Source organism: Athene noctua, chromosome 3, assembly GCF_965140245.1.
Source record: "Athene noctua chromosome 3, bAthNoc1.hap1.1, whole genome shotgun sequence".
In the NCBI taxonomy this organism is placed as follows: Eukaryota; Metazoa; Chordata; class Aves; order Strigiformes; family Strigidae; genus Athene; species Athene noctua.
In genome coordinates this window covers 40236979-40309067 of record NC_134039.1, presented here as the reverse complement: position 1 = coordinate 40309067, position 72089 = coordinate 40236979, and the positions used below count along the sequence as shown (strand labels likewise).

At 36.9% G+C, this 72089-nt stretch overlaps 1 protein-coding gene across 2 annotated transcripts; it reads right to left on the bottom strand.

The window, feature by feature from the left end:
• Window positions 1-14925: 14925 nt before the first annotated feature.
• Window positions 14926-47265, bottom strand: MGAT4C (MGAT4 family member C). Of its 2 annotated transcripts, none has more exons than XM_074901479.1 (4): window positions 47178-47265; window positions 23549-23704; window positions 18839-18986; window positions 14926-16955 (listed from the first exon to the last, which is right to left on the bottom strand). In XM_074901479.1, the coding sequence occupies exons 1-4, from the start codon at window positions 47244-47246 to the stop codon at window positions 15799-15801; spliced, it is 1530 nt and encodes a 509-aa protein (XP_074757580.1). In that variant the 5' UTR covers window positions 47247-47265; the 3' UTR covers window positions 14926-15798. The 2 variants fall into 2 exon arrangements, with proteins under 2 accessions (XP_074757580.1, XP_074757581.1); XM_074901480.1 differs by lacking the exon at window positions 47178-47265 and adding an exon at window positions 27485-27531.
• Window positions 47266-72089: the final 24824 nt, after the last annotated feature.

The following is a 72089-nucleotide window of genomic DNA, read 5'->3' as shown; positions in this document are numbered from 1 at the left end:
TCCACCAAATTAAATATCAGCTATATATTAGTATCCAGTGATTTTTCTTTGTAAAATACCTTATAAATGTAATTTAAAATACATATTTTTGTTTGGTGGTTGTTGTTGTTGTTTGTTTGTTTGTTTTTTTTAATTAAATGTTTTCCATATTTACAGTATGAAATGTTTCAGACTCAAATCAGAGCTGATGTCAGATTTTCTGCACAGGCAAATTCAATTTTGTGAGCAATGGCAGTAGTCTGGGGGGAACAGAGGGCATGAGGTAGGAAGAATCAGATGTGGCAGTGGGAAGCTGGGGTGAGTCCAGGAGAATGGCATCAGTAGGCTGGTAGCAAGGAAGGGAGGCTGGGCCTTTGGGTATGAAGGTAGTAGCTGCAGAGTCAGTGGGGCTTGGTTTTACTGGGTGGGCAGGACAGAGGCACATACATGGGAACTCTCAGAAATTTGGCCTTAGAAATGAGGCTGGAAAGGATGAGTGGTATTTCATGTAGCTGACTGTTTAAGGGTGAGTAGTGAGTGTGCTGGGTGAGAAAGAGAAGAGCGACTGCTGAGTTTCTCCTGACCCAACTTAGATCACGTCCCTCCTTAGCACTTACAGGACTTTAGAGACTCCCTGTGGACCGTTGCTGCTCCTAATAAAGCTCCACCTCTTCCTCCCCTCTGATGTTTCACATGCTGAAGGGAAATGAAGAGTATGGGCATGCCCTACTGCTGCTGCAGAGACAGAAAGTGTGGGGGATGGAGTCAGACACCTGAGCTGAAAATCATGAGTAGGAAGACCTTTTTGTTCCCTATGTCCTTAAAGGAGGTAGAGAGGTAAGAGCACTCTTTCACATTTCTGTGTAGGAAATCATACTATTCTGGAGACCATTCCTGACTAATACTGGAGAAATGAAGCTCTTAATTCATATATGAATGCTTACCTGCATCAATCAAACTATATGCTAAAGTAAGAACACTTGGTTTCCTGCATAATATTTGTCTCAATTCTTTGGCCTTTATTGATGCATACATTTAAAGCAAAAAGACCATTGTTCAAATCCACATGCCCAGAATGGTATGAAGTGATGGGAAAGTTATGAAATTAGATTGTTTTAATCAACAGGGAAGGAGTAAGTGCCACTGAGAGAAGAGGATGTTTTTCAGATGATTTCACAAAAAAACTTTGGCCAGTAGGTGGTACCCTTATTCCAAATAATAAATGAGGAAAAAAAAAAGCTGGAAAGCTGAACATTAGCTCAAAATTGTGACTGGTTTTCCCTCCCTGTTAGGCACTGCAGACTCCAGAACACTGTAAAGAGCACCGGGCAAGGCTAATGAGGGTTTGGGCAAGGCAGTTGTGTGTGAACTGTGAAAGGGCAAAGGGTCAGATGCTGCTGTTGACAGGCTCTTATTGCTGGAATTAGACACTGCAGTTTTCTGCGGTAGAAAGCTTTAACCACCTTGGAATCAAGCTTTTATGCATTCAGCAACTTGATATTCACAATAAATACATAAACCTCTGACCCCCAGATTTTATTACTGGTGAATATGATTAACTCAATAAAGCTAAAAGATGATTAAATCTATGCTTAATTTATGAGAATATTATAACTTTTTTTTTTTTTTTTTAAACTGAGACAAGCTTCTTTACTATTTCAGACAATTCTTAGAACATGGAAGGAAGTTGTGAAGAAAAGTAGGTTTAATAACATAGGACATTAATTAGTCAATGTACTGTTCTTTGCAGACATATATATTTAAATGATTAGGGCAATACATTGGTGCCTGTGAAGTAAAAGCCAGGCAGAAGAATGGACAGGCTTTCAAACTGATTCTCAAATTTTTGTATAATTAATTGAAATTAGTAAAACAGCAAACTGGCAGTAAGTATTCCTCTTTTTTTTTTTTTTTAAAAAAAAAAAAAAAAAGAGTATAGAGACATGTACCTTCAGTTTAAAGATCACTTCGAGAACTCTTTGGGGTGGAAGTGTGGGGGGAAATTGAACTAACAGACAAAACCATAGGATACATGTCACTCAGGTCAGTCCACTTAACACTAGAAGTATTGTCTAAGCTAGTCATCCAGGTCCCATTACAACCTCTTATGAGAGAAGCACCCCAAGAGGTAGCCATCTCTCTCTGGCACTTAACTCATCCTCTCATCCTAGGATGCAATGAATAGCTCTCTGGAGACAGCATCTCTCTCTCTACTGACTACAGATGCTCCTACACTGGTTATCTTGAACGAGATGCCTCAGTCTTAGGCTGTTTTGAGTTTTATTGGTGTTTTTTATCATGAAGGATAGATAAGAGTAATACTTGACCACCAGCTGACACTTTTGAAGGCTGTTTATTATCTAAGATCCCATACCCTGTTGTTCAGCCCTGGATTTCAGATGTCTCCGATACCAAAAAATGTCTAGAATGGCACTGAACATCAATACTTATGAAGATGACTCCTGTCCAAGAACAATTACAAACTTTTCCCATTTATTGACCAGAATCAAGTTAAAGTAATTTGAAAAGTTGGGGGGTTTTCCACTTCCTTCTCTTTGATTTTCTTAACTTAAAACAAGCAGAATTGCAAATGTGAGATATTGTATGCACAACATCTCTGATATTTTTATACTAATCTGAAAAAAAAAATTAAGAAAAATTTAAAAAATGAGGCTGTGCAATCAAATAAATTGAGGAGGCTGATGACACCCATATAGACCAGGTTCATTTGAAAATATCTTCTTACCCAAACTCAGCTTTACACCTTCCAAGATGTACATAAATCAGAATCCAGCCTTCAAAATGAAAACCTGGTTGTAATACTAGTAGAGATTTGGTGTCTCCAAATCTAACTTCATAGCTTCCATTAGACAACTATTTTCCACTCTAGCCCTACCAAAAAAACTTAAAAAAAAAGAAAAAAGAAAAAGAAAAAATAGGAAATATACTTTTGTCTGAATTGTTCTTTAAGTGACAGCTTAGAGAAAATTATTCATGCAAGTGTAAATTTTATTGGTTCACATTCTATATCTCCATTTTCTGTATTCTCTCCTGCCTTCCTGAATCCTTCTGATATTGATCTGTGCTATGGCTTTCTGACATCTCTCAGTCTCTACTTGCCTCCCAAAGGGCCTGGCTGCACTAGGAGCTTTTTTTCCCACCCTTCTCAGTTTTTAAAAAATTGCTTTACTAAAGGTCATAACTTTTTTGTCCAGTCCTCTATGAAATGAAAAGGATTGATGTAGTTTTCTCCTTTCCAGCCTTACCGTTTCTCTCCCATCCTATAACAGTTTTTCTGGTATTATTTTGAAAGCTGAAAGCTTCTGTTCATCTTGCAAACAGAAAATTGGAGCTATTTTACAAAACCATGTAATTCAAAATGTCCTTTTCAATCCTAAAAAAACCCAAGTGATTGGGGAAATCACATCAGAAGATTGTACAGGACTTAATTAAATTAGTCTTCTGGGTTTTATCCTTAGTTTTACAACTGTGCCGAAAAAACATTCCTCTTTGTTTTTTTCCCACATTCCTTCCACACTACTGTGACTTTGCATCCTCTCGCTATGAAACTTGTTTACTGGCAATAAAGTCTGTCTCCACAATTGTCTTCTGCTCACACTCTTGAGTGTCTTGTGTGAATCAGGAACCCTCATACAGTAGCTGGAAGTGTGGGATGCAGTGGGGGTAGACAACCGAACACAGAAACTGGGACAACTCCCAAGGTCCTGCAGTAGTGTCTGTGCCTCTTCTCTGCAACATCACGCATTCTATCAGCAATTATCAATGACATGACATGCACATTTATTTACATTTATGCTTCTAGGATGTATTGAAAATATGCATGTGCTTATGAATTTTTGAAAATAATTGATAGATTTATAAACTCTAATCGGAATATGTTTTTTTTAATATAGCCAGCAGATGATTCTTAGGTTTTCTAGTTGTAATTTTCTTAACTCATTCATAAAACTTGTGGTTTATAAAAAAAAAAGCTCAGCTGTTTTTACCTGTCTGCTAGGAAAAGCATTCACCTCTTTGGCTGGAGGTATGTATGGCTCAAAATCCATAACTGGTATTCAAATAAGTCTTAATTTATGCATGTAAAGCTGAAGTTCTCAAATCAGTATGATTTTACTGTATGGAAGATGCTTGTCTATAACCCTAGTTATCAAAAATGTAGCAGGAGACATGAATGAATTTAAGGAGAATTTATTTTCAGGATTTGCTTTTTAAAATAGATAACCTAATAGGTGATGACTATTTTGGGGGGCATTTTCTTACATAAAATCATAAAAGGCCAAAGAAGAACAAGCTGAACAAAGACAAGACATGAACACCTGGGGCCAGCTTGTGGCTGTGATATTATTTTACTTTATGGTCTTGGTAACTCTTAATATTTCTCTGCTTTATTTCATTTGCTTGGATTAACACTTTTTTTCTTTATCTCTCTTGATTTATCATTTTTATGTCTTTAGATCTGACACAATAAGATTATTATATGTGCTGATACAAACACTAAAGTAAAGGGATTATAAATATCTCAGGGGCTACAGACAAGTGCCTAGTCATTAATTACACAGTGTCTTCTTTCAAACTAGCTGAATCACATTAGCTCAGATCCCTCATCTATGTCAGCACGAGCACATATATGGCCAAATGGTAACTAAACTAAAAGAAATATTTTTATTTCTTACATGGTTATAATCCATATTTTATTCCTCTCTTTGATTCATTACCTGACTGTACTAGGACAGTGCAGGGAAGTGGTGGAAATAGGAACAGAAGCGGTGCAGGATCACAAAGCCCTATTTTCAGTTTAGAGGAAATGGTGGTAACTGATTTTAATTAAATTCTGTGTATCACAAACCATCAGTATCAACAGTATTCTGTTTTCATGGCTATTGTCTCAAAGTGCTATCACTAAGACTGGTTTAATGATTAGAGATAATTTCCAAATTAGGATGTGATCAGATTCATTAGAATGTTGAAATGAAGGCAGACACTCCTTTTAATTGTAGTGGTTTTTGGATTAAGTTTGAAATATGTTAAATTATAGAATATTTTGGGAGCACTAGAAATATCTGAGTCATCATTTGCTTTGTTAGTGACTGTCCCCTTCTTAAGTCTGATTCCTCTTCAGTGGCTGAATTCCTCTTCAGTAGCAGAATTGCTACCTTAAGGCTCGAGGAACAGTTTCTGTTCTGCCTGTTTAGATATAATTCAGTGTGCCATCCTACATGCTCACTAGCATGGCAGGGCATTCCAAAGGAAAAATGCCCTTCAGTAACACGGCTCTGTCAATTCAGGCCCACTTTTTTTCTGTATCCTCTTTTGCATTAGTGAAAAAAAACCCCAAGCTCAATTTACCAGATGAACTGTTTCTTACAAATAGCTCCCATTCTGATTAAAAAAAAAAAAAAAAAGAAAAAACAACCTCCAAAGAGAAGCTATTAGCATATCCTCATCTGGATTCCAGCACAGTCAAATATAAAATAAAATAAAAAAACCCAAACCAAACCAACCAACCAAACACAAAAAAAAACCCCAATAAAAAACCACCTCTGGTTCATAACAGGCCGTGATTGCTTAGACACAACAGAAAACTAAAAAAAGCAGCTGAGAGGAAAAAAAAAAAGGTGCATTAGCACTTAGGAATATGTTGCAAATAGCAGTTTGAGTGCCAAAAACTCTGTTCTGAGGTGCCATATGGAAGAAGAGATCTGTTTTCCAACAAAAGGGATAAAAAATGAACAATTCTCCTGAAGGCTATAAACATTTTTCCTAATTGTTTCTTTGTATCTCTCACATTTTTTTCTGAAAACTTCAGTGAACTGAAGCAAACAGGGAGTATGGAAATAACTCCTGATTGAGAGATTTTATGTTATTAAAGACTGAAACCTGAAAACTGCGTCTATGAACACAAGTCCAGTGAAGGCAGTTAAGCTACTGAGTGCAGCAACATTTTAGAAGTGTGAGACAACTTCTAGCTCTCAAAAGAGTCCTAGTAGATGTACACCCCATTTATGAAATTATGAATTTTATCCTTTGGAATAAAGACTGTTTTGGAAGAAAGGTGATTTGCTATAGCTCATACTGTGATGAAGAAGGAGGGAGGAGGGTTTGTTCCAGGTTCTTGAGATTCAGAGTTTGAAAATTTTGGGAAATCTGCTTTATCACTTGCTTTTGCGAGAGAGAAGGAGAAGGGAATTTAAGTCTCTGGTTTCTTACTCTGAGTTAAACTAAAGATCCTGTTCCCCTTAAAAGGCTTTTGAGGCTATTTTAATAATCTTGGTCTATTTAATTACACCATTAAACTGAAGAAAACAAGAAGGAAAAAAATTAAGTATAGCTTTTGTTTTTTCAAGAAGTATTGGAAGTAGTTATTTGCACCAGGTTAATTCAGATAAGCATCTGGCCCACAAACTATCCTGGCACAGACGAAGATTTGTCTTTTTTTATGAACTAGGAATTTTTCCAAGACGTCCTGACTACTGGGAGCAGAGTGTCTGACCAAAGTATGCTCACCAGATGGTAGATGTTTCCATGCGGGTAAATATTAAAAAAGTCTAAATCTATGCAAACTGGGAAGTCAGGGTGGGAAAGGTTTGCTGTTGTTTTTCAGTTTTAGTTGCCTCTGCAACTAATAAATGTGAGGAAAAAAAACCCCAACAAAACAAAACAAAAGAAAGCTGAATTTAAAGGGAAAACAGAGAATTGCTCCTAATATGTTACAGGATCGGACCTATTAGTGACTAATCTGGGAAGCCTTAAGAGTTAAAAGCTTTAGAGTTAAAAGCTTTTTTTTTTTTTCCTTTTTCTTTTTTCTTTTCTTTCCTTAATATCTTTATTATTTTGCTATTCGAAAATTTGCTGCACTAAAATGTGATAGCTCCATAAATAATAGCAACAAGGATTGTTTTTTTGGGGGAAGGAGATGTGACAAAAAAGAAAGCCTGTTTTAAGGGCCATCTGAAGGCTTTGTGCCACCCGTTCCCTGCCAGCCACTACTGCCTGGTGGGGCAGGAGAAGAAAGCAGCATGGGGCAATGCCACTGGTGTGCCAGGTCCCCAGCCTGTCAGAATATTTAACATACTGATGAAAGTAGGCTTACACAAAGATGATGCATTGAGCAGCGGCTTTGCTGAGCTCTTCTCTTTCACCAGCTCTTATTGGGGCTGTAACTTTAAGCAAAGTGAGGAGAGGGGAATACAACAAAAGCTGGCGAGTGGTAAGGTTTTAAACCTCTATAGCTGTTGGCTGGCTGTATACAAGTTGGAGGCCTACAGTGCTATAATGCACATGCAAGGCGTCTTCCAAGTGATGTAGCATGCCAAGTCTGGCTCCACTACCCAATCTCAGCAAGAGTAGACACCTCCCTAACTTAAACATCTGCATAAATGTTTGCTGGGTTAGTAATTTTTCCCAGATTTAAAACTACGTAGGCAGCTACAGCGTACATCTACACAGCATGGTGTAGTTCAACCAGAAAGCAAGCTGGTTTACATGACAGAAGATTTATAGCTGAAGTGGCATAGCAAAATAGTGCAAAGTTAATAGAAAAGTTCCCACTAAGTGCAGTGAGCTTTATATCACGTATCCACAGAGGCACAGGAAATGGAAGAAATGTCACAGTGAAAAGGCAGTGCAGCAGGAGAAAATGTTCTTTAGCTTTCTTTGTACTGAACTTGAAATATCTTAAGACAGCTTCTAATTCCCTCTCTAATGCTCTCCTCTCTACCAGAAACCTATTGCTTACAATGACTTTCTGTTTATTTGTTTTTTCATTGTGTGTGTGCCTGCAGTTAAAGAGGGAGTAGCAAAATCTAGATATGTAGATGGTAATGACAGAAATAGATGATGTAGAAATACAACCAAATTTTTACTCCTCCACTTCTCAGGAAATCTCTATTAAATTAAATTAAATAAAAGCAACTACTAGCCATTAATTATCAAAACAATGACACATATTGATCAGAACTTTACAATATTTTCTTCTTTAGGACAGTGGAAAATACCTGTTTAAACTTTAATCATTAAAATGTAAAAGTTCACATAACTAAATGCATATAAACCTGATGGAGATCTGACTTAATTTTGTGGAGCTGATGGAAATACATGACAAAAAGAAACTGGGTTTCATAAAGCAGAACTGGAGAAATTCTTTCTGCTGCTGGCAGAAAAATGAAAGTTTGGGAAAGGGAATTTTTTCAGTAATATGGTTTTAGTTGTGCATTTTTTTCTCACGAAGTCCTGAAACAAAGATATTATAGTGTTTTTTGGAACAGATAAATGCTTAAATATACTTTTATGGCTTAAATACCTTTTCTTAAATATGCTGTAAGTACAATGGTAGAATCCATTTTCGTACCAGAATACACGTGGCTCCTAATCCCTTGTTCTAAAAGGTTTATGCTAAAGTGATTGAAACGAACAAAAATGTTTCCTCACTTTAAAAGAGAAAAAATAAGCTTTTAAATAGAAAAAGACAAGAAAAATATTTTATCAATAGTTTATGTTCAGGGTAAATATATTAATTGTAATCAATATTCATGAAAAGTAACATCTGTTTACAAAATACATGCAACAGCTTGACAAGAGATACTACCCCAGAGATTATATTCTATGGAATTGGCTTAGTATCAGAAGAAAGAGTGATTAACTGTAGAAAAGTTAATGTTCAAATTATTTCTGACACACTGCTTTGATCAAAAAATGTTTTCTCTCCTTAGCCAGGGAGCTTTAAGTCTTTGGTGCAGAAGGCAGCTATATATGAGGGTTTTCGCAACTTTTTTATGAATGCATTTATGCACATACATGCACACACTTACCTAAAAAAACCTTACATGACTTTTTGGGTTTTTTTTGTGTGCGGAGCCGTTAACACAAACATGCTTGAGCAAACATTTTATCTCCTTTGGGGGAATATATCTCATAACTCATTTTGAATGCTTAAAAAAATGGACCTTTGAAAAAATTTGCTGTCTGTGTTGTGTCATTTATCCCCCAAATGTAAGAGTTTCTGAATAAACTAGAGCTACCCCTTTTGAAAAGAAAAATATGAGCGTGCAGATGGGAGCGAGTTGAGGTATCAGGAAGAAGGAGGACCACATGTTGCTTTTAATATACAATTTTGAGGGAGAGAAGACACATACAGAAAAAATTGCATCTTTGAAAGGTAGCAGACAACCACTGGAGAGAAGATCTCTTTGGTTTTTTGTTTTTGTTTGATTCCTTGAAAGAAGTTATTCAGCTCTGTGGAGGAGAGAAACCTGGCTCACTTTGCAAATGCAAAACTAGACTGCCGCCAGGAACCATTTACAGGAGTGAACAACAAAACCAGTTTGCTTTATGAGATTGTCACAGAAGTAAAAAAGTATGCATATAGTTTTAACACAATCAAATAGTGAACCCTTAGAGTTATACGGCAAAAAGAGAATTAGCACTTCTCCCTTAAAGGGTGCCTCTTTATAGCATGCTTACTGTCTTAGCAGATGTGGCATTTAAATGTAGTGAGCAATGGCCAAATGAAGGAAGCAATTCTAAGAAATAACTGACACTAACAGTCCCAGTTTCCTGAATGGAGGTAAAAGTGGTTTGGCAATATCTGCCCAAGATGATGTTCATTTATTCAGTATTGAGATTAAAGAGAGAGGGAGGGAGTGCCTGTGTGTGCTGGTGAAAGTTAACAAAAAATTAGAATAAAGTTCCAGAGGAACTGAAATGTCCCAAGTGGCATCAGCACAAAGCAAGGGACTTTCAGCAGCAGCAAATGTTGGTGTAAGGGTTTAACTTATGCCTTAAAATCTTTGCTCTTAGAGATGCAAGGTCTGCTAAGGAAAAAAAGCCAAAAAATTTTAAATTTCTGCTCTAGACTTCAGTTTAAGCAGGAACTCTAAATCCAGGTTATCAGAACAAGGTGAACATACATTTGAGAAAGCAAACCGTACAATAATTTGCTGTCAACTTTCCTTTAAAGTATACTTTTTCCTCTTGGGTTATATGCACTTTTGGCCCAAGATAAACAAATGAAAATGTGGTATCTACAGTTAAAAGAAAACTGAATAGTACTGTGCTTAAACAGAAGGGCATTAAGCCAAAGGGTCTTTTCATCTCTTACATCTATTTCAAAAATTATTACAGATACTGTAGCAAAGATAGTAACTGCACCTTGTTAGATTTCCACCCCCACTCTGGTAGACATAAGTATCCCAGCACTGCAGTAGGACAGGCTGGACAGACGGCCAATATCGTTCTTTGTGTACCACATCAGTGTGCATGCCCAAGGCAATGCTTTTGAAAGCTGACTCTATTATTTTTATTGAGACAGCAAAAAGAGCTCCCTTTTGCTGTAAAAGGGTTAGTACAATGATGATACCCTGACAACCAACCACCTTTAAATGGTAAGTTAATTCAAGTGCAATCATACAGCAGAAATATACACACGTAATATTTATTTAACCTTTTCTTGCCATCATGGTATTTTCATCTTTTCTACTTAAATTGCTCAAGAAGAAGATGAAGCCTTATGACAAAGACACCTTTGAACCTGGTTTTAAAAGTTAGAAGTAGGTCTTTTGCATAGCAGTTATTCTTTTTCTGGTAATGTCTTTTTTAGTGTCTTTTCTTGATGCAGTTATCTAGGAAGAAAACCCACTTTAATAACACCAAGGGAGAGCCCTAGAAACTGAACACTGTGCTTGTGCTGTTTTTCAAAAAACGGTACATGTCTTAAGAAACAGGAACATTTCATAAAGTACAAACACAGTACCTTTCAGACTGAGAATTCACATCCTGAGATTTCCATGGCTGCCAGGCAGGTTTTCCTGAACTGGCAAAAGCAAAACCAATGAGTAATGAGTAAATAGGAAGAAAGAGGGAAGGCAGCTATTTAACCAGATGAATGGAGGAAATGAGCATCAGCTTTTGATGTTCAGCTTTACTCATTAAATGTGAAACTCTTACATAAGCCCAGCAAAGGGCTGGCAAAGGGTTTAATTAGCAGTATAAGTCTACTTAATGTCCTTTCAAGTTCTACATGGAATTTTTGGAACCTTTTTACAACTGTCAGGACAAAGTGAAATTTTATTTAAGAATCTGTAGTAGGTAGTATGACAGTTAAAAAACATCTAGAAATGTGGCTGAAAAACAGCCTAGTATCTGCCCAGATGCCAATTCAGTTTTAGGCTTTAACAACAAACTACTATTATGGAAATGTTATTGTAATTAATCTTTCTCTGTACTTAATTGCATTGTTAAACTAACATAATAAATAATGCTTTGGAGTCAAGGTGGACATTCATATTCCTTATTTTAAAGCTGAACAAATTATTTTCATTGAAATGGCAAGGTAGTATTTATGAAGAAGATACATCCCTGCTGTGAAGAGTGGTGCTGCTGATAATAAATTATCTGTAAAGGTTTATACATATCATGTATTTTTATCTAGATCTATACGTATTATATATAATCATGCAAAAGAAACAGATCTCCTGTATCTCTAATTATCTAGGAAATGAACGTTTATGCCAAACCACTTGCATAGCCTCTCACCACAGTCAGTAGAGAGAAACAGATCTTAGACAACCATTGTACACTGAGATGACTCTGGACGTGCTCCTCTTTCTTTCCATTTACAGCAGAAGCAGAAATCTAGCCTTAGTCTACATGCCTGATGCTAAAGGTGACATAGAATGTATTTATTGTGACAAGAGTAGTAAAAGAGGCAAGAACTTGGAATATGCCATCCAGAGATACCAAAATACAACTGTTTGGAGACTATTTGCATTTCAGCCTTCCAGGGTGGCTAAAACTAAAATGAAAAGATAAGAAAAAAATATTTATTTATATTGAAAAAAAAATACAAAATCAACGCTTAGTCTTTTATGATACATAGTTCAATCCTGCTTCCACTAAAGGGAATAGAAGTTTTGTAGTTTCCATCTCCAAGGACTAAGGAGAAGAGAACAAGCATTAAGACCCTTGTTTAACTTTATCTGAAAAGCTGAGTGGCGTAGACTTCAATCTATTTGTCTTTGTATATAGAATATGACATTAAAATCACTTAATTTTTCATTATAATATACATCTGTATTTTCCACCTGTGTTTTTCAAAACATACTCTACCATACGAGCATATGAGACAGCTGGAGTTCAAGTTACCCCTCATAACTTAAAACTTATTGAAATGTAGCCTAACAGAACTGCAAAATTAACATGAGTAGTAAGAACTGTCATTTCCATCAGAATCTCTGAAATACTTCACAATGATTGAGGATTGCATCTGTAGTTTTTGAGATGGCTAACCATGGGGTTATTTTTCCTTTAATAGTTTTCCAAGATTAAGTATCTTCTAAGGTATTACAGTTTGCTATTTAACTTTCAGTAATTCAGTAATGAACAAGTTCCCAATTTCCCTTTATAAAAGCAAAAACATTAGTGTCTAACACAACAGCATACTGATCAAAGAGCAAAATAGAGCATGATGTTAGAACACTGATCCAAAAATAATACGTTCATATAGCACCTTAGTGAATTATCTTATTATCTTTATCATAGTAAATAGTAAATATGCTAAAAGTGTTTTGCTTGAAAATCACTGTCTTCTGGGTTTATTTATTCTGCACTAAACTAAGGTTTCAGTTCTTATTTTAATTCACAGTGAGTAACATTTTACTTCTCAAGAATTCCCTGTGTCAGAGGGATTACACTATATGAAGAAAGATAGATGACAAACTGGCTTTCAGTTAAGAAAAGATAAAAAGACCCAGGGACATCATACAGTGAGGGATCCCAAACAGTGCCAATAGGAACAATACATGCATGTTAGTGAAGAATAGATCCCTCAGTGTGCAGACCACAGCATGGTATTTTCAGTATTGGCATTTCAATATGAAAATATTGATGATCAGTCCACAAATGAACCCAGCAAATACACACCAACAGAACCAACTGTGTACACCAGTGAACAGAGCTTTGGGACACTGCTAACCTTTTTCTTCATCAGTGAAAAAAAAGAAAATCTAAACTTTGAGAAGTAATAGTGAACATGTACATGTCTGATTAAATATTTTCAGAAGGCAATCATTTTTTCTTAGCACATGAAGAAAAAATGTATCTGCAAATATATCTTTCTGAAATCTGTCTGAAAACCAGTTATCACTGATTTTATGTCTTTTTTTTTTTTTTTTAATTTTCAAAATTTGGCAACCTTTTTCAAGTGAGTGAGTTGGATAAAATGCACATTCTGTGAAGAGCAGCTGGGACCCATGCACTAAGGTGAATGCTCAAAACGCTAGTTTACAGAACTGTGTTCTTGCCTCTCCTGGAATAAATGTATTGTCAATTATTTTTTCCAAATCAACTAAAACAGGAAGAGTGGTGCACACCTCTCATTCCCAGCACATACCACTATCCACACCTAAGAAAAGCATCCTTTGAAGGCCTCCACTTCACATTTGTGGGTTGGATCCTCTCAGACTGGTAACATGCAGATGAGAGTTCTCACTGCTAAACCATGACATCGAAGATGAGACTCATTACTACTGTTGTTTTAAAAAGGAAAGCAGACTTATGTTGAGACCATTTAACTTCTACTAGCCATTCACACTGTATATGGTTTTGATTACAAGAACATTTTAAACCTTGGGATTGAGTATATTTTCCATTTTAATTTAGAAGTTTGTTTTGGACATACTGCAGTTCTGAATAAAAGTAAAGGTAATGTTCCTGGTTAGCCTAGTTATGTTTGCTTTGGCACTAATAGTTAACGACCAAGAAAAGGAAAAAATAGAAGAATGACAGTTCATTAAAAAAATTGGTGTTGACTAATGAATAATTATCAACTAATTATTTGTTAATCATGGAAGATCACTGTCAAAAAGCAAGTCCTTCATAAGTATTTGCAACCATTTGAGATTATAGTATATTTTTAATATTAAAAAACGTTGTTTTCCATTTCAGAATGAACATGCGCACTGCGTCTAATCTATTTTACTGAAAATGAGTATACGATGAATAATGTTAGGTGTGTATTACCAAACAAAGAAACAAAAACTTTATTTCAGAAGAGGATGCTTTTCTAAATTATGGAGAAGCATATATTAGAAGATTTATTTTAAAATGTACCTTACCTCTGTGTTGGGAGATTTGCCAAACCTGGACCTGAATTTATCAGGATTTATGAACCAGGAAAAGCAATTGTATTGCTGTTTTGTGTAGATTTTTGAATAATTTACCCTTCTGAAATTGTCATGTTAGGTTTGGATATACTGAATACAGTAGTTAGTTCACTCTTGGTCAGTGCAGGCATTCCTTGGAAAATTTCGAAGGAAATTTAATCCTTGCCTTCCAGGTTTAAGCAAAACCCATACATGCAATTAGATGATAACCACAGTATTCATGAGATTGACAATATAGTGTTCATCTGTGTCACATTTGATACTCATGTATTTCTTAGTGTGTCTACTGAGAGAGTCTGGAGAAATTCTTAGAGGAAAAACCCCCATAGATTCTGCTAATCCAAATGTAATGCATATAGTATAAATCATCTATCTATACAGCCTCCCTCTGTGATGCACTACAGGCTGAGAGCTGATGCTGAAGTAATGATGACTGAGGGAACTTTTCTACTTATTGGTTAAAGCCAGGCAAAATAAGCTTTCAGGGAATAACCAGAGGCAGTGGAAAGATGTCTACAAAAGTAACATGATCAGAATTAGAAAAATCAAGGAAAAAAATATTTAGAAACATACTGATTTTTCATTGAATCAAGATTCTTCTTTTTGTGTCTGCTCTGTTGGCTAGAGGTCATTCAGGAAAGACTGGTGGTTACATTCACCTCCAACTGATTAACTCAGTACACATTATGTTTGTATCATACATGGGCTGGACATGTAGACATGGATGGCATACCATTTGTTGGAAAGCATGTTGTAGTATTCAGCTATGTGCAAATTTCTCATGGGGGGTTCTGCTTATTGTGAAGGAATGGAAAATGTTGAAGCTGAGATCTGCTAAGATGCCTGTCTGAGAGAACAGTGTTGCCCTTGAGGTGCTTGGGTTTGATAGTGACATCTGTACTCAAGCAGAATGCTTGCTTACTGTGAGGCATTTTGTTCGAATAAGGAGAGTAAATTGGTCCCCTAAATACTACAGAATGCAGGTAGTGCTTGTTTCAGTGAAAGGGCTCAGGAGAAAGAACAAAGGATATTTGTTGAGACAGAATAACAGATGCGATTATCTATTTTTTACACAGTTGTCATGTCAGATTTATAATTTTACATACATTCCCTTTTGAAAAGAAGTTGCAATGATTAGCCACACAATTTTCTTACAGTGCTTAGAATGAAACTGCCACTTTCAGGACTGATTTCCTTGCCACAACTGCCTTTAAAAGAAACATACCAACAACTATTGTACAAACGCATACTATGATAACATTTTAAATTTATATGTGCGTAAGGTGCAATCCAATTTCTTATTTCTTTTCACAACATACTGGTCATAACTTTAAACCTTTTGGTAATTATAGGATGTTTTGTTCTGTTTAGTCCAGAAGATCTCTCTAACAGAGAAATAATAAAAAAAGGGGGTTCAAGATCTCAAGCGAGGTTTGAGAATTTTGCATTTCTTATAAAATTCAAAATTTTCAACAAAGTGTTTGTATATTGCCTGGCCAAACTAGTAAAAAATAAATTGCTTTGCTTGTTTTGTGATTTCCCCAGATTTTCCGTGTCTCTAGTGAAGTGCTGAAAATGTCAGTTTTTCTGGGGAATGGCACCAACTGGGACCCAGCTGACTGTATGCACTCTGTGCTTTGCTTTATTGATTTGGTGTTTGAGAAGTCCAGATGCTAATGCTCCTAATGATCAGCCATTCTTTTTGACTTTTGGTAACAAGTATTCTCATGCAGTTAATATCAAACAGAACTTTGTGCTCTACATCTGTTATTTCAAAATTCCCATTTCTGAATTCCCCTAGTCTCAAGTAAGTAGTACATTTTCTTCCTTTTTTACTCCCTACAATCTTTTCTCCTACTTCCAGGGCTCCATGATGCAAAATGTCATTTTGCCGGTCTTCAGTGCCAGTGACAACTTTTATTTTACTGATTTTAATGGGCTTTTCAAATACAATCCCATAGAAGTCTCCAGTAGAAGGAGCTTTGCCCCAGAAGTACTCATCAATGCTGCTGTAAGCCTTGCTTGCCTCATAGTTTTCAAATACATTCATGTTGGTGTGCAAATTTGCAGGTGGGTTGTCAGGGATGTCAAATGATTCCTCTTCAAAATCATCATCCTTTAGCTTGTTTTCAGCTCCTTTGTAAGATGAGTAGTATCCCATGTGCTGGAACAGAGATGGCTTAAAACGTATCACTTCCTTTTGAGCTAACAACCCACGAAAGTGGATGAGCAGCCAATCGCAAGGCATTTCTTGGTAAAACATCAACAAAAAATGGGCCAGGCGTGGAAGGTCATGGGAATGGTAAAGCTTTCCAATGTACCCCAGCTTGGAGAATTCTAGTGTCACCCAGTAGGATCCTTCTCGTGAGGTAATTACTTTCTTAACAGCAGTCAAAAAATTCTTTGAACAGCGAACGTCATCTTCTAGCATCACATAATAGTCGGAAAGATTAGCACAAAAATTAAGAAGGAAAGCATAATCTACATTTTGTTTGGATCGAAACTTCACACGATCCTCTGGGTCATTGTAATTTCTCTTGAGGCCATCCAGTACAGGATAATACTCCTCAGGGACGTGAATAACTATTAATCTGCCTGCAATTATGTGATGTGCGAATTTCTGTGAAATATCTTGGACCATTCCTTCACACCAGGCTGAGTCAAAATCTGCCAGCTGCACTACCACTGCGATTTCTTTGAGTTCCTCATAACTTGACTGCTCGAATATGGACTTGATGGTCTCAAGCAAGTAGTTCCCCTTTTTCCGTTTCACAGAGGATAGCCCAATTGTAAGATACCCTGTACAAAAGACAGTTCAAACAAAAACTTGAGTATCTGATGTCGGAAACCATTTTGCCACAAAGCTATCCTCCAGAGCTGTGCTTATATTAAATAAATCTTTTGAATGGTGAAGACTGAGAAATTTAGTATGTGAATTTTTTTAAACTACATGCAACAAAGGACATTTATTGCCTTTTCATGGAAGAAGAATCATATTGCATGCAAATAGACATATGGAAACTATTGCATTCAACATTCACTTATTAACTGCAAGGAATGTCATGGAGTGGACAAAAGCCAAAGCAATGTGCACTTATATGCCTGGTAGAGGAAACCACATAGACAATGATAAGGCTGTAGAATCTGCTAAAAGAAAAGGGATTGTGAGATATGATTCAGACAATATTTTTAAAGGAACTATGAAATGCAGCACAAAAAAAAGTGAGCTATAGATTAATTGCCAAACTTTTATCAATGTAATCACTCTACAAGACTAGTTACATTTATGCATAACTTTATAGTTTTATGAATGTTGCACGGATAATTTTTTTCTGTATGTTCATTTTTAACTGAATCTGTTCAGCTTTTCCTTGCTAATAATTCTTCTTCTAACCCCCTTTCAGGACTCATTGAGCATGTTACAGGGAACTCCCTCTTGCAAGATGTAATTTAGATATTATTTTAAAGTAGAAGAGAACTTACTACTGCATAAATAATGTATAAATAATTTTTAATGCCGTTACATCTTTCCAGGGAGAAATGCATCTTAATTATATGGGAAGAATTTTCATCTCTGCTGTTTTGGAGTCACTGCCATTGCATTTTTACCAGCAGCCCAAATAACTTTTTTCAGATATTTGCTAATATATCTAATTTTTTCTAACTTCTGATGTAAAAAATGTTAAGACTTTATAACTGATAGGGCATACTTCAGTTGAAACTACTCCAACTTTCTTAAAATACTGTGGTTTGTAAAAGACTGCTTTGATAAAGTGATTCAGAGTTTCCCTCAAGGCTTAAGACTGATTAAAATGCAGTTGTACAGTGAAGTACAACCCCCAGAAGCCATTTATGCTGCCTATAGAACCCCAAATTTCTCAACTCTAATTTGAGCAGACTTTATAGCTTTCTATGAAGATCAACAAATCACAGATTATTTTATTTTACCTTTTATGCTTGAACTTCAGAGCCATGTTTGTGAAATGATTGATTTGGAACCCAAAGAACACCTGTCTAAAAGCCCTAGATTTATGAAATAAGGCCATATTTCACTTGAAGATGAAAGTTTTGAACCCTGCCTGAAGTCAGAATAACTAAATAGTCCATCTGTAGATGGCTGTGAGAAGAATCCTCTTTATTGTCCTCGTAATAGCACAGTTCACCTCCCTTGTTATCACAGCTAAAGGAACAAGGAGATCCATTCACAGCTGATGGACTGGCAAAATAGGGGACCTGAAGGGTGTATCTACATGATCCCAAGCATACCTTAGATTGGATTTACTGGCTACACAGACGGAGGCCCACAGTATGGTCTGAGAGGGTGGTTACAGACCAACACCAGCACATGCCTTGCTCCTGCTTTCTAAATAATCTCCTTCTGGCCTTGGGGGAGACCCACAAAAATATGCTCACACATATCATTCAGGGGCTGCCTGCAGGACGACTACAAACCAAGCATTTGGTCAGAAGGTAACCAGGCTGTGGGGGGCAGTCACTGCTAGGGCTGAACTAGCAGCTGCCCAGGAACTGCCTCTGCAGAGAGAGCAACCTGCCCCACTAACTCTCTGAGATTGTCACTGATTAACTCAGCCCCTCTTGCCTAGAAATACCACAGGGACTCTATGGATTTCACCCATTTTTTAATTACTTCATTTTATAACATTCAGATTGCAGTTACTTACTTTTCCTTGGCAAAGGCGTGCCAGCTAGGTAGCGATAGGAAATGTTTATAGATCCTGAGAAATTAGACAAATCTTTAAAAGTGTGAACATAGCGCTCTGGGTTGAGCTGGTGCGTGGCTGTTTCTCTGATTAATTGCTTGTCCCCTTCCTATTAGTGAGAAAACAAAAAGAATAGGAGAGGGAGAGAGACAGAGAGAAACACATTTGTGAATGCCAGCCAGAGAGGAAACACAGACAGGCAGGTTTCCAAGAATAACATTTTTCAGTGTCAGCTTTCGTGAAAGCATGTAGATGTCACCTCATTTTTTCTAAAAACCCATTACTGAATATCATACATTTTTGGCTACAGAAAATCTACCATAACCCTTCAGATTACGGTAACAGGAAAAGGAAAAAAAAAATAGTATTTTGGACCAAAACTCTGGAAAGGTTGCAAACACTAAATTATCGCCAAAAATTCTGCAGTATTCAAAACAGGGATAAGAAAGCATCAGTCAGTAACAGATGAGATAATTTTCATAGATGGAGAAGTGGGGGAGATTTTTTGAAAATGCTTTCAGTGATTAAAAAAGCTACCCAAACTGTTGCAAATGAAAGATGAAACTAGATCCTAGCATCTGGCTCATTTTGCCAGTTTTCTGAGTAGTTCTGACTCAGATCTGTGATAAGAAGAAATGCATGTGATCATCCACACAGCCAAAGCTTTCTCTGGATTAGGTAAACACCGTTTGATGGTACAGAAAAAAGGCAAATTTATCACTATGCCTTCTTTCCTGCATCCTTCTCCTGTCTTTTTCTTCCAAGAGGCTTCCCTAACTGTAGTAAAGTTGCACAAGGGAAGGAGTGGCTTCATCAGCAGTGCCCTATTCATAAGCTCTGTCCTGTCTCAGGGAAAATCAGTTCCTTAATCCTTAAGAAAAGGGAAAATATCTAACAGGTTGTAGTGTCATGAGACTGAATTTAAAGGTAGGAATGCTTATTTAATTTACATGGCTTGATTCTAGTCTGATGATAGGCCAGTGTATGAATGAGTTAATTTCTTCTGATGTGTACAGTACGCTAATGCACTAAAAACTTCCTGATCTGTCATTAAGTGGGAGCATTGTGCAGCAATAGTACTGCTGCTAACAAGAACAACCATGGAAACAGTAAACAGCACTCATATTTAATAGTATAATTATTCAAAAATGTGTCAAAGATATTTTATAGTACAAAGAAATATTTCTGGAGACTGATCCTAGGTTCAATTTAAGTTTATTATTTTTCTGTCATAGAAGTAGTAAATAATCTAGCTCTGAGCTTAGTAAAGATCTTTGGCAGACATCCAGAGCCATCTACCTGCACTGTTATGCTCTCTTAATCTGCATTGTCTCTTCAGTCATTTCTTTATAGTGCTGCTCTGCTGCTACTCTGCATCTGCTCACAAGTTATGAGAAGAAGGTTTATGTTGATCAGATGCCAGATTAAAAGGTAACTCAATGAGCTAGGAAGAGAATGCATCAAAACTTCAGGAGATTTTAAATGAAAACTGTCAAATGGAAAAAAAAATAGGCTGGTCCAAAACCTTTATTTTTTTAAAAACAGCCTTCATTAATGCCAAAATAAGTGTCATCGGTTCCAGAATGGAGCCCCAAAATTCTTTGTTTCGTAAGAAGGTTTTGGAATGGAAAACCATTCTTCGGAGGTTTTTCTACATAAAAAGTTTCAAAATGATTAGAAATAGGGAATGTCAGGACAAAATGTTTTGATTTTAACAAGGAAAATATTTAAACTGACCACAGAAATGTTCCTTCTTTTTTTTTTTTTTTCTTCTCTTTAAAAAATGCCTTTTGTGGCTAACAATCTTTTTTTAAAGTTGCTGTTTTCATTTTGTTGAATAAAAACCAAAACTGAAATAATGGATTTTTCCAAAAATTTCAAAGCTGGTTCTTCTACCTCGACTACTATGCAGAGGTCAGTGAAGCTGAAAAGCTTGATTAGCTCTCTTTAGCTGTCTTTATTTTTTGCTATGATGTTTCTGGCTTTCATCTGTTAACTAACCTCTGACTTACATTCCAGTGTTTGCTGGAGCTTGGGAGGTTCCTGTGGGTGCCATGGGGCGAAGTGCCAGAAGTTCTTTATTCTTTAGAGAGATACTCTGCTCCACCAAGGATGTTGTGTCAGCTACAATAGTACTATTGTTTTCATAGTGCCCTAAATAAGGATTAGTATTCATAGAAGAGTGCAGAAGGCATGCTTCACTTACAGTTCACTTACAACTCAGAATATGTATTAAAACATCGCTGCATATATTGTGATATCTGGTTATATTTAATTCAGTATATCTTCAAAATATTTGATCATATGTTGTTCACACACTGCAAATGAAGCACCTTAAACTGCTCTGCTGACACATGTGCATCAGCACTGTGTGATATACCCCCTAAAAATGTATTTAAGCAGTCTTTCCAGGTGGGCCCTTACTTTCCATTTCCACAGCAAATGCCCTGCAGAAAACAGTGAAGGGATTCTTCGGGCATGTGAGAGTCTCTGAGCAAAAATTCTCCTCTCTCTTCCTAAGATTTGCCACAATGAATCTCACTTTGATATTCTAATGTCAGAAAAGGTCACTCATCTCAGTTACATCTGGTGAAAGAGATACTAGCCCTGCATCCCTTTGCACAGCCTGATGCCTGAGACTGGGAAGAGAAACTCAGGGTCAGTTGCCTTCCTCTATCAGGTACCTTCGGGAGATACTCCAGCAGGAGACTTGCTACAATGAGAAAGTCAGAGGGCTTTCAGGGCTCTGAGGATTTTCAGATTCCCATTTCCTGAGGGGAACTGGTTAGCCTGCTATCCTCGAAAGCTATCCCCAAGCGTATCTCTCCTCACCACCAACACTGAAACTGCTCATCTTTTACCTCAGCAGAGAAAACACACCAGACAAGTTAACAGATCTGTCAGACATGGTCAAGAAAGTTGAAAATAAAAATAAATAAATCAAAAAGTAAACAGCTTAACACATTTGAAAAACGCTTGATGGACCATAAAGTATCAAGAGATCTGGGACAACTGTCAAGAGACTTGGCAAGACTTGGCTGAGAGCTACATGAATGCAAACATGCCAGAACTGTGATGAGAGAAGCAATGAGAGAGTGAATTTCTAAAAAGGGGGGGGGGGGGGAGAGCAAATTAAGAGTAAGACAGTGAGCCATCTGGGGAGCTGGCAAATAGGACAGGAAAAGATTTCAAAAACAAACCAAGAGGAACACCATTAGCAGTGATAATAAAAGCACTTTCAGAAACATCTGGGGGACTTTGAAGCAATTAGTGAATGGAGAAAAAGCATCAGGGAAAATACCACTGGGAAAAAAAAAAGGTGATAAGCCAGGTCACATTCAATCACAACCAAGAAATCATGAATAAATAAAACATAGTGCAAAATCTTAGTGCAAGTACTGTTAGAGAAAGCAGTATGTCTGTAATGGAGTAACATGCTAGAAGCATGGGTTTTCTTTTCAATGATTTAAAAAGTACTAGTCTTATTAATATTGTAAATATTTACAATATTGTTATAAGTAAAATATTTTACATTAAAATCACTAGCAAGTTACCTATGGTTCTGATAAATTAATGTAAGGATTTCACTGTTTGTGTATTGTACTTTTTTCATCCTGTGATGTTTCTTTTCACATCCAGCTGAGACCGGACTTCACCATTCAGAATACTGGAAAGCCCATACGGTCCCAGTTTGATGAATCAAAGGGTGGCATAGAGGATTAGAAAGCCACTCAGTAGTTCAATCCAAGATCAAGAAAGAGGACTGTGCAATCATATCACAGTGTCAAATACACAGTTTAGTCATTTTACTATTTGCAAGTTCCAGTTATTAAGCTACAATGTTCTTTTACTGGGCACAGTCCAACCTCTGAAGAAGTAGAAATTCAATCCATTAATCTAGTCTTTAGGCTTTACTTGACATTTATCACTGAGACACCCATAGGTTACATATAAACTGTAGAGTTATATTACAATGTCAGTAACTTACTTGAAATTTCTAACATAAATCTTTACATTAATCATTTTCACAATCATAAACTTACACTAGGTATCATTTATGTCTAATTGCTAACACTGTAGCACTGAACCCACCAGATTCAAATCTGAGATACAGAAAGTGAGAAAACCACAAAATAAAAATACTAAAAAGAAATTATTCATGCAAGGAGCTTAAAATATATGGAATTAGTGTAAGTTCTCTTCTATAATTGTATTTCTATAATATTGTTTAATACAGTATTCACACATGAGATTTGCAGTGTGAACTGAAAAATGAGCTCCTAGCTCACATGAATATTTCAGATGTAGGCAAATTTCAACATTAAAGTGGAGGGAAATCCAGAAGTATGGAAAATACAGGGGATGTTTTGACTCAAAGGTAACTGATGGAGATACCTCCATGTTTCGGTACATTCATTATTTCCCATACTTCCAATAGACAATGGACATATTTACTTCTGTTAAAAAGGACTGTTAGGGTCTTACTGACACAGTCTGTGTGCAGTATATATTGATAAGATGGCTTAATCATAAAGGACACATTTCAAGGATACTTCACTGTTAATGGTACACTAACAGGGGAAATTGCAGGAATTATGAACTTTACTGCTTAACTATGGATATGTCCGGTTCTGTTGTTCAAGGATCATTTCTTCCATCAAGAAAACTTACCAAAACGTAGCTGTCTTCAATGTACAAGTTCATAAACAGCAAGCAAATGACAAGGACTCCTAAGAATGACACTGCTGATCGTTTCCGCAGGCATCTCATTTTATCAAAATATTTCAAGCTGTGTCTCATGTGAAGAAAGGCATACAGTAGTGTCACCTATGAAAGAAAACCACAGTATTACAAGAAATGTCCATCTGATAAACATGATAACAAAACAACTTACCTACAGATGTATCAAATCCCTTCAAACATGCATATACTATACGCTTTAAGGTGGAATTAATTTCATTTAATCATTGTCATCTTCAAGTTTACTATACAATTCTATCCATAATTTAATCTTACTTTTTTTTTTTCTTTTTTTTTTTACTTTTTTTTTTTTTTTTGTCAGTAAAGAAAAAAACACACTTTTCCTACCCATTTTAGGCTAGAATTATGATGTCACTGTGGCAGGAGTGCATCAGCAGTTTGGTTTCCCATGTATAACTGTCAGATCCCAACCTGATGGTGAGAGATGTTGTGCATTGTTTCCCTGTGTCTCGTTCCAAAGACAGCTCAGGCCAACAGGCAAGGAAGAATCTATTGCATAACTCAGTATTTTTGCCAGCAGGAGAATTCTGGATACCAGAACTGCCAGGCACTGCAGGCACCTTCCCTCCAGTCAGAAGGCAGTATCAAGACTGTGCAGCATCCCTTAGCCTTAGACCTCTGTACTGGAATGGAAGAACTCTTACTGGAGGTGTCACTTTTGCCAGAAAAAGAAAGGTGGATGTCTACCTCAGATCAGACATTTCTAAGCAAATTATTGGAAGTCCTTAGTGCCCCAATTAGATTAACCAGACAAAAAAGGGTGGAATAGAGGACCAGAAAGCCACTCAGTAGTTAAAATTAAGATCAAGAAAGAGCACTTTCTAGGCATATCACAATGTTACATATTCAGTTTAGCCATTTTACTACTTAAAACAAGATGTATGTTGTTCTTGGCTACCAAATCATAAGCATTAACTTGTGTAGGACTACATGTGTTTGAACAAGATCTGGTCACAAACTTAAGAAACATACTCCAGATTGGACTGCCCGAACTTTGAGGGATTCTTAACTAAAAAGTAGATTATAAGGTCATTATTTATGTCCTCACTCATTTAAGTACAAAGGTATTTTGGCTCTTGTCCATAACAACGTCTGATTTTCTATCAGTTTCAATATATAGAAGTCTTGTACAAATGGAGAGTTTAAAGGTAGCCTATATGAAGTAGTAAACAGCACTGCATGTGCAGTGGTTAAACCCTGCATTTAAATACCTTCATTTCTGAAAGTGCTGAACATCTAAATTGACACAAAATGGGCCAGATTAGGCATTCCATAAAAGATTTATCATGTCATATAGAAAAGTTTCTGGCCAAATAACAAAAACCTCTTCTAAGTGCAAAATTCAATCTTTATGTGCTTTGGCAAACTGATTAAATATATCTAACAGTCTAAAATATGAGTCCATTAGACTCTAGAGAACAGGGAGGCAAATACATCAGGTATTAGTAACACAAATGTTTAACTGCAAGGTTTTGTACGTATTCATTCAAGAATTTGTATGTATAGATTCAAGATGACATGCGGTAAATAGACACTGGTTGTACACAGAATGATTTTAAAATCACTGTGTTGAGAATAAGAACAACTTACATGTTGCATAAAGGAAAAAAAAATAGTAACAGTATGGATTTCTGTCCCTATTTATTTGAGGTTGGGCTGAATTGCAGCAGACTGATTATCCTGAAGCTGAAAAAGTAGCTACTTTCTAAGTTACAGCAATGATTTCCTTTTCCTTATTATCTAATGAAAATTAACATCAGGAACAAGCTATCAGGGCCATGAATCTCCAAACTCTTCTCCTGCCCGCACCTGTGACAGCACCGTGGTTGCTGGGTGTCTGTGGATTTCAGACGGTTGTTGTGGAAATGCAAGATTGCCCCTGTTTTAGTAAAGACCATGTTACACATACAGTTCGAGTTTTGGTTTTGTTTCTTTTTTCTTTTTTTTCCCCTCTTTTTTTCTCCCAGCATAACTACTGATTTTCAAAGCAATACACTCTTTTAAAAACTTATCAGAGGATCACTGGGTGGATTAAATACTGACACTTCTCAGATAATGGTGTGAACTAGCCTGACTACTGAAAATTCAAGTTGCCTGAATCAGAGTGCTTGCAGCCACTGGTAGCTTCAGGTGTAGAGGTGTGCTACAGTAGCACATACTGATTTTTTTCTTTGCAAAACATAAATGTTTTTTCAGTCACGTGATGACTGTATATGCCATATTTGCTGACTGGACTGTGGTGTTACATAGTTCCCTCATCTTTGTGCTGAGCAGCCTGACAGAAGTCCTTAAGGGTGAGGAGGGGAATTTAAAACTGTATTTGCTGCTCATATTATATTAGTTTTTCCCCACTGCAGTTTTCATTAGATCATTACTATGTTGGATAAGGAATAAAAAAGGAGGGAATTACATGGGTGAGACTGGAGGAACATAAGACTGTCATTACTAAAGCTGATGTACAGAAAGAGAAGAGCCCAATATGGCCATCATTCAGAGGAAAACACTTGCATTTCTTGTGTTGTTTTCACATGAAGTGACATGAAGTAACATTCGTGTTTTACAGACAGAGTCTGTGAAACAGTTGAAATCAAAACACCATTCCAGTGAGGTTTCTTTGTTCATAAGACCTATTGGTAGGTTCATACCAATGGAAGGAGCCGAAGGGAAGGGCTCCCCAATTAGGATGTGACCCGTTACGGACCCCGTGTCACAGAGGAGGCACCGACGCCATCACTAACCCCAGATGGCAGCGTGGACACGCACTTGCCAGCCTTCAACCTGCTCCTAAACCTATTCCTTCCAACCAGTCTGTCTGAAGGTACTATTTGTTGTACTTACACTGTAAGGCTTTATCTAAAAATGTGCACAGGCTTATACATATATACATACGAAATTGCTTATATCTTCTTAGAACTTCTGATTCTTGCAGCTCCATTTCCAATCTGTAACATTGCATTGTGGAACACTATGCAAGTAAAATTTGCAGGGAAAAAGAAGGTAAATTTTACCCCTTTTGTGGGTGGTGTCAGTCATCTTTTGAAAAACAGCCTTGGAACCTCCCACAGTGAGACCCCTGATGTTCTTTAAGACAATTTGAGCAGAATAGTCACCATTACTCAAAAATAAGACTTTGATATTGAAGAAAAGGCTTCAATTCATAATTAAATTCTGAAGTCACAGCTTTGCTTGAAGATTTTCTGCCTTCATTATCCATGCACAATTAAGTAACTATCAGGGTGGTATAAATGCAATTTGTTTCATAAAGCTGGCATTAAGCAGTTAAATGTACTAATAAACACGCATGAATTGTAAATCTTTTCTGCGGGAGAGCTGAGCACGCACAGGACCAACGTGATCAAGCAATGCCCGTTTATTACAACTAAGAAAGCCCTTTTATAATGTTCTCCCACACACGTGAGTAACATGCAGGACAAGTCCTCAAGATTGGACAGTTAACTTAGCCCGTGCTTTAAACCTTCTTATGATTGGATAAAAGGTGCCACATCAGCCTTGCCAGGCTTCCTGCCTTGTGGAACTTCCTCTTCCATCCCAACACCTTGCTCAGCTGAGGCTCTTATCAGTCTTGTTCTCATGCAGGATTGCTCACATGTCCATTCTCTCACAGAAAGCCCTCTAGAATCCCAACACTTTTCTAAATGAGTTGTATTGTTTTCCTCAGTCTCTTCAGAGAGCACTCTTAACACGTCAGATCCCCTATGCACATGTATGTGTTGCTATCACACATACATGTGCAGTTTACATAGTAATATGAAACTGTAACTATTTTGGCTTTCTAAAATGGTAAATCAATGAAAAGACAGTGAACTAAAAAGTGCAATGACATACCTTTACAGTGTGAAGTGTTCTTTATAGGATCTGCAGAGGTGTGAAAGCTGTGTAAAGGCCAAGATTTATTTTCACATGATAATGAAATGTTTTCTCTTGCAGAATTTGAAACACATAGAAAAAAATTTTTAAAAATGTTTTTAAAAGCAAATCCTGAATGACCTTCCAGTAAGAGTCTGCTCTTAATAAGCTGTCATTGAAACCAAAATATAAAATTAGAATATTTAGATTTAAAGGTGTTAAAATTTTAAAATGTATTTCAATTTTGATGTCAGTGTAGCGGTTCCCAAGAGGAAAAAAATGAGACAAAACTAGATTTTTTTCCTTATTTTCCTCTTTTCAGAGGAAAACATTTTTGCCAGCCCCATAATAATTTCTCCAGACCACAAACATGCACACACACAGTGGTGAACCATTTCTAATTCATCACTTTCTGACAACAGTACAGGTTTGTGCTTTGTCCTGCTTTCAGAGATTATTGTTCACTTTCCTGATCTGTTTCCTCCTCAAACAGATACATAAAAAGGTGCTGTGGTGTTTCTTTACCCTTAAGTATGCCAACCCAAGTTACTGATTTATCCTTAACTAACCAATACAAAGATAACATGCAAAAACCCATGATTGGGTTATTAAATCCCTTGTGAACTTCACTGCAATCCCTGATTTGACTAAGACACTCAGAAGCAGGTACTTCATTCCTCAGCCTTGTGACATACCGTTCCACCATTATGTAACTGAATTGCTTTACTTGCAGTTCTTAATGCTTGTTCAGTTTGTTTTTCAGCTTTCCTTTTTGGAAGGCTGCACATGATGCTTCAAGGATTGCATTCAGTCCCCTTTTCAAAGTGGCAGAGGAAACACTTTCAAAAGAAAAAAAGGAAGAAAAGAAAGAAAAATATAAATTTTTTACACGGTTATTATTAAATTTTGCATGTGTCATGGTCTTCTTATACAAGATGAAAAAAACAAGCACTAGGTGGGTCAAATACACATTTGAGCTACAGTTGGTAGTGATCTAGAGAATTTTAATGGATAGTCTATTCCATAGGGCTCAGATAGACTCACAGCAAGATTCACTGTCTGTCTCACTGAAAGCCTGAAAGTACATTTAAAATGTTTAAGGCTAACAGGCAAGATGTTTGCTCCCTGGCAGCAGGGAAGTAAAAACTGGTCTGAGGGAAAGGAAGGCTTATTTCAGGATGAGGCTAACAAATCCAGACATAGATCTCAGGTTTTAAACTGTCCATAAGTTGTTGGGGTTTTTTTTTTGATGACTTACCATTGTGTAGCTCCATATGCTCAAAACCAATGGTTTAAAGATTATTATGTCTTCTGAAATGTATATTCTAGATACATAAACTTAAAAAAGAGGTATATAAGTAGGAAGATTACTCAAGATTAACACTGATAAAGGATGGGAAAAAGAGGTAGGTTTTAACCAAGAATTTGAAAGGCATATTGATCCTTGATCCACAAAAAGTGAGAGATTAATTCAAGCACTGATGTAGCATACAGATATATACAGACCCCAACAGTTTGGGAAAGAGATGAGAGTTTGGGAGTGAAGTGCTAAGGCTTGGACAACAGACCCAAGCCAGAGTTGACCTATGGATGAGTCCTGTGTATTTTATAACTGATAAACATTGTGCTAGCAGGTATTGCACTAAGTTATAACAACCCACTTATGCTGATGTAAAACGTGCTAAAGCATTGAAATACTGAAGCCTGAACAACAGGCCCCAGGATGAAGCTGCTAACTTAGCATGTAATCATTAACAAAGTGTGTAAGCTCACTAGTGAAAGATGCATCTTAGACAGAATATAATCAGTAGTGAGGACGAAATGCTGAGACAATGTATTCAGCTTCCCTCTTTAGCCTTGTTCAAGGCTGAAAACCCACGTATTTGGCCTTGTTAGAAACTCCCTTGGTTTCCCCCTCGAGCCCTGGCCAGGCTTTGGGTGGAATCCAACAGGAGAATGAAAACAGAAATTTTCCACTCAAAACAAAGGTGCCAGCTATTCTGGCTTGTCAGTCTCTGGTATATAAGGCTGGACCCGCTCACAGCGACTTTGGAAGCCTCACCTATGGGTGGATGCACCACGTAGGATTTCCCCCTTGCCGGGACAGGCTCTGCAAACCCTCGCTGTAACCGGGGCTGCCCAGCCACTGCGGGTCTGGATGACGGTAACGTATGCAAGTGGTGATGGATCTTTCTAATCACTATTCTCTCTCTCGTGTAGTAATGATTTGATGCATTACCCCATATTTTCCTGTTTGTTGCTTTAAGTGCACTATTCTGCCTTTTCTTACTGCATGCTTTCTGTATTACACTGTTACATTATTTAGTTATCACTAGTAAAATATGCCTGCTCTTTTCACCCTGGTGTCTGAGTTTAACTGGTATCCAAAACAGGGAGGAAACATGCTTCAGCCAAGGCAAGTTACCAAACAATACAGAAAAGAGCTTAAATTCAATGTGAGTATTGAAGGGTAAAGTGTCTTTCTTGTCTGACAGCTTCAGAGTGATATAAAATGGAGTCTCAAAACTTACTTTGGCCATAGTGCTCTGAGGAAAATATAATGTGTTTGTTCTGGCATGGAGGAGTCAAGTCTACTCAAGGGGAGGAGATGACTAAGATGTGTGAAGACATACTGACTTAGACGGTAAAACACTATCTAATCCATCACTGGATGGATGGCTGTGTATACCACTGGATATATTTTATCAAGTAAGTTGTAGTGTAAAAGATGGGGTTTAGAAAAATGATACAGACAATAAGTTAATGGCATGTGGAAGAGCCTGGAAGGCAAGAAAAAATGACAAAGGTATCCAAAATAGCCTTGAAGTTCTGCTCCACAGAGACAAAGCAAAGGGGAAAATAAAATAGCATAGGCATAAAAAGGGAAGAGAGGACTCACTGTAACATTCAGAGAGAGTGAGAATAGAAGCTCAGGAGTGGGGGGTTAGGCTGCCCTAGAAATACAGGCAGATATCCTTGAGCATTGAAAATAGTACTGGGAACTGTTGAGAGGAAAGATGTTCTAGAAAGATGAGGATAGAGACTGAGTTAAATAGATACTCAATAGATTTTATTTACTGACTCATCAATGAATTAAAGGAAGACATGGATACAAGCACTGATAGATTCAACAGCAAGCTAAAATTTTATGGACAATTAGCATGCAGTACATTAGTATGTGAGTACAAGCATTATCACATACTACAGGCTATCAGGCAAATCAAATTCCTTGAGTTTATTAGTCATCAAACTGAGTAAACTAGAGGGACACCCTAGTTTGAAGACATCCCTGCAGATTTCTGTCCCTTCACCCAAAGCACAGACTATATGAGCTGATCTCTCAGCAACACTTACTCTGTAAGCTAACTTTTGCGTCAAGGTCCCACAGTCTCTTACCTGCGTTTGATAGCTAAAAGCTTGTCCTTTGCCATAATCAAATACCCTGGACATCACTGCTGTAATGGAGTTGCACAAAGAAATAGACAAATTTATTTTTGTGGTGAAAAGAAACTCAATGTAGGTGTCTGACCAAAGCCAACTAGGCTTAATGAGAAAAGTTTCATCTGACCCTGGCTAAATTTGGCCATGGTTTTCTCTACAGCACATCCTGTAGCCTCATATAACAGAAAGGTGAGTAGCTCTTTCACAGAACTGCAGAATCACAGACTGGTTGATATTTGAAGGGACCTCCAGAAGTCACCTGGTCCAACCTCCCTGTTCAAGTAGAGTCACCTGGAGCTGGGAGCCCAGGAGTGCATCCAGGCAGCTTTTGAATATCTCCAAGGAGGAAGACTCAACTGCTCTGGGCAGCCTGTGCCAGTCCTCAGTCACCCTCCCAGTAAAAAAGTGTTTCCTGATATTCACAGGGAACCTCCTGTGTTTCAGTTTGTTCCCATTGCTTCTGGTCCTGCCACTGGGCATCACTGAAAAGAGCCTGTCTCTGTCTTCTTTGCACCTTCCCTTCAGGTATTTGTACACACTGATAAGATTCCGCTTGAGTCTTCTCTTCTCCAGGCTGAATGGTCCCATCTCTCTCTGTCTTTCCTCATACAAGAGATGCTCCAGTCCCTTAATCATCCTTGTGGCCATTTGTTGGACTCTCCAGTATGTCCATGTCTCTCCTTTACTGGGGAGCCTAGAATTGGACACAGTACTCCAGGTGTGGCCTCACCAGCGCTGAGTAGAGGAGAAGTATCACCACCCTTGACTTGCTGGCAATGCTTTGTCTAATGCAGCCCATGATACTATTTGCATTTGTGTGAGCCAGCACAGGCAGCACAGGAACAATCATAAAACCACAGATGAAATGCAAAGAGTAAATTTATTTTCGTTACCTTGCCAACCAGGAGATTTCTGAAGTAGCACCCAGGCAGAGGCACACAAGCAGGGACACTGACAGTGTGGAGCTCAGTCCATGCTAGAGGATCACCAAACCTGCTGGTTTTGCCTGTATATCACTGTGCTTTGATCTTTCCCACAGCAGGGCAAGAATCTCAAGGATGTTTGATAGGGTGCCTCTAAGTCTATCACAGGCCTGTGTTATCTAAACACAGATGTTCGGCTTGCCAAACACACAAGGCTAAACAACAATTAGTATGATATATGTATTTTTCAATACCTCAGGTGCAAGTCACTTGAGCGTGTTTACAATACCCCTTGCCAATCTTCCACTATTTTCCCACAGCCTTTTTTGCTGCAAGGGCACATTGCTGGCTCTTCAACTTCATGTCCACCAAACTGCCAGGCCCTTTTCTGCTATACTGCTTTGCAGTTGGGTGTCCCCCAGCACATATTGATGTATGGGATTTTTATTGGTGCGGAACTTTGAGCTTTCCCTTGTTGACGTTCATGAGGTTCCTGTCAGCCCATTTCTCCAGCCTGTTGAGGTCCCTTTGGATTGCAGCACAACCCTGTTGTGTATTAGCCACTCCTCCCAGTTTTGTGTTTTCTACAATCATTTAGTCATTTGCAGTCCTGACGTGGAGAAAAAAAAAAAAAAGAGCCTCCATGCAGTTGTATATGTGTATGAATGATGTGGACCAATCATTTGACATAACCTTAACCCAAAAGGTGCTAGGCACTGATTTGTGGTAATCCTCCTCCATCCTTTTCTTGCTTCACATTGTTTGTGGCTTGTCAGAAGGTGGCATTACCAGAGGTGTACAACCCTGAGAGGTTTTATATGATGAAAAACAAATAATAGTTTTTATGATAAGTATGCACTTTTGGGGAGATACTCTTTGTGTAGTATAAAATGGACCTATGTCAGGTATTGAAAGATGTTTTAACATGGCATCCTTACATGTTGTTTCAGAGAGCTTACATAATAATGTGCATTTTGGGTTTCCTGCCAGGATCTAAAAGCAATAAGTTTTATTGGGTGACTTCCAAATATTTTTTTTTTTTTTTTTTTTTTTTTTTAACAAATGGTATTGCTGGGTCCTTTAACCTCTAATTACACTAGGTTTACCTTTTGCAGAAGAGGGAAAAGTCCATTTAGAAAGGTGGCTGTTATAAAGCCGCTCTCAAACTCATAAAATTCTGCCATATAATTGATTATTTGCACAAAGCCATGTGTCTGTGAAGTTCATGGTACCCCTGGGAAATAATGTAAAATAGATTAGGAGATTAAATGTGAGAAAATTGGTTTTCACTGGCCATATTACTAATCTTTTTCTAAGATAAGTGTTTCATTAAGACTGTCCACTGAGCACCCAGACAGCAGCTTCCTGATCAATAAAATAACTCATTCTATAGAGGAGGCTTAGAAAACTGTGTATGGGTGTGTGGGACCAATAATTGGTTTATTCTTATTAAAAAAACCCCTAACAACTTCAGTAAGTGTTGATCAATAATCATCTATAAAGTGAAAGCAAGTCTTTATAAAATGCTACATTTGTTGCTTAATTTTTTAAAATGTTTTGTGTGCTGAACTTCATACAGTGTCACAGACAAAATATACTGCTATCATAATTTCTTTTCAGTAGAAGCAATCCAGTGTGGACAAGACACATCCAAAATTTGTCATCTTTAGCTCTGATTCTGCAGCCAGATTTACTAACAGAAACTGAACTAATATCTCTGAAGCTATTACTGGATTAAAAAAACAATAGCTTTGGTTGCATTTATTTGATTTTTAACAGATGTCCTGGTTTTTGCCAGAATACAGTTAACTTTCCTTGGGCTGAGAGGGAGCATAGCTGGAGGGCTGGGCCCGGATTGGTCATTGGAGTATTCTATATCATGTGACATCATGCTCAGTATATAAAGGAGACGTGTGCACTCTCAACTCCATTTTTCGGTTGGTGCAGTGGGAATTTTGGTGCGACTGGGATCACTGCTGGGGGTGGGCTGCGCACTGGCCACCTGTTGGTGAGCAACTGCAGTGTATATTACCAATTTGGACTTACTATTGTTACAGTTGTTTTGTTACTATTACTAATTTTTTTTTTTTAATTCAACCTATGAATTTATTTTTTTTTGTCCCTCCCCTATTTCACCGTGCTGGAGGGTGGTGGTGGTGGAGTAAATGACTGGTTATGTGGTGATTTGCTACTGGCCGAGTTCAAACCACAACAACAGGAAATAATTAAAATTATTTTTGCTGTTCAGTGGACTCTGCTATTTATGGACTAGTCTAAACTCGATCTATTACATTCATTGATGTTGATTGTATAACTAATGGAGACAGTTTTAGAGATACCATAAAATCTGCAATGTTATCTTGCATTATAATGCAATTAGGACACACAACCTAAGTGAGATCTGTAGTGGGAGGGGTTAATAGCTGTCGTTGCAAGTATCATCACTGCTTCTGCCTTCTGCGTTAATGCTAGATTAGAGACATTGTAAATAAATGCTTCACAGAAAGGAAGCAGACCAGGTACCCTAGCAGCTTGCAATTGCCATGATGATGATTTCAACCTTAATCATCAGATGTCTCATAGACTTCAGAAAAGTGGATCTAGGCATACTGAAAAGAGGCCTCCGATGAATAGCTACAAGTTGAGCTAACAGCCATTTCAGATCCATGAAGGTGAGTAGCATGGAATCTCTGTGAGTGCACGGACTTCTCTAAAGCTGATTTCAGTGACAAAGACCATGCTACCCTCTATCTCTGTGACCTGTCAAGTAAAACTAGTTCCATTTGGGTAGGGAGCATCTCACCAAAGCCTGCATATTCTGCATGCATTTCTCTGTGGAAATGTCTGCTATCCAGTGAGCAGCTGGAGCCTCATGACATTAAACTGATGCACCATTATTCAAAGGGATAGTAGGGAAGGAGAAGGGATTACTACCTCCACCTTGTAGCAGATTTGTTTCCAATTTTTTTAGAAGATCCTTATTTTCTTTCACTTCCAGCTTCAAGTTACCTGCTTACTAACATTGTTTGGTGTTATCTGTTAGGTTGTGCCAGAGATAATTTTGTAATCTAAGCAAAACACTTTCCCCCCCACTTTTTTTTTTTTTTTTTAAAAAAAAGAAACCCTAAAGAAAAAACATCAACAAAAGGGCTGGATGATATGGCCAACCTGTCAGGTGTGGTAAATAGATTTTCTTATATTTAGCATATGACAAACATAATGATCAATAAAGACATAAATGACCTTTTCCACTATTCTGTATGTTACTTATTATAAATACACTCAAGTCACAGCAATAAAATATTATTTATTGTCAGGGTTTCTAATGGCAAAATATGTTTTTTTTCAATTTTCTATTTTTCCCAAAACTAATTAAATAAACACAGTTTGGTAGCAGGGAATGAATAAATCTTAAAAATCATATTTGATGATTTTCTCTTGAGTGTATTAAGGCAAACTTCTGACCCACCTTTCATCTGAAGAAACTGTAAAATATTACTTTGGATTAGTGGCAGAAGGCTTTCATTTTCTGTGTCTTATATCAAGATTATAAAGATATGGTTATTAAGTAAAACAGTCATTTCAGTTGTACACAATACATGGACAGGAAGGAACTTTCTTCAATATAGTCAAGATTAAGTTCAGTAAGTCTGAGTGTGCACTTTCATCATCTGTTTTTCTCATTTTCACAATACCAGTAACTACAGCATAGTTTGGGAAGGAAAGGGAATTTGGGAGTTTGGGGAAAAAGAAGTACAGTAAAAGAGCCCCTCACTAAAAAATTTACATTCCTTTGAAAGTAAATTTCAAACAAGACCAATTGCTAATTTAAACTTTTAGTCAGTCCTACATACTAGGAGTATAGCGAAGTATTTTTACTGAGAAAATAAACAAACAAAATATCCACAATATCTTAAATAAAATAAAAATGTAAATAATAGATATAAAATGTCCATGACAGGTTAAAAAATAATTTGACTTTTAATTCTACATTTTGTATCAATTCCTAGCTTTGCCCCCTTGTAGGTACACTAGCTCTCTTATTTTTACATAGCTCCTAGAATCCAGAAATGAGTTTTATAGTGAGTCTTATGTGATGGCATGCATACCACTTTTCTCAGACTGATTCCTTTAGCACACCTTGCAATGTTATTCTGAATCACCTTTTGTAGAGGCTTCTTTCACCCAGAGATATTGTAGAGAGCTCAGGGAAAGTACCAGTCTAACTCAGCAATGATATGAAACACTATTGTAAATGCTCCTAAAATCTCCAGTGCCCTATGATTTTCTAATTAATTATGGTATAAACAGATTTAGTGACCCTTAATGACAAGGGAGATGGAATCTTTTCAAACAAAGCTCCCAGGAATGACTATAACAGAGGAACACGTAATAATGTTGTTGACTGAGGCATGAAGTTCTAGTTCCTGAGATGATACTTTCAGTCCAATCCTCCATTACTGAGTTCTGGGATATATGTCTATTGGATGTAGGCCTCATTGTCTGAGAACTCATTAGAGTTGTTCTTTACTTAGAGTGACATTCATTTGACCAGACACAGACACCTATGATGTGAATGTCTGAGCTAGTCACACTTAGGCTCCATTTACAGCCAATGCAGAAAAATAAGTATTTGTACACTGTGACTCATCTCACTAAAAAGTCACTATCTAAAATACATCAGGTGAATTGTGCCCTAAAAACGCCCATTTCTCTTCACTCGCTACCAAAACAGCCTAAGATGTCTGACTTGAAGATACCAAGAGGGAGGAATTCCATTCACATTTTCCCTTAGTAATTTCTCTGTCCCTTTTGCTGCCTTTTTAGGTACAGCACATAAACAATAAGCCACTGTCTTTAGCTCTAAAGTGTGGACCTATAGTATAGACCTACACCTTTCTTGAGAACAGAAATGTCCCAATTCTGACAATAACACAAGGTCAGATCCTAGATCGTCCCCACCATGACACTATGGCTGGCATACCTTGCCTGCAGTAGACTGCTGCAAGTTATCCCCCATTAAAAAACTTCAGTTTGGTTGTCTATCCCAAGACAGTTCCCTTTATGCGTCTCACATGCCAGTTCTCTAACTCTAGGTATCAGTCTCTGCTGCTTCCCCCTGCTGCTAGTTTCCACTCAATAGATACATCACAGTACAACACAGAGGACAGACTGTTACCTGCATGCCCCACAGTAGGATCCTAATAGCTTTACTGCAGGATATTTGAAAGTTGAAAGAGATACCTATTAAAGGGCTTAACTGCCACAGTGGACTCATGCCCTCAAGTTGTGTTAATGGGGAAAGTAATCTACGGTCTGTCTGTATGTTTGACTCACCCACAGTACCTGCCAAGATCAGAAACTCAGTTCATACAATGCATTCAAAAGAAGCATCTGATTTTAGGTGGAATAAATTCTCTGTATGGCAGGACATTAAGGCAAAGAGCTGTTTCACTTCAATGCAGTAACTAAACCGTCATTCTGATCTTGCCAGGTACTTTTGGTTGGACAAAGATGCATACAGATCCTTCAAAATAAAGGTAGGGCATCTACAGTATGCATCATTCACCTTAATTCTCTTAACTCCACTAAGTAATATGGTACCTTTTGTGTAGCCTTTGGTATTCACCAAAGATCTTGGAAAGCTGATGATTTCAACCATGACCTTGAATCTCAGCTTCTTTTTCCAGAAGGAGCTTCAAGGTCTTTACACTAGTGTAAGACATCAGGTACCCCAACACTATGTGTGCCTGCATTGTCCACTGTATGGTGATGTGTTTTGGATCAAAGTTTTGTGGTTTTTTTCCCACTGAAGATGAAATGCCAGTTTTAGATTTACAAGTCCTTTCTTGGAGTTAGGGAAGTTTCGGGTTCATTCTTGCTAGATTCTGGAATAAATTTAGGATAGTTCATACTGTTAATGCTAGATGCCAGATAACTCAAAAGAAACAATGCTTAAACAGGGCATTGGTGTGATCTCAGATTTTAACAGACCCCATCAAAGCATTTTGAGGACTAGTTTTACTTTTACTAAAGTAATAATATCTGTATTAAAGGTACTGATATAGAAATCTGGTATCATCTTCCTGACCTAAATCTAAATAATTAAACTCTGTTGGAAACTTTATATAAACACTCAAGGTGTATGTGCATATCAGCTGGTCAAAATAGTTTCTGTAAAGTTTTTAAGATCTTACTGGCCTTCAAAAGTGAGAACTGTCTGATTTCATTCTATCCTTTTCAGTGTTAGACTATTTAGACTAGAGTTTGAGCTTTTTCTGTAGTCACCAAGTAGTTATAGCAACTTCCAGAGGGTAACATACCTTTCCTATGCATTTGAAACAAGATTAATGCAGTTATTTCCACTAATGAGAGAGAGAGAGCACAAGAACAAGATCAAGAACTTCAGTTTTTACACAGCTAAAATGAGGTGACATGAATATTATCTACTTCAGTACTTTCCAACTACACCCATAGGACCAATAATGACTTCACCAGACAGGTGAAGAAAGAATGTGTCATAGGCTTCCTATTGCTGGAGAACTCCAAACTTAACAACCAGTATGGTAAATACATGCAAAAAAGTATCTGCTAGATATGTAGAAAATGGAGGTGTTAACATTATTTCCTGGCTCTCTGGAACTACAAAATTCTAAGCCAAACTAATAAAAAAATGTTATTGAATATTAATAAAATTAATTCAGAAATGCTAAGTTTTCTCACTTGCACACCTGCTTAGCAAGTTGCATCTGAGCAAATTCACAAACCCACTAACTCCTTAGATACAGTTTTTCACTTCCTGTGTTAAGGACTATTATATCTTTTCAAAGTTCTATCTACGTCACAGTAGTGTATGTGCAAAAATGAAACACCAAATGTAGAATATAACTGCAGAAAAATTGTTTCATTTATTGATTTCTTGAGTGAATCTCTATGCCAATGAAGAGATTGAATGGAGCATTATTTTACAGAAGCACCAGTTTAGGCCACTGATATGTTTGAGCCTTTGCAGAAAAAAGACTTTTTTTTTTTTTTTTTTTGATTGATTGATTGGAGTCTACCCAATGAAGGAAAGAAAACCACAAGAAAATGCGAAGAAAATGGAGGTTCTTGTAAACTCATTTTCTAGTAGATCTTAGTTCCTTACTGTTAACCATGTACATCAAAGGAGGAACTTGGCATCTGTACTACTCCTGAGATGCACAAAATCCCAGGAAAGAACAAATGAATTGTGTTATCCACCATGCCCCAAAATTATGGGATAACTTAATCCTTTTATTGGGCATCCAAGGTTCAGCTGAATATTTACCTTCATGGAATATCACTGAAGGGATTAATTAAATCAGCCTATTTAATTTTTTTCTGGACTGTATACACAGCAGTGAATGAAAATATGAAAAGGACAAAATATTCTTTGATATGAACATTCTATATGGATTTCATTAAATTCCAGAGAGGTCAAAGGAATTTTGAGAATTTGGAAAAAAATCAAATCCAAAATTGAAAAAAAGAAACACTCTATTAAAGAAAATATTATAATAACGTGGGGTAATGTAAAAATGGTTATATCAGAGATTCTTTTCTTTTAGATGAAGTAAACGGTCCAATTGATTTCAATGAACTTAAAATCAAGTACTTAAAGTTTCTTTCCTTTTTTTTTTTTTTTTTTTTTCCAAATTGAGGCTAATAATGAGCAGATCATAGTTAAACAGAGGCCAATAGGAAAAGATTTGTAGTATGATAGGTGGTACAAATTCCATCTTTCTAATGTTAGAAGAGCAGAAAAAATATCACACAATAGACTTACAAATATTTAACCTCATAAGCATTTGAAAATGGATAAAAAAAGAGAATGCTTATTCACATACATGAGAGCTTAATTTAAGCATATTTTTGTTTTTAATGCGGTGTTTTCATTTAAAAAGGTGGTCGATCAAGAATTATTAGAGTCCTTCAAGAACTTATCTCAAACCTGAATATTAGAAGAAAAAACGATATATCTGGCCCTCCTTATTTTTATTTTTTTTGAATAGATAAAGTTATTTTTAAAGAAGTAAAACCAACCAGAATTTCTCTGGTATCTATATACTAGATTTGCAGATAACACATTCATAAAACAATGTTTTCTGGGGTTTCGTTTGTTGGCTTCAGAGTACAAGGGTGAAAAGAACAAGTGACAAATATTTGTGATAAAATTATCTATTGTGGACCTCAGTCAGTTGCTCTACAGGAAGCATTTCCTGAACCTCAGAAAAGACCAAGTATGTGAAATCACTCTGTTGATTCTTTCCCCAAACCTTCAATTCTACACAAAGCAGAAAGTGACCCACTGTGTTAAATCCACAACTCAGTTCACTCCAACCTCACACAGAACATACCCCATTAATCTAGACCTTAAATATGGTGGAAGATGCAAAGCTTAGATAAGTACTGTGTTGTACAAGTATACTTATTTTGCAGAAATGCTATATGATGCAGTGATGATTGAGAGCTCCAAATAATTTCAGAATTCCAAATAATTAAGGTCTATTTCACAGAATTACAGAAGGGTTGAGGTTGGAAGCGACCTCTGGAGGTCATCTGGTCTAACCCTCCTGCTCAAGCAGGGGCACATAGAACCAGTTGCTCAAGAACCTGTTGTGGTAGATAGACCTTGGCTGGCTGCCAGGTGCCCATGAAGCTACTCTGTCACTCCCCCTCCTCAAATGCACAGGGGACAAAATATGACCAAAATGATTGTGTGTCAAGATAAGGACAGGGAACTCACTTAACAATTGTTGTCACAGGCAAAACAGACTGAGCCTGGGGAAATTAATTTAATGTATTGCCAGTAAAATCGGCAAAAGAGCTGAACAATACTTCCATAGTAATCTTCTAACAAAAGGTTCTGATGTGAGTGAATAGAGCATTTGCAGAAAATGCACTTTATTATATTAAGAAATTGATAAATTTTAGTTACTGTATTAGTTGCCTGGCTGTTAATATATGTCAGAATGGATGGATGTCATTGTCTGACCTCCAGATTGTCAAAAAAAGTGGCACAGTATGATATTTTTTCAAAGTGTGTTAGGATGAAAAAAACCCCATACCTGTGCAGTAGAAAGAATTTGTTTCAGTTTTTGATTTAAATTTGAATCTTACATCTTAAGTGTCATACAAAAACTGGTAGTCAGCAGTAAGAAAACTGTTGAGAATGTGCTCCAAATTGTTTCCAGCAGCACATGACAAGTTGTCATTTTACCTGAAAAGTATTTTCCAGAACAGGAATTTTTCCATTGTTTCTATTCTATTATTTTTCAAGCTGTGGATTCTGGGACTTGTTTGAAGATCACTGAATCTTCAGTTGACTTCTGTATCTCTCATTTAACACGACAGCATTGTAACGGTTAACATCCATTTAGTGTGTAGAATGTAATACCAAATTTTTTGCTACATCAGTAAGGCATTTTTTAAAAACTACTGTATAGTAGTTGGAAATGACAGAGAACAATAATATTAAGGTGTAGGGAATTTAAAAAGGGTTCTTTTTATTTTTTAAAAATAATTTAGGTATTGAGCTAAAAATCATGAGCTATATTACATTAAAGTTACTGATTTACCAACACTTCTTTATGGTCCTATCAGCCTAGCAAAATAATGAAAATCAGTGCTCTTTTTCTTATGTTATTATAGAACCAAAGATACCTGTAAAAATTAGTACAAATTTAGAAGAGATTTTCCAAAGGTTTTCCTAATGTAATTCTACATGCTGAACTTATCATTCTCATCAGTAAAACATAAGAGCTTGTATTGGTTGTTGCTAGGATTTCAAATTGCTGAGAAATTCTCCTGATGAGTGTCTTTAGCTCGTAAATCAGCAAAGGTCCAATGAACATGCCAGGGACCTCAACACACCTTCTTCAAGAGAAACGTGAGCTGTGTTCTGATGAAACCTAATTCTTTTGGAAACTAACTGTAAAATGACTCTGTGACAGTAATTCTGTATCATCCTCTGTATATCTGGCACTAGGAAAAGGAAAGCTTAAAGCAATGTAGCCAGTTCATCTCTCTTTTCCCTGTAGAGGTGTAGTAGTGTTCAGGTAGGTAAAAAATGTATTAAAAGGGGTTTAACCCTTCTATTACTGACCGATATAACTTGCTTCTTTATCAGAGGGCAGAGTTCAGTTCCCTACACTTAGAGTGAGACTGAATCCTAGCCTTTTGACACATTATGTCAGTTTAAACTTGTAACTTTCTCTTCTAGGACATATTATTATCTTCTCTATGTATAGAATAACATTTTATGCCACTTGACTTTAGTTGTTTTATCTAAACTAGCTGATTTACGCTTCCTATACAGTCAATGCGTACCGACTAACAGTTCCCAAAGGTGATTCATTTAAATTCCCTTGATAGCATTTGAAAAGAGGAATGAATGCTCCTTTGAGTGTCTTCCTCTTTATTTACTGACTATAGAAATAATTACGTAATTAGTTTAGCCTAGATCCCCAAGTTTCATATAGTTAAAGACAGCTGGAATAAACACTGGTCTGCTGCCATTTCTACCACTCAGTAGTCTATCAGTAGATGGTATATTCAGTTGTATTTCCTAAAGTGTTCTTAAAACTTTTCTAATATCAAAAGCCTGTCTGAAAGTCTTAACTGTGTTAAAATGCAGTGTGGAAAAAAACCCCCAAACATCAAAACATAAAACCCCACAATCAACAGAAAAAACGCTAAAATCCTAGAAGATGTGTGAACAAAACCCAACTAAGCAGAAATGTGTTCAATATCCCAGTGCACAAAGTAAAGAGTTACTCAATAATTGCAGGAGGAAACGCAGATGTGGGCGCACAATACTATCAGGCTTCGAAAAGCTGTGCTTCTGCCAGGCAGGACACCGCATGGTAAGAGGTGGTGGTCTGAGCCATGATGTCTATAGAGTTTCAGAAGCACCACTAATTCATGACTGAAAACTTACTTAGAAGCAAGCTGTGTGAGAACACACAATTTTTAACTGGAGCTCTAGGGGCTATGAATGACAACACATCTTCATCAAGCACAGACACGATCTGGGAAAAGAAACTATTCACAGTATTGTTGATGATCAATATTTTTGAAATGTAAATATTTCACAACCAAATTCCATGACTGGCTCTTGTGTGTGTGGATGAGGGAAATGGGACTAACTGTAGCTGCAAGTGCAGTCAAGCAAGCACACTGTAAGTGATTTGTATATTAGAAATGTGTGACTCAAGCACGTAGCTGTAGTAAATTAGAGTAAAATGTCTGAATTCCCTGCAACTGGAAAATCAAGCAGATATTTGGCTTCTTCCATTCTAAGTTTCCAGTTGTTAATTTTATATAAATTCTTAACAACAAGAATAAGCAAGGGGAGAAAAGCCACAAAATTCTGGCTCTATTAGTTGTCACTGATGAAAGTAGATACGATATTGAGAAGGACTTATATTATATACTAGAACCTTCTTAGAAATCTTTGCAGGCAGAGTTCTTTGGCATAGAATTTTGGAGATAGACAATTCAAGAAGAGATTTGAGATGACAAGGGAGATGCTGTGATTGCTTCCTGGTCTTCTGATGACTTCTAGAGCATGAAACCAAAACCCATAGTGCAGCTATAGTTTCAGGTACTATCAGCTCACAGTACGACACAGGATCTTGTTGTTCAGCTTGTGTGTAGCTGGTTTTAAATTTGAGTTTCAGAGGAGAGATAGAAGAGTTTCCACTACTTTTACACCATATAGTGTTTGAGCTCTAATGATCATTGAAATTCTCATATAAAACCACCATTTTCTGTGTCACTTTGTAATACGTCTGGACTATAGTTAGATATCAGCCTAGGCTTCCAATATTCTTTTGACCTCTGATTGTACAAATCCTGTAACACCAGTATGATATATTCTTGTAACATAAATAAATGAAATTATATCTTTCTGGGATTCCCTTTAACTATGTTAATACATTATTTCAAAGTGCTACTTGAAAGGTTAGACAGTTTGGTGCCTAAAGGCAGTATATTCCAGCAAGTTTCTGTGCAGTAAACAGCCTAGTTATTTTTCATTGGCATATCTACAAAACCAAAGATGATTAAAAATAAATTCCAGGTTATACATTATCTGCATTTTAGTGGCTTTTTTTTGCCCGTGAATATTTTAGGTTCTGTAGCTCAGTAGCTCATAGTGCTTTTTTATCGCTTGTTTCTGTTAAACTACATGAAAATGTAGTTTGTGTTTCTATACTGGCTTACAGTGTGAAATGACTTATAAAGAAGTGCAGAAATGTAAATTATTTAAATAGATCCTTCCATTTTGTTTTGATCCAATGCCTGTTTTCACACTCAATTTTTTTCGTTATGGGAGAGAGTCCAAGTACAGAACATGTATCAACAGGCATAACAGTGAGACTCATTGGTAAAATATGATTCAATTCAGCATGATAAGTTATTCTTTAAATGCCATTGTGCATTTTTATTGCCTAGTTAAGCAGCAAAATGAATGTGTCATTGGTTATGGATATAAATATATCCCTGCATGTTTTAGCTAGTATGTCAGGAAAGAAAATACTGCTTCTTAGAATCTGTGATTTTTCACTTAGGAAAAAACCATAAACTCAGATTGTCTAGTTGCAACTATTTAAAGGAACTTTCAGCAGTAGTGCTTTGTAAACCAAAGGAAAAATGATTCGAAGACAATGCTCACAGGATGAATGTAATGCATCCTTGTATGCTCTGCTGGGTCTGGCTGAGCTGGAATTGGTTTCCCCTATAGCAGCCCTCACGGTGCTGTGGTTTATGCTGGGAGCTGGCAGGGTGTTGGTAGCACCCTGGTGTTGTGGCTACTGCTGAGCAGTGCTTACACAGCACCAAGGCTCTTGCCGACATTTCCCCCCCCAATGGGACGGGGTGGGCGAGATCTTGGGAGGGGACACAGCCAGGACAGCTGACCCGAACTGACCAAAGGGATATTCCAGACCATATGGCGTCTGCTCAGTACAAAGCTGGGAGAAAGGAGGAAGGGGGTGGGGTCACCCTTGGTCCTCCGAGGCAACCACCACGCGTATGGGAGCCCTGCTCCTGAGAAGGCCCGACAGCGCCTCTTCATGGGAAGGAGAGAATAAATCTGTTTGCTTTTTTGCTTCTGTGCGGGGACCTTTGCTTCGCCTTGCTTATATTAAAACTGCTTTTGTTTTACCCACAAGGGTTGGTTTTTTTTTTTCCTATCTTATTTTCTTTTCCCTCTTTGCCCTGTTGACAAAAAAGGGGAAAGGTGGGGAGGAAGTGATAGAGCGACTTGATGGGTACCAGGCATTTAGCCAAGGTCAAACCACCACATATTCATGTCCAATTATGTGTAATAAATTAAACCTGTTCTACTCAGGATGGTCATATGTAAGACCACAGAGTTGTATATAACTGTGGAGGGATCATGGACTGTATAGAGCTGTATAAAATATTTAAAGGGCCAGATTTAATTCTTTCAGGGCTTTTGCCTTCCTAACCTGACGCCTGGCTGCTCAGAAAATTTCTCCATATTCCTCTCAGCCTATCTGTCCTTGCTTCTACCCTCTGTAGGCTTCCTTTTTATGTTTGAACTTGTCCAGAAACTCCTTGTTCATCCATACAGGCCTCCTGTCATTCTTACCTGACTTCCTCTTTGTCGGGATGCATTGTTCCCACATCTAGAGGACACGATCCTTGAATATTAACTATTCTACCTGGGCCCCTCTTCCCTCCAGGGCTTTATCCCATGCTACTCTCTATGAAGCAGATCCCTGAGGAGGCCAAAATCTGCTCTCCTGAAATCCAGGGTAGTGATTCCCTCCTCACTGCCCTAAGGGTCTTCAACTCCACCATTTCATGGTCACTGCAGACAAGGCTGCCCTTGGGTTTGACATTCCCCACCAAACCCTCCTTGTAGCTGAGAACAAGGTCCAGCACATCACCTCTCCTCACTGGCTCCTCTATCACTTGGAGAAGGAAGTTATCATCAGTGCATTTCAGGAACCTCCTGAGTTGCCTATGCCTGTTGTAATATTATCTTATGCCTCTGTAATATTATCTTATTCCGTTGTGTATAGTAGTATCCTGTATATTATTAGGATAATAAAGAGATTTTATGACAGAAATAAAATGTCTGCTCAGGCAGATGTTTCCACCTAGAGATGTCCAAGATCTTCCTGAGGCCTAATCAGTTCACTTTCTGTTCATTTTCAATATTTATTCTGTACTGGCATAATCATATTTGAATGCATTTTATTTTATTGTTCCACACAAATTTCCTATAATCTTTATTGCATTATTCTTTATTTGCTCATTCTATGGCATAATTAAATTAATACATAAAATTATTGCCTCTATTGACAAAAAAACCCCTTAATCTTTTTACACTGGTTTCTTTGATTCTCATGATTTCATAGCTAATGTTTGGAGATCAGTGCATCACATCAGTAAGTACATTTTCCGGGATGTTATTTGCAAGCTGCTTTTGAACAGGCAGCACTACAGCCCCTTTACTGGTGTGTTAGCAGTGATATTTGCATTATATCTGAATAAAACCATAATATTAATTTGTAAAAGACCTTTTCCTGATGCAGAAAACAGTCAGAACACTAGCTATATGCTATATGGCACAGGGAATGGAACTAGATGATCTTTAAGGTCCCCTCCAACCCAAAACATTCTATGATTCTATAATTCTATGATAATACTTTTCCAAATAGCTCATTATGTTAAAACTATGTTAGTTACTTTTTAAAATTTTAGGAAAAAACGCTATTCATTCTGAAATATTCCACCAAAAGCGGTATGGTTAAAATTCATATTCCTAAAGTATTTGCTGACAAGGTGTTTTAGTTAGAGCAGCAACAAGCTATTCAACTGTATTTGAATATTTGAATATAGCACTAGTTTAATTCACACTTCAAATAAACCCACAACAGCAGTCTGTGAAATTAAATATGGGACACCTATGTTTTTGCTTAGTATCAGCTTGTATTTTAACATTTTATACTGCTGAATATAAATATCCAAAGGAAAGGTGTAAACTAATCTGGAAGGAAGGGGCTGATTCATGACAAGACAGTTCCAACTTTAAGCAGGTGTGGAAACCACAAATAAATTGCTTCCTAGCTATTGCTGTGAAAATAATTTGCAATGAATAATTTATCTAACACATTTAGCTTATTTTTAGATTTTTTTTTTTGTTTGGAGAAGAGACATAATAAATTATGAATTCAGCTATTTTAAATACTTGTAATGACTTTTATTTCCAGACTTTGACTTGATTAAAATTGTTCCCTGGAAATACTTACCATTTTTTCATGTTTGTTGTAAGTTCTCAGACATGTCAAAAAGTGGTTTTTTGTCCAGTTGATAGGCATCAAAACATTTCTTGCTTCAGTTTGAATTCTAAAATCCATATTTTGCATAGTGCTGGATCTGTTAAATTTAGTCAAAAGAATATTCATATAAAACAACATGGAAAAGTGTAAGCCTAACTGAAGCAAATATATATAAAAAGTGGAGTTGTATGAACATTTGCAGTAATCTTCATATAGTTCTTATCAGTCCTGAATACATTGTTAATTCAGAAAATAGAACTTGGAAATAGGATTTCAAAAAATAGGTTTGGGAAAAGTTTTGTTCCATGTTGCAAGATGAGGCTTTTGGGAAAAATCTTCTTCCACATTGCAAGATGAAGCTTTTGTCTGAATCTTCCTGTACTGTGTTTTTCAGCATTACAGTTTCAACCTTTCATTGTTGAAAGTGAATACTTTTTTTTTTTTTTTTTTTTTTTTTAATTCTAAAAGTGCAACCCAATGGATAACATTGTTCTCAGAAGCTGGAGGGGACTCTGATTTCAGCTGCTTCTTACTGACACCAAACTAAACCCATATTTCCTCTTGCTGAGAACTGGAAGGCAGGTGTCCCACTGTGACCCATAATTTTGTTAATTATGATCTCCATGTTAAAGCTGACCACTGTTTTTTAGCCAAATTTCTAAATAGCCTAAACAATTTATTTGAATGGAAAAAATATGCATTGAAAATTGCACATTGGTAAACCCCTCAATACTGAGACTCTCAGAAGTAGGTCAATGTTGTTTCCCAATAGGACTCCCTCTCTTCAGAAGTTCATTTGTAGGTTTTCCCGAGTGTTTGTATGAGGGTAAGAAAAAAATATGTGAACACATATACACAAGGTAATGATTAATTAATATAGCAGAGATCTTGATAAAAGATCAGGTCAACTAGCAGACCATTTAGGCTGACTTTTGGCATTTAGTCTCTGCCATGTAGTTGATTACTATTACAACTTACATTACTATATTTGCTTAAGGGGATACAAGAGAAAAAAAGAAATTGTCTATAGTGTTCTTTGCTCCAGAAGACTACATTTATCAAACAGTTTCCACTTTTTTGCTACTTTATAAAACAGACAATTATTTCTCAGGTTTTTCACCTGACCTGTCTATTCTGCAGGCTTAGAAAACTTCACAAAATCATATATTGGCTTGTAAGCCTTCTATTTGTACTGTACTTTGTTTATAAATGGCTCCATTTTTATAGAATACAATGACAAAAGTTAGTCTCTAAGAAATGCAGATTAACAAATGGGAACATTATGGCAAGTGAAGAGAAAATCTGTAGGTGATATGTGAGCTCAGTTTTCAGTTTCATGAAGTTCTATTGTATATATAAGGAACAATTATGCCCCTCTACAAAAAGAGTTCTACATTTCTAAAATGAATCACCTCTGAGGTTGAATGAAAAGCAGAACATCTTTATGAGAGTACATGATTTTAGCCAAGAAAAATGAGTCACGCGAGTTATTTTTCTATCATATTAAAAGTGATATTTTAATTCAGAATTATTAGAATTATAATAAGCTTTACCCTGCTCTGTCATCTGACAGTGTAGCTCAAAATTTTGATAGCTGTGAATCAGGGTCTTGATCTTATTATTTCAAAGGCAAGATCTAGAGCACAAAGCAGAAGATAAAAAATAAAAGAAGGAAAAGCATAAAATAGGTTGAAGATGGAGAGAAGCAGAAAATGTACTTCGATTAACTGAAAGGTTAATTACTGAAAGACTTCCTCCATGCAGCATACTGGTAATTAGAAAGTGTGAATGAAGTGTGATTTCATTTAACACTTTGCAAAAAGCCAACATGACATAGTAAACTGCTTGATTCTTCTTGTGTTTGTGAAACATATAACTTGGTATTTCATTTTACTCGAGAGTAAAAGAAAGCTCCTTTTCCTTTTAGTTTTTAATAGACAAAAAATAAGGTAAAAAAAGTGAGAGATTGTTGGGGATGAGACCAATTAGACACCATGGCCTAGTGCTCTCATCCACCACTGCCACCTTAGCTCTGATCAGCGAGGCTCACTGGGCACAGGACAGAACTGTGCTGTGCAGTAGGATTTCTGGTCACCTCAAGAGGAATCTTATGGTGTCTTTTACACAGTATCAAGTGTCATTGAAACTTACATTTCTTTTCCAACATTTTGAGAAAAGTGTTGTTACAAGAATGGAAAGCAGAGTGTTAAAAATGTTTCACAAGACTGGGATTTCCAGTAGAGCACCAGGATGTCCTGCTGATGTCCCACCAGAAACTCCTCACTCCTGACTCCTGGAAATACTCTCAGCAAGCCAGCATCAGCACATGCGGGAAACTACTGACAAAAAGAAAAATGTGTGGGGCCCAGAAACCACGTCAGCTTTGGAACCTCCTGGGTGTACCTCAGGGACTGGAGGACTGTCAAATTGCTGATTTCCAAGGAGCTATAGAAATTAATAGAAAGGAGACAATATTGGATAATGAATTTGAGGGAGTCTGGGACTAGAAGATCATGAGATTCAAGTCCTCCCTTTTGGTAGAAGTATAAATTTAACAAGGAGTTTTGATGGGAAATGTTTTTTATAGGATAATAAAGAAGACAGACTAGAGTTACCAGTGTAGTATCTGGTCTGGACAAGGCATAAACCCAAGAGTAAACTCCTGTGTCACCACATCCCACACTTTGAGCCATGAAGGCAGTATCCTGAAGCCAGCCGACAGTAATTTCAACAGAAACAGCAGTGCTTTGAACTGTTAGGAAAGAATTAATCCTGTGGTTTTAGTCATCTAAGCGTTAGTCGTGTAACCTAAGCTACTTACATAGGTAGTCATTATAAAGTAATGAAACCCAAGCTACTATAGCTATTTAAGAATGATACTTTGACTAGGCAAACTGTTTCTCTCCATTCATTCCACTTTTGCAACACTGAAGTTTGGTGAGATGACTCATTTCTTTAGACACTGTAGCTTTTGAGGGGTCTAGACAAGCAGAACCATTTTCTCCAAATTTTATTTTAAGCAGGTTGATAAAATCCCATCACAGTAGTAAAGAACAGAACATGGAAATAACAAATGCATGGCATGCAGCATGCTTCAAATATGCGGGAAAAATTAAAAATCTTCCTAGCGCTATACAATTAATTTGTCAAGGATGTAAAAATCCACATTGTCACAGAAAATAAAAACAAGTTATTGTCCTTCATGGACTTTTAGCATGACCTGATGAATGTAATTCCTTTTATTCTTGATTGCAGTCAGGATACCCATTCCTATGCATGTTGCTATCTTCATTAAGGCACAGGTTAACATTAATTGGAAAACAATGGCTGCCTCTGCAACCCAAGAGTTGCTTCTAATTCACTAACACAAGTTAACAGCAGCTAACTAACAGACATAAATCAAAAAGTTTGAGGTAGTCCAACAAGGAAGATAAAAGAAAATATCACTCAACCAAAGAAAACGTTCACTCAGTCATCCCCCAGGGACAGAATCTTTGATTCAATTTAGTTTAACATAAGCAAGCCCCAAACACATGGGAGGAAAAAAAAAAAAAAAAAGTATTGGAAAGGAAGAGGGCATGATCACTTCCCATTCCCCTTCAATCCCCAAATAACAGGGACTAATCAAAAACTAGAAAGTCTTTTAACACCTTTCCAGCAGCACTCACTGTAACCATCATGAATACTAGCCGGTTAAATGTCTTCTCCCTGTCATGGCAGAAGATTACAAATAAAGCTATAATTTTCTTTCTCCATTCTTCTATTCATTATTCTAGCTCCATGTAAGGAACAGAATTCTACAGAATACTGTGATAGCAGGAGAAATAAAAGGAAATGGCATACCGGTAAACAGCTCTGCTTTTGAACAACAAAACTGTGCTGCAAAATTTATAAAGCTGTTAAATAAACTTGGATCATTAAATAAAAAATTCAGGCCCTTTATCTGGTATGAAAAAAAATATATTTTAATCTGAACAGACAGAATATTTTTTACAGCATAGCATTTCTGATGGAGATCACACAAAAGAAATGGGTTAGATTGAGAATGCCTTGCCAACAAGATAAACCTACAGTCACAGATACATCTAATTCTCCAAGCTTTCACCATTAATATTTTATGTCCCTCACTGCTCCCCCCAGTCTCGAAGAAAAATGTATCTTTCATTTAAGCAGGCAGGTCACAGTAATAGAATTCATCTGTATCAAAAAGGAGGTAAGATGCAAACTACAACAGAGATGTCACAGCAAAGTATTGAGTTTGCTCACTATTACCTGAAACACTGATCCCTGCATGGAGTGTTTTATTTGAAAAGCAGAAATAGCACTAGCATACACAAGTATGATGGCATTCTCATTAAGAGAAAAAATGATGAATGCTATTTGTAGGAGGTTTTTTTAATCTCTACCTAAACACTTAATTTTATATAGTCATTCCATAAAGTAACATCCATTTCCTTTGCTGCAGATTTCTGTAGGATGTGGCTATTATTTCAAGTTTAACCTATCAACATTTTTGATTTATCAGCATTAGAGAGAATATAAAAAGGAAATAATTCTTTTTCTGCATTCATTGATGAATCTCAGTAATGCATCAAGGAGCATTCACTAGGGTAAAGACACTTAAGAAGACCATGCAGTTTAAAATAGTTTTGTTGGTAAATCTGCATAAGAACAGAAGCACTGTGCTGTGCTCTGTAGTAATTCTATCAGTTATGCTGAGGTACAGTGGGAATAATGTATTTGCCTATGGCAAAGAGGAAGCAATGAATTTATGTAGAAAAAATATATGTTATAAGTCTATTAGCACATGACCATGAATCACCTTTTGATGGTAATATAGTGATATATGAGATTTAAATACTGCTTGAAAAATCTCTAGATCAAGTTCCTTGTTTGTCCTGCCTAGGCTGTGCTGTTTCATTCAGGTCACAAGGACACATCTATGTAATTTGCAGACAGCCCTGAGCAAGCAGTGGTGCAACTCCTTATCAGACCAAAATAAGCCATGAAAATAGACAGACTGAAGTTTGTGATATACCTCTCTCTAATCTATCACCTACATACGAGGATTGATCAGCTTTCTCATCATCCCTTTTTAGCACAGTATGTTCGTGTGTTATGGAGCAGTTCCTGGAAATCAAGAAGTCTAAAGGCTGTAATTCTGAAGGATGCTTATCCTGATGTACAACCCTTGTGATGGCAGCTGACTCTTTTTACCTTTTCTATTTTACTGAGCCACGGCATTATCACAGTATGACAGAAATGCTGGTTCAGAGCGGTCTATGGAGTTCAAGTAGGTCAATTCCTACTCAGAATCGTCTGTGGCTTTGTCTAGCCAAGGCCTGAAAATCTCCAAGGACATTCCACAACCTTTCTCGGTAGCCCATTCCAGTGCTGCACTGCCCTTCTTCCCCAAGTATCTAATCTGAAACTCTCACGCTGTAATCTCTGACATTAGCAGAGAACAAAACCTACCATTATGTTACCTAACATTAAATATGAAAAATAAAAAAAGAAATAAAACCACTTACAACATTTCATTTGTGCTATCAGATGCAGGAACTGAAATCTTCAGTGCAAAGTCATCTCACAACAGCTCATAAGAGAGACATGAAAACTCTCCTAGCAGAATGTCTTACCATTTGAAGGACCAAGCCAGAAATTGAAAGACAGGAAATGAAAATACACTTTTCTAATCTCATCAATTTTATTAGGAGTGACTGTGGGAATTACTAACAGTTTAGTCCAATGGGAAGATTATCTGTAATACAATTAAGATGCAAATAATATTCAGTAATCTATATTTTAGGAACTAATAATTATTACTCAGTATTACCAGTGTAATATGAGTAAAACCACATCCTCATATCACATCCTCAAAATCAGTTAAAAGGTCACACCTGGGAAGAAATAAGAGGTGGGAAGAAGATAAAAGGAAGGTAAATCACAGTCTGAAGTGTGTTATCTCTTTCCAATGACTAGACTGAAATATCAGAAAAAGTGGGCTTCTAAATTAGATGCCTTATTTAAATGTGTAAAGCTAGCTGAAAATCTTACTGTGAACCTCTAACAAATCAGTAATTGTTTAACCAAAAGTAAATCAGATGACCCTAATTCTGAAAGCAATATTAAACAACTGTATAAAGGAGAGAGTGCTACAGTAAGTGGCACATTGTGAATATGAGAGCGTATTTCTTATTGTCCTAGAAGCTGTTCCACCAACTGTAGAGGAAAATGATGTAATAAACTCAAAGTGGAGAATAGGAGGGGAGGGGAGAGATTGGGATTGGGATTTGGTTCAGGAGCCAACAGGTTTTGCTACAGCTGTGGAAAGGGCCCAGTATCTTTGACAAACTATTAAACTCTTAATCTGGGACTATTTTTCTAGTTATATTTTCCTACTCATTAATACCATCATAATTATGCTAGTAAAATGAAACAAGAAATTTTTCCTATGATGAAATGAGAAATTATAAACATAAAATTAATAGTTTTATAACTTTCCTTGTTGGCATGAACTCAGCGTAGGGATCCAGTACTAACAGAAATGATTCAGCCTGTCATTTGACATAAAATCCTTAGTGATGCTACCTATTAAAGACAAAATTTAAGTAGACAGATAGATTGCTTCTGTGATTCGTCCGCATACTAAAGTACCCTTTGGTCTTCAGAACAAAATGAAGCCTGAGTAGGTAGGCTAGAAAACCTTACAAATAGCAAAAAATTGCTGAAATGATAAGTTCTTTTATTATTGTAGACATAAACTACGGTCAATAGCATATTTGCTTAGACTGTGGGGACCTTAATATGGCTATAAAAAGAGAGCTGTTAAATTATGGATGATAATAATAATAATAGTAATAATCATAATACAAAAAAGAGCATGTCAAACTTCCAGAAAAAAAAATTAAAAATCAGAGTATAATTTGGAAATGCAGAACTCTTGTCTAAATTAGATATATCCTCAGGCTTTTGGCAATGAACCCTATGAGATTTATCTCAGAAGTAAGCCTTTTAGGAAGGTAAAGACTGTTACAGTGTTGGATAGTAATAGCCTCATCCCCAGCAGTTTATCATGAGGCTATGCATGTGCTTATGAGAAAAAAAGAAAACAAACAGCTGGAGAAATAAAAAAAAACAGAAAAGAAAGCTGCAGCAGTCTTAAATCTAGTTATTGCAAAATAATTAAAATATGTAACAGGACTGTTATCTAACATTTATATATCACATTGCTTCCACAATATAACAGTAATACTCAGCTAGGATAATAATAATTCTAGCTCCTGGCACATGTCTCAGAAATAAATGACTTCTTACTGAGGGGTTTCTACTTGTGATAAAGGAGAAAGAACTCAAATCAAGCTGACCAGAGTGAACTGTCCAAAGTTATACTGTCTCACTTTATTTTGGAGAGGGCTGAGAGAAAGATGGCAAACTGTCACAGGTCCACTGAAGTAACCTTTTTCTGCCATCTCAAGAATTGCTCTTCATTTTAAGTCTTCCCCACCCCCACCCCACACGCCCCCAGTTTCTTTTTTCATATCAATTAACAAAAGAAAAGGAAGGTAACAAAGAGTGCTGTTTCTTAATTTCTCACTAGTTACAGATCAAAAGTTGTTGCTGATTGTTTCTTTGATGCATACAAGCTACTGAAAAAAGTGACTCAGAAATGTACCTGGAAATTATTCTTAAATGAGTCTTTGACATGGTTTAGTTTTTCATTTATTGCTTATCCATTAAATATTGTCCCCAGATTTCTTTGTACTAAGGGCAGTATCTTATGATGGACAGGTTCTGGTGTTCTTCTAGAACTGCACTGTAAGAGAGTTCACATCAATGTTCTTTATAATCTTTATAATAATCATCAAGGAGATTTTTCTTTTTCTAGTAGTCATTGTGGATGGTAGACAAGCCTGTCCCTGTGCCACATTCTTCCACTGCTTATCCTTTAATACCTTGAAACCTAGCAAGAGCCTTTCACATGGCAAGCACCTCCTTTAGACATCTGCCAGAAATGACTGCTGGCAGCTGCTCTGAAGCCCATTCATCGAACCTGTATCATTTCTAGAGCAAAGCTCTGCTAGCTAGGAGGGACACTGTGCCAAGTCAGCCTATCTTTGTACTACACAGTCACTGATCTTGTTGGCTGGCATGAACCTCCAGGATTTTCTAAGGATTTAAGGAGAGAATGTAGAGGATGGAAGAGGCTATTTGTACATAGACTCATCTCTTTTAACAAAGGGAATTTCTAAACTGTAAATAGGGAGACCTTTTCTAGAGAGAACAAAGATAGCTGTTACAGAAGTTTATAAACCTATCCCTAAAGGTGCTTAATTTAATTTATCTAGTGATAACTATGAATCTAAGTTCAGGACAGTAAAATAAAGAAATAAAAATATTTATTATATAGTGTATATATATCAAAAAGATATATTTCTTTAAATTTGGCAGCTAGTGTCAGTTTTCATTGTTTTTCACAGCAATAAAGATGTTTTCGTGTCTACAACATGGGCTGTAGCATTTAAGGTTTTACCTGAATGATTTAAAGGGCTAATTTAACATGAAGTCTAATTTTTCTGGATGTCAAAACTCATAACATAATTTTAAGTGATAGTCTTTTCTTGTCTGTGAATAAATAAATGCTTGCTAATGCAAGCACGTGAAAGACTTGCCATTAGAATTTAGTAAGACATTAAAAGCTAAATTTGGAGTTTTTAATAATCTTAGCTGTTTCTTGTATTTTATCCAAAGACCATTTTTAATACCTTCAGCATTGCTTCTTTTTTCCTTTTGAATGTTATTCTAAAATTTTACAGAACCACTGACTCTTGTTATATTACTGAAGAAGGTCAGCTTTCCTCTTAAACAGTCAGTGTCTGTTGAAGGCTGTTTGATCTTTTCAATCAGCTGTACTACTCATTTGGAAAGGTGAATTTCTAATTGCTACTGCATACTGCATTCAAATAGTAAAGGAAGTTTTCATATGTGTTCAAATCAAGCCACGGCTTTTCTTCTCAATTTCAGCAGAAATGTAAACAAGCTGATATGTCTATAATTCAGAAGAATGTAGCTAGGTTTCTGGAATAAAATGCTCTTTCTCATTTATTGGTGCAGGAGAAGTGATTGCTTCCTACAGATTGACAGAATTATTTCAGTGTTAATATTGTATAAATGTCAGAAGTGGCAATAAGGTGAGCTTCTGGGAAGTGGAGACTGGGTGTGGGGGATGTTGAAAAGCCAAAAACCCTGCAAATCCAAATCCAGAATCTCAACTGCTGAAAATTTTGAAAGAATGAACTTTTCATAAGTTAAATAAAAATTTCAAATACTTTTTGGCTCTAATTCAATTAGAACTAGGTGAACAGCTATAGTGTTCTGCAGTGCCATAAAGATACTCAAGTAAGTGACTCACATGATTACATGTACTGTGAAAAGGTCTATATGGCCAATTAAGCCATACAGAAAGAGGTTGGTCCAATAAAAGACTTTTTTCTTCTCACTCCCCTCATGAATGTAATGCTTTCCCCAAATTTGAAACTGCTTCAAAATAGAACTATACCAAGTAGAAATCTATAAGTACTGCAGAGTTCCAATCAGCATTTATTAAATAGCAAATGAGATGTATTATAACACCTTTTCCATACATACTATAAAAAGGCCAAAAGAAGAGCCGAATCTTAGTCCACAGCAATGGAAGGCTGCACATATCCAATGGATTAATATGGAATATAACAAATTTTTCAGTCTCCCAAACATCTGAACATACAGAAAGAAATGGCAGAGGGAAGGAAGAGATAAAGGATAAGGAAATTTAAAGTCAACAGGAGTGAATGACAGGAACTTTTTTGGTTTTTTTATTCCACAAATACTATGATCACTATGACCACTAACAATGCTCCACGACAGTTGGGAGTAGAAAGGAAACAAAAATATGAGTTGATAAATATTGATCCACTATTAAATAGTAAACATTACTAAAATTCCCAGTCTTTGTAACCTTAACTGCACAAATGCTATATAGTTATCAAAGTTCTCTTCTGTTATAGATAGAGTGGAAAAGCAGTATTAATTTCAGTCAGAAACCAGTCTCACGGCCAGGTGAAAACAAATAACCCAAAAATGTAGTGTTTAAAATCATTGAGCTTTAGTTATTTTCTTTAACTCCTAGATACTTATTATTTACATTCTTCCTAACTCTGCACTGTCCATGGTGATCACTTCGCAGCAAAATAATAAAACGGAATAAAGATACATTAAACAGAGCAACATTTTTAGCCATCATGAAAGCTTCTGACCAGATCTTTCAGAGAACTGAAAATTCTCTGTCAATTCATGCTAAGTAAAGTGTATAAAAAGTTGCCTTTGACTGCTAGCTTACCACTAAAGGAAATAAAGGAAAATTTGTATCGAGCATGGAAGAAATATATTCTATGCATACTATTATGATTATTTTAAATATTTAATGGCAGAGTAGACTAGTTGCATATTCTACCCTTTCACAATTGTGTACTTTCCATTTTCAACAGTATTACAGGTATCTATTCAGATATGATAGTGATTAACCTTGAAAATAATTAAACATGAAAGAAAAAAGTGCATAAAAATTCATATATGTCTCAGTACTTATGATAATTATATTCCTGAAGAGAGATTAATTTAATATTAATTAACAGCTGAAATTATTTTTCACTAAACTGGGACTGCAAAGGTATTGTAATATTTTCTGTTAGGTTTATTAAAAAAAAGCTCTCAGTCAGATCAATGGAAGCAATAATATGTAACATATTTACATTGACAAATTGTTACTGAAAAGCCCTTTACTGAATGAATAATAGCACTTAAAGTTCAGCTTCCTTTATTTGTATATTACTTTTGTGTTTTATTTATTTATAGTACTTGCATAAATAAAAGTGAAAATAATTTTGTCAGAAAAAAGGCAAATAAAAATTAAAAGTACCATTGATAGAATAGGAGCAGTTCCACGTATGTTAAAATTTAAACACACCGATACACTTAAATGGTGATATTATACAAATGGTTCAATTTTATTCTTTACTTAGTGGTATATTTATGGCATAATTATGATATACAGTTGAAATAGTCCAAAACTTTTTCAGTAATAGCACATGAAGACTTTTGAACTGAACTTCCAGAAACTGAAAGTACTCTTCCAATTTACTGACTTTAGTAGATGGTTAGAAATCTATAACCACGTGAGAACATATTAGGAATAAAGTACAACTCATATAAAAGATTAATGACTTCCTTTTTAATATTTCATCAATTTCTAGAATATGTGTTGAAAGCTTACAGGTTGTAGTTTTGGTTGAGAGAGACAAAAAAAAAAGCTTACAATAGAGTTTTAAAGCAACCTTGGTTTTCAGAGACTCATAAAAGAAAGAGTTTCTTACAATCTGTAGCCCTATTTGACTAAAAATTCCTTCACTTATAAACATTAGGTCTTTTGACAACTGATTTTTATGAGAAAATGACCAATGCATCATTTTTACATTATCTCTCCAGAAGGAAAGTAAAGCAGCTTGGTAAGATACATTCTTTGTGTTCTCTTACACTACTTTTGGTTAAACTCTTGAACTATGAATGTATTCAAAACAAAGTAATTTTTTGTTGCCTGAATCAGCTGATCATTTAATGAATCACTTGACAAAAGAATGTATTCTACAAAATGTAAACTCATTACTGGCTACTGATGAGCCATCTTTTAATGCTTGATAAGGCTTCAAATAAAAGCATCTATAGGGAGGTTCTCAGCATTTTTCTGAATCTCTGTTTATAGGCAGTTCACTTCACCTTTAAAACATCTATTCTCCCCACTCTGAAGTCCCCAAATAGATGCCAACAATTAAGCTCAAAGGCATCTTCCATTGAATCTCTTATATAGGACACCCTCTTTCAGATACTTGCACCAAAACCTTTCCTCCCATATTCTGACATGTATCCTTGCAACACACTCCCTTCCTCAAAACCACTATTTATGACAGGCAGGTCCTGCCTGACAAACCTGATCTCCTTCTACGACAGGGCGACCTGCTTATTGGATGAGGGAAAGGCTGTGGATGTTGTTTACCTTGACTTTAGCGAGGCCTTTGACACCGTTTCCTACAGCATTCTCCTGGTGAAACTGGCTGCTCGTGGCTTGGATGGGCACATGGCTTGCTGGGTAAAAAACTGGCTGGATGGCCGGCCCCAAAGAGTTGTGGTGAACGGAGTTAAATCCAATTGGCGGCTGGTCACGAGTGGTGTCCCCCAGGGCTCGGTTTTGGGGCCACTCCTGTTTAACATCTTTATTGATGATCTAGACGAGGGGATCGAGTGCACCCTCAGTCAGTTTGCAGGTGACCCCAAGTTGGGTGGGAGTGTTGATCTGCTCGAGGGTAGGGAGGCTCTGCAGAGAGACCTGGACAGGCTGGAGCCATGGGCTGAGGCCAACTGGAGGAGTTTCAATAAGGCCAAATGCCGGGGACTGCCCTTGGGCCACAACAACCCCCAGCAGCACTACAGGCTTGGGGAGGAGTGGCTGGAGAGCTGCCAGTCAGAGAGGGACCTGGGGGGGTTGATTGACAGCCGGCTGAACAGGAGCCAGCAGTGTGCCCAGGGGGCCAAGAAGGCCAATGGCATCCTGGCTTGTGTCAGCAATAGCGTGGCCAGCAGGGACAGGGAAGGGATCTTACCCCTGTACTCGGCACTGGTGAGGCTGCCCCTCGATTCCTGTGTTCAGTTTTGGGCCCCTCACTACAAAAAGGACATTGAATGACTCGAGCGTGTCCAGAGAAGGGCAACGGAGCTGGTGCAGGGTCTGGAGCACAGGTCGTACGGGGAGCAGCTGAGGGAACTGGGGGTGTTTAGTCTGGAGAAGAGGAGGCTGAGGGGAGACCTCATCGCCCTCTACAGCTCCCTGAAAGGAGGGTGCAGAGAGCTGGGGATGAGTCTCTTTAACCAAGTAACAAGCAATAGGACAAGAGGGAATGGCCTCAAGTTTATACTAGATATTAGGAAGCATTTCTTTACAGAACAGGCGCTGTTAGGCGTTGGAATGGGCTGCCCAGGGAGGTGGTGGAGTCCCCATTCCTGGAGGTGTTTAAGAGTCGGGTCGACATAGCGCTGAGGGAAGTTGGGAACTGTCAGTGTTAGGTTAATGGTTGGACTGCATGATCTTCAAGGTCCTTTCCAACCTAGATGATTCTGTGACTATTCTCTACTCCACTCTACTAGACTGGAAAACTGATCTTTGCTCATTAGTTAGATCCCCATGGAATATCAGACACTTTGAACAGTGCTGCCTCTCTCTCAGTGAGTTTTCCCTCTCGGGTATTTTTTGTAAGAGAGAAGACAAAGAGGTATCTCTGTCCCCAGCAAGGAAAACACTGAAGGAAACTGTGCTCTGCAGAACCCCACTTCACCGAGAGGACTCACTCAGTGGAAGGCTTTGCATCAGGCATATCACACACTGCCAGCTGTGCTCTGTGGGAGTGGTACATACCCCCATGTTACATGGTGAATCATTCATTCATATATACTCAGACTGTAAAGCTCAGATTTTAGCACAGCAAAGGCAGAGGAGCTCTACAGGCAGAGCACAGCATATACAGAGCAATATAGAAGAAGGAGAGAAGCAGGGGAGACGAGTAACTGGCAAACAACACAGACACTGAATGGCCTGGTGGGAGTTGTACAACACGTGTCCACACAGAGCAGTCACCCTTTCTTAGATCTGCAGTCTGTACAGGCACAGGTCAGGGCCTTTCTTTACCTCCAGTATCAGAAACACCAGGAGGCTCTGCTTTGCTTGTACTGAGGACAGATGTGGTTCTTTGTATATTTCTTTTATCAGAAATAGTGTGGCGAGGAGTAGGGAAGTGATCCTCCCCCTGCACTTGGCACTGGTGAGATCACACATTGAATACTGTGTTCAGTTTTGGGGTCCTCACTACAAGAAAGACATCAAGGTGCTGGAATGTGTCCAAAGAAGGGCAACAAAGCTGGTAAAGTGTCTAAAGTCTTATGAGGAGCATCTGAAGGAGCTTGGGTTGTTTAGCCTGGAGAAAAGGAGGCTGAGGGGAGACCTCATTGCTCTCTAAAACTATCTGAAAGGACATTGTGGTGAGGTGGGTGTTGGTCTCTTTTCTCAGGTAACAAGTTATAGGATGAGAGGAAAGAGCCTCAAGTTGTGCCAGGGGAGATTTAGATTGGATATTAGGAAAAATTTTTTCACTGAAATGGTTGTCTCCTTCCCTGGGAAAGGTATCGGACAATCCTGTCGCTCCTGCCTTTCTCCTTTCCAAAAGATAAGTTAATGAAAAAAATATACCTACAGCCAAGACTTATCCTGGTAGTTCCACATTAACACACAGATATACACACATGCCATGCAGCACAAATTCCACATTTCCTTGATGGGAAGCTCAGCAGCCCCCTTCTGTTCTTCTCTTGCCTTTAGAGCCTTGCACACCCCAACACTTCACACTAACCTACACCAGCACACAGCATGAGGAAAGCACACTGGGGAGTCTACCTTTAAGCATTCTAGTAAAATTAAAATGTTTATCATCTTTGCTAACCTTCTTTATCTCTCTCAGCCCAGGAAAGAAGGTTTATATGTCTTGGTCCAGTATAAACCTCTTAAACTACTTCACTCTAGGCACTTCAAGCATCATCCTGAGTGACTGCTACTCCTTTGTGCACCTAGAAGCTTCCAGAGGAAACAGCAGCAAGCCCACTGATGTATAGTCCTCTAGTGGGCCTGGCACGTGAACCAGAAAAACAGTCCAGTTGTTTGTATTTCTCTCTCATGTCTAGAAGGATGCAAACAATAACTAGGTGTCAGCTACAGATGCTAAATCTCCAGATGTTAGGTAGCATGGTCCTTCTTTACCCCTGGATAGTGGCCTCACTGGAGGTCAGTGGATGGATGGCAGGACCTGGAGTTTTGGCACATTGGACATCAGAGCTGACACTGAACCTTATACCTATGTTCAATGGAGACATTTTCTCAACACTCTCTCTGCCAGGCAGTCCCAACGCCAAAGCTCTCTGCATCCTGACTCATGAGGGCACTGCACCCTGTAGCTCCATGATGGAGTCCAGAGAGCAGAAGACTCCTCGGGACCATAGGACAGACTATTGTCCTGATCTTCGTGCCTTTAGACATATCATGCACTGCAATGAGCAGAACAAATCTGCACTTAATATGCTTCAAGACATATAACTGAATGATAGGGCACCATTTGGGATTGGCAAGACACCTTTGTCCTTCCGGAACAATGCCTGAACACCAGGCAAGATAAGAGCTGCTGGGATGTGAAGGAATGGGTAATCACCAGCCAGCTCCTGCTGTGCACAGCCATGGACCTGGATGTTAGGCTGTGAGCTACAGGCAGTGAAACAGTCATGGGACAGGCAGGTTCACTGCCCAGGGCATGGGAGCAAACACAGCCTCTGAGATCCTTCAGCTTCTAGGTAACTGACACCCAATCCTCACCACAACCAACATTAAGGAAGTCTCTGTTGTTGACCCAGGCAGGACACTGCTAGGGAAGTCTTAACCCCTGAGTCTCCTGTCACAGCCTTAGAGGATAACATTACTGAGGTCACTGCTGCAGAGGTCAACACAGAGGCTCTCACCTCACTGCCACTGCTATTTCAACATCAAGAAAAGCAAGACCACAATTCCAGCTGAAAATGAGTCACTAAGACTCCTGAATAAGGGCTATTAACATGAGCAGGAGTTGGCAAGAGTTGCTCCATGTTTCATATTCTGATTCTGCAGTTCACAGGCTACTTGTGCAAAACCTTTCAAGGTAAACGTGTGCTTCCTGATGGAGTAAGAAAAAAAAAAATTGTGGTATCCAGGAAGAAGTATATCAATATAAAACTTTTCTGAAGCATTTCAATTTTCTGAATATGCATTTAACAAAGGAATCAACAGTTTAGTTAAGCTAAAACTGCCTCTAGTGACTTAGCATTTTTAAACTTGGAATAATCAGAAGAACTGTTTTTTACAAGATCAGTAAAATGGACTGTCAAATATGCCAACAAGGTAAGTATGAGATCTATATTAATAGAAAAAGATTTTCTGTTGATTTATTTCAGTCTTAAGCCATTCCTGCTGGTTTTGATTCTGTTTATCTTAACTATTGGATTAGTTGAAGGAAATGAGAAAATGGAAATAAATTTTATCTCAGTTGTTTAAATGGTAAACATTTGTATGTTTTACAACTGGCAAATGCAGGCTGTATATTTTGCAATAAAATGTGTAGATCACATTTACAAGAAAACACGAGGGTTTGAGTGGTGGAAAACCAGGAGGCTAAAGGGAGACTGAAAGATAGCCAAATAAACATGAATTCTCATAAATATGTTACAGTATCACACCTGGCAATGTTATGTGAGATAATAAAATCACTGGATAAATACAAGAGCACTGACAAAGCTATCCAGTGAAAAGTGAGGTAGAATTGCATACAATGTAGTATCATTAATGGAAAGACTAAAGCCTTTCAGGTAGACATAACTCAAGAAGACTAGTAAAAATTGAAAAGGTTTCAAAAGGTATTGCAAGAGCAATTTAGAGTATAGAAAATATACTCTTAGTAAATAAACTCTTAGTTTGCTTTGGTTACATGGCCTTGTACATGATTATCAGAGTTCTGAATGAGGAAGTAGTTTTGAAGGAAAAATAGCTAGTGTACTTCATAAATGTTTGATTTATTAGAATAAAAATTGATTAATCCTGCCCTTACATTTTTTAAGAGTATGAAATTAACCATTTAAGGGGCTTTAACATTTATAGCTTCATTTTTAGTCTTGAAAATCAGTGTCTTTGTTTATGAAATTCTTGTGGCATATTTGTTTATTTAGAAAATCAGACTAAGTGGTTAGCATAGAAATTTTAAAATGAGGAATCTGGTGATATGCCAGCTAGAATTATTTTCCTACTTTGATTACCTTTATTTACTTTCTTACTTTGAGAGACAGATAGAGCTGAATTAGTTTCTCACAGTTTGGGAACATCCCTGTCCCAATGATCAGTAATTTGCCCAACTTATATAGAGAACAGACTGCAACCCACTGCCATATAATCTTTCCTGAGAGCTGTTAGTGTGGCATGCACATATTTCCAGACTGCAAATATACATTACTCATCCTTGAAAAGTAGGTCTCAGAGGGCCAGAGAGATGGTATCTCTGTGTGACAACATCCAGCTGGATCCTATGGCGCTAGAACTGGGTTCCACAGTGCAAACTCAAACAAAGATTTTCACTAAAATATTCTTTCAGAGTACTTTCTAATTTAATTTCAGACAAGCTTGGGAAATCCATTAATCCTGATCTACATTGTTTGCACATAGTTTATATTGTACTGATTCATATTAGGTCAAATATTAAAGTGCTAATTTATACCAATTTCTTAAGTAGTCTAAACAATAATGTATTATCTGCGCAGATATTCCACTTAATGAGAAACACGTAGAGTCTTGCGGTTCCCAAATTACTCTCAGTGAACAGCATAATGACCTAACAGTTTTTCACTAATTCCTAGGAAAAGTCTGTATATTTATAGAGTCAAAATGCCAAATGCTTACTGATTTTCAATGGAACTCACTCCTGTTGTGAGGTAATTTTACAAATGCATTATTAAATTCAGAAAAATAATGAACATAATGCTATGGTTGATGGAAATTTTAAGACACATGCTATCTCATTGTTAGTATAAGATGACTGAAATATATTTTTTTTGTACGAATGCTTTTACATGCACCACAAAGCTTCATTTTAGGACCATACAGTGGACTACTATACATTTCAGTTAAATATTTAAAGCCAAGAATGAAATAATTGATGGAAAAGATGTTAATACAATCTAAAATTTTGTAGTCTTAAACAGTAAAAAATGGAAGGGTTATTGATCAGTTTCTCTAAGGGAAAGGAGGACATGTAATTTCTATATATCCTCTGAAAAACTCACATGTGTTTACATTAAGGAAAATGTATTTGACTCTTAAAACCTGAATATTTTTATTAGGTAGGTAATCTTTCAATAGCAAAGCAGCAAAATGTCAGAGCTGATACATGGCTCAGGAAAACTGAATTCAACAGTTATTGCCTACAGACTACCTGTGTCATCCTGGTCAAGACATTTTACTCTGCTTCCCAGTTCCAGGGTAACCAAGGTTTTAAATGAATCATCTAGGTTCTTCACCTAATGCTTTACAACTTTTTTTAAGCAGGCATTATACCCAAAAGAGTCCACAAACTACTTCACATCCCTATATTCAGCGTAGGTCAGAAAGCATTCCTCCTATCTTACAGAAAACTTAGATCTATAGAGCAAAGGTTCGCAGTATGGGAACATAAACTTCCCTGAAACGAAGTAGGGGAGATCAAACACACTGGTCAGCATGTTACATGTCTGGACAGATTTATTAGGGAAAACTCTCAGATGTTACCAGGAAGTCAGCTGCACCTCAAATTACAGAACAAATAAAGCTGCCAACAACTCTTACAAATATAAGTTTAGGAAAAATTCCTTCTTCATCTGTCACCACCTTCAAAACTTGAACTTTTTGTCTTTGTTAGATACTTTTATTGGAGAGTTACTATTATCAACCATAAACTGGGGGTGAGAGTTCTGCAAGCAAGCAGAAGACCTAAGATGCTCAGGGGAATTATTTGTAGAATCTCTGACAGGTCACAGCAGTTAGGGGGGAAGCAGAGTCTTCCTGTAACCCTCAGGCTTTCAACACTATTTCTGAGCAAAACACAGGTCCTCAGAAGTAATTTGGTGACAACATTTTGTGAAAGAACGCTTAAGAAACCCTCAAGAGCCCTTTCAGGCACATGTGATGGCATGAAGTATTGAATTTTCAAATTTATAGAAAGTTGTGTCTATAGAAAAGGGTGACTATCCTTTAGAGTTACAGGGGCAATTAACAGGACATAATCAAACTGACATACACTAGATAGACTAGATTTTATTTTATTTTTTTAAAGCAAAGCCATCAGTTTCTCTTTTTAAATGTTACTTTATTTATATTTAAATAGGATTTTAATTTTAAATTTCTTTTTAAGCTTACTTCTCATGCAGTTAAATATGTACATACACGTTACCTTATACATATACATATGCATCACACGCATCTGCATTACATGTATCCATATGCACTTACACTTGGAAAAAATAGAGGACTGAATCCAAGTTAAAAACTCACTTTTCAGTGCTTTCAAAATTAATGTTTTATGAGAATTATCCTGCGTTGGACGGTCTTCAAATAAATTTTTAGTGAAAGAACATAAGAATGCAGTCTATTATAACTATCATATCCCCATCACTAAAGTCTGATAGCCTCTCATCTGCAAGATGTCTGAAAGTTGTTTTGAAGGAAAGAAATCTAAAATGCTTATCTCTCTGGCAGCATCCTAGAGGTTGGGAGAAATTCATTTCCGTGAAGCTCTATTAGTGGAGAAGGGTTTGTTTCTACGTCTTCTTCACACAGAGGCTTTGTGGTAACAAACATTTCTTCTCAGTGGACCTGCACTATGTCTCCCTGGTCTGGCAAGACTCTAGCTTCATATGGGAACATTCAGTGATTCTGTCAGGGGATCTTGAAGGAATATGGGTGAGAAAGGGCAAAAAGGGTTTTTTAATATAGAAACCCTGCTAAACCTGAACAGAGTATCACAAGACAATGAAATCACTGCATCCAGAAGGGAGATCACTTGTCAAATCATAACTTTGCACAAAGAAAACTGTGTGAGAATCATCTGCAACAGGAAATAGTAGGCAACTAAATATCAGTGTGGAGTTTTTAAAAATATGATACAGTCATCAAAACAAGCTTTAGCTAGCATTGAATCAGAAGGTAAATATGTTCAGTTTAGCAGTGGGACATACATGTATGTATATGTATATGTACATATGTATATATAGGTATACCATTTTTAGAAACATATGTTACTTTTTAACACATAGACCTATATTAAAATATATGTTGTACTATTTCCTTTTTTCAAGTTACTATGGTTTCAGTATTAATCATTTTATATAGTAGTAGCTGTAAAAGAAGTAGGGGGATTTAATCCAAGAAAACCGTAAGAGTGCCATAAACAGGTTTTACAAAAACACTCAATGAAAAGTAAAATACTTGAAATAAGAATTGGAATGTAACTTTGACATGAGCAATAATTCTGGTACCGATCAATGACCTCAACTCAACACTCAATACTCAGCGAAAGAAATGAAAGACACGACACTACATGATAATGACCTATATGTGGAACAAAAAAGAAGTATTGACAAGTGATGATAAAAAAAAGACTCTTAAATTTGGTCAAACAGAATTCAGATGCCACAAGCAAGGTAAAGAACCCTGAAGAGAAATGATTGACAAACCTTATAAAAGAAACAAGAATGCTACAACACTCTAGAGAGAAAACCAAGAGGAGAAACTAATAAAAGGAATTCTCCTCTTTTTGATTAGATTCTCTGCTTCTAAAAGACAGCTAATAGACACAGGCAAGTAAACCAATCCAATTTCTTACTATTACAAACAGAATTACATTAAAAGATCAGTACTAGTGCTGAAAGTCAAGCAGTCAAAAATCAGGAAATACCTCAAGTGTCTCTGCCTGTTCACTCTCAACTTGGCCCCTGGGATGTAACCAGTATGATAGCAATATAGTCACAAATTATTTTGTTTCTGTTTATCCTGAGGGAACAATGAGCTGCTCTTTAACTCCATAATTGGTGAACAACAAGCCAACATGTTCTGCTGCAGATAGGAAGGCTAAGTGATTCCCATGAGGGAAAATGAGCATATTTTTCTGAAGTATAATGCACATTTGTTTCAGTCATGAAACATGAGCAAACTATAGGATTAGTATGGTTACTCCACCTGCTCAGTCCTTGATACTGTTTTGATAGTGCCCCATTTGTTTATGTCTTACCAGAAAATAGGGTAGGACCACCATTTTATATAATTTTGTAAAAAAGACTTATTGGTTAGCAATTCTGTTTAGACATCTACCTTGAATTAGAGTTAGCAACAAAAAAAATAAAAGGTTCTGCAGAACATTAGCTCGGACCACCAAGTTCCTGAAACATTAAACATGATACGGTTTAGTTTTAACTCAGTACACTCATTCAAAATTAAATGTCTGAAGACAATCAACAGCCTACGTTTAAATTCTTGATGCTGAGCACATACAATTGCTGAGAAAATCAATAGTTTATGCAAATGATCAGGATCTCAGGCATTTTTTCTTAGTTTTCATAAATCTTAACATTAAATGAACACTGAATTAAAGACATTGCGCAGTTTTTCAAGTGCTATAGTAAGTGGTTTAGAAATATCTCATTCCTGAAGATTGCATTAAACTTATTTTTATCATTCCAAAGATACTTAGAACATGTTATAAATTCAGATGAAATAACAACCACAGTTTTAATCTGTATAGGCCCATTTAGTGGACCTCTAAAATCCAGTCACATCTGAAGAGACACGGAGATGGGTGTTTTAATATTACTTGAAGCAATGCTGAAGTGAGGAAAGAAAAATATTTAGTTTTACCTCTACTGCAACATAAAAAAAGGCAATGATAACCTATCAAAAACAACATTTTGCATGAGGGCACAATAATAAGAAGATACGGGTTTGTCTCCAGATTCTACACATCTATTTATATCACTGTAATAGAACCAATTACAAAAAGAGTTCAGAGCAGGGGCTTCTTCGTAATTTACAGCTTAAAATTCAAGAACTCCAATACTATAGGAAAAAAAAAAGCCAGTTATGAACAGAGTAGTATATTTAAAAACATCCTTCCTGAAGAGCTGAAGCTTTGTTTACTAAACCAGTGTCATTAGATGCTGATATGATCACATCTCAGCATCTAGGAACCTACCAGTGCTACGTTAATGTCATGTAAGAGCTAATGAACAGCACCATAGCTGCTCATGGAAGCAGGACAGAAAATGAATTCATTACTACTGTGTGGCTTAGTATTAAACTCATGCTGTGCTTTCCTCAAATCCTAGTGAAAACTACCATTGTTCTAGAAGTTGTATTGTAATTTTCGTTTTGATAACCACTCAGGAGAACAAGCATCACTGAATATTTGCATGACTACTAATCAATGATTAATTCTGGTTATCTCTGATTACCTGTGTGGCACAACTATAGAATACTAGAGCTTTAACCGCACTGCCAGAGGACAATATGCTCAAGCATGCCAAGTCTCTGACCTTGTTTTTTTCCATTTACCTTCTTGGTTTGACCTAAATGTAGTATGAGCTCACATTTTGTTGCTGGCAAAAAAGTTTTGATTTGGGAAATTTAACTTAATTTATAGCAAATTAACATTAGCTATTAATTACTGACTCATATTGAGAAACAAATACACTGTCTCAACTCACCTTCTTGCCACACATTGTGCTCAGTCCCTTCAGCCTCCACTGCCCAAACCTTGCCACTTATGCCCCGTACAAGGCCCCATGCTTTTCTCTGGAAGACCTAAACTGAAAATATCTGCTGACATATTGGACTGTAGCACAGTTGGCTTTGCTTATGCCTGTTCCAGGCAGTGCACCTGAAAGAAGACTGGAGCTGGCATTAAGTCCCTGACAATCTTCCCTCACTCTGAAATGGTCTGGAACTCAGAATATGGGGCAATGTGAACTCACACTTAAGCGGTAAAGAAAATGTATTCTTCTGTAGTCATTCTGTCTCAATAAGGAAAGTCTATGTTCTGTTGGCCGAAAAAAACCCCATAAATTTTCTTCATTCTTTTATTTCCCTGAATTTCCCAGAAACACTAGCTGTGAATAAACCCTATACATTTTAAAACCCCCCTATTTTCTAGAAATCTTTCATGAAAATATATGCAAATACTCTCTGGAGAACCTGTTATGTGTGATTCTTACTCTACTTCACTGAAGACTATTTTCCAAAAAGCAGAATGGTAAATGACATTTAGAAATGCAAAGTTCAAAGCATATTAACTACTGATGCTTGCGCAGTTTAGAGTAAATTTCAGATTCTAGGAGATACAATAATGACATACTGTCCACCATTTATTTATTTGTTTCTTTGTTTTATGCTAGGCTGCTTTATAGACAAATTACTTGGTGGTTTTTTTTTTTCATCTGGTGTGAAAGAGATGCTAAAAAAAATCTTCCCACAGGTACAACTTTAATCCTAACTAAGACAGTTGAATTAAAATGAATTAACTACGTTGCTATTTGTCTTTTTTTTTTTTTTTTTTTTTTAATTTAATGCTAAGTACTTCTTTACTCTGCTTCATTTAGTGCTTAATGTTATAGAGGGATTTTTATCCCTGTAGTGACTGCAGTTATGTAAACTAATGAGTTAAATTTTATTATATATTCATCCCAGTCACTTACATTAAATGCAAGAAGAGAGTGCTGGAGAAGTATTTTACATCATGATTATCATTATCTAAAAAAGACTCTTCAGTTGTTAGCATCTAAATTCTATGAGACATCATTTGATCACGGCAACAGTGCTATAATTCTAGACCAAATGCTAATGGAGTTACCCTGGCTTTAATGACCAGAATCGTACCCTGACTTTACCAAAAGATTCAAGTACTGCCAAAACCCAGATCTCAAACTTCCTTGGTAACAGGAAGTTAGCTTTAAAGACATTCAAACTTGAATCCAGTCTTCTTCTTGATTCAACTCCACTGCTAGAGAAACAATATGACACAAATGAAGGATATGAATCTTGGAAGTCTAACTGGAAGAAGATCCCAGAAAACACAAAAATATTCCTGAGATTTATGCAGCCCTCCCATCAGGAAAAAAAGTGAATACACAATACTATATACCAAGAATGTAAACGGTTATTCTGAGTTTAGATGAAGATGAGATGAGATGAGATGAGATGACCTGTTGAATAATTGTGGAGATGGTGAAAAGAAAAAAAACAAAAACCCACAACAGAAAAAGAAAGCAAGGAGAAAACAATTAACAGTGGAAAGATAAGATATAATAGCATTTAAAATATTTAAATTTTCTTTTTGAAAAATTCAATGCAGTAAACATGAAGCTCAGTGTATTCTTAAAATGTGTTGGTAATTTTTTAAGGGAAGAGGGAGGCAACATGAAGGACAAGAATTAAGTAGAATAAAGCTGGCAGACGAATTATGTGCATGTAATAATCACAGCTTGTAAATTAGAAGAAGTTAAGATTCTAGAACAACTTTCTAGTATCAGTTAAAGGATTAAAACCCAAGCTACTTAAGACAGAGATGGATCAGTTTAGAAGAGCAGTTGTAAGGCTTGTCAACTGCAATAGACTGGATTTAGTGACATGGGAAATTATTTTCAATTTAACATTTCAGTTCAGTGAATTGAAGAAATTATAAAGAGATAATATTCAGCTAAATATATTTTTTTATGACTTAAAAATGGAAGACCCTAAGAATCTGAATACTGAAAGTAATTTTTGTGAAAGTACTTAGTAAGAAATAAGGTTGGAAAGGAAAATAATATACTTCTAAAAGCTGACCTCAATATGTTAAATCTTTAATATTTCTTAGGAAAAAATGTAGCAAAAGGGAATACAGTAAGCTGACACTCACTAAAAAGTTCTATATGCACAACAGCTAATGAATTCAGTTCACAGGCAATAGTAAACCATAAGAAGAGGTGTATTTCCTTCAGTAGTAATTTGATGACACTGAAATCAAAAAGGTCATTCACAAAGTGGAAGCAATGATATAATACTAAATATGAGTATAAAGAAAAAAGGCAAGTATGCAAGGATAAAGTCAGAAAGGTTAAGGAGAGAAGAGTTCTCTGAGAACATTAAAAACATAGAGGTAAGAGGAAACTTTTTTCCCC

What these genes read in the sequence shown, in the direction of transcription:
- MGAT4C (XM_074901479.1), bottom strand. Translation starts at nt 47,246, where the DNA reads ATGCCTATCAACTGGACAAAAAACCACTTTTTGACATGTCTGAGAACT. An exon ending in ACAACAAACATGAAAAAATG is followed by an intron (nt 23,705 to 47,177) that starts GTAAGTATTTCC and finishes TTTCTTTCATAG; the next exon opens with GTGACACTACTGTATGCCTT. An exon ending in TTGAAGACAGCTACGTTTTG is followed by an intron (nt 18,987 to 23,548) that starts GTAAGTTTTCTT and finishes TCTCACTAATAG; the next exon opens with GAAGGGGACAAGCAATTAAT.